Below are 72,089 nucleotides of genomic sequence, written 5' to 3'. Positions count from 1 at the left end.
TGCCATGGTGTTAGGGGGTGTCAAACAGGCACCCGCTCCACATTATCTCCCATAATGCAATGGTGTTATGGGTGACAAAAGACATTCAATCCCATTTTAATTCGTTCCAATTAAAGTTTGAAAAAAATGACAGGTGAACATAGTTGATAATGTGATTCTAAACATTAATATTTTTAAAAAAATGAGGTTGTGGTAGCATGGCAACTGTCCTCCATTGTGACACAAAATTACATGTGCTCAAATGCTATAAAATGGGTTTTATATGTTCTTGAATTTGCAGAACCGGACGTCGGAGATGTTCTAATATATCGGTCCATAAGTGCGCAGAAAATTTAAAAACTTTTTCACCTTTTCATTCCAATGCAAAGAGCTTCAATTTTGTTCTTAGCTTATTTCAAGTGGACCCTACTTCATCGACAAGAGCTAATGGCTAATAGTAACATTTTATTGCTAATATATTGTCCATTGCGGTTTCCACGTCATATTCCTACCATAGCACTTCCATAATTGAAAGTGTTATTATTGTCTGTTCTTAAAATAAATAAAAAATACAGGCCATTGAACATGTATTAAAAAATATTAAGAAAATATTAATAAGAAAAAAATAAGGCGGATAGGAGGCAAGTACTATTTTATAAGAAAATATTAATAATTAATTTTTGATTTAATATTTCTTTATCGAGGTTCAAATTCAAATCTTTCAACCTATCCCAAATTAATTGAGTGTGGAGCAAAAATAATATAAGGTTTGATTCATATTCCTTTTAAAATGGACTTATACTAAAAGATAAATGATTATAAAGATATAAGTATAATTAAGTTTATTAGATTTGTAATTCAATTTTCAGTGTGGCTATTCCTAATTTAGGAAATAGTTCTTGATAGTTTAACATATGGTTAAGTGTTATTGATAGTTTAAGATGCAATTATTAACAAGTTAATAAGTGATTATTAAGAGTTCAACATGTGATTACTGATAGTTCAACATATGATTACTGATAGTTCCGTATATGGTGTGTGATAGTTGAATATGTGGTAAATGCTAGTTATGTAGTTAGTACTATGATCATATATAAAAGATGTAACTCATGTTTTATAAAAAATTAATTCCATTAATTCTATTTCAACTCTCTCTCTCTCTCTCTCAAGTTATCCAACAAATTGGTATATAAAACATTGTTAAATCTTCTCCATCCATGGCAAACCGGAGTACAACCTCAAATCAGTTCTCAACCAATTTCCTAGTTCTTAAAAGAGAAAACTATGATAGATGGTGTGCGCATATGAAATTGATATTTAAATTTCATGATATGCTTGAAATTGTGAATAATGGTTTCTTAACATTAGAGGTAAATGCTAATGAGGCGCAAAAAAATGTTCATCGTGAAATTAACAAGAAAAACATTTATTCTTGATTCATCAATGTGTGGATTCAAATGTCTTTGAGAAGATCGTTAAGCAAGAAACGAAAAAAGATGTGTGGGATACTCTTAAGAAGTTGTATGACGGTGATGAGAAATTAAAGAAAGTAAATCTACAATCTTTGATGAAACAATATTAGAATCTGCATATGAATGATGGGGAAGCCATTTCTGAGTTCTTCTTAAAGTTGATGGTTTTGACAAATCAAATGTTATGTAGCGAGAAGATCTATGAACTGCAGAAAGTTGAGAAAGTTCTAAGAGTTCTTCCTGCAAAGTTTGATCACATTGTTGTGGCCATTGAGGAGTCCAAAGATTTGTCAGAGATAAAGCTTGAAGAATTGCAAGCATCTTTTGAAGCGCATGAGTTGAGACTGAAACAAATAATTCAGAGAAGGTATCTGAACAAGCTTTGCATGCCAGATTCTTCAAGAAAATGAAAGACGATTCCTCAAATAACATAAAAGTTAAAGAAAAAGGGAAGAAGAAATGGAATGAAGGTGTTGATGTTGGCAAGGTTTCAAGAAGTTAGAGTGAAACTAGTAAGAATGGTGCAACTCAAAATAAAAAATTCAAAAAGAAGGTTGAGATGAAGGAGGTTCAATGCTATTGCTTTCAAAAGTTTGGTCATCGTGCTCCAAATTGCTGCTGCAACAAAGAGTCCAATGGAGGTGACAAATTTGTGATTCAATTTGCACATACTGGTTGTAGTGATTCAAAAGAGGTCATTTTGATGGATACAACACATTTGACTCAAGAGAAAGAAAATGTGTGATAACTTGATATAAGTTACACCAATCATTTGACAGGAAACAAAAGTTGGTTTATCAAACTTGATGAACCAGTGAGGAGATCCATTAGATTTACTGATAATAACATTGTTACATCAAAAGGAATGTGAAACATTTGTGTGAAGAAAAAGAATGGAAAAGAAGCAATCATTTATGATGTTTTATATGTTCCTTCTATGGTAAGCAACTTGATCAGTTTGGGTCAATTGCTTTATAAAGATTATAAAATGAGGTTAGAAGAAAGAGATTTCAAGGTGTTTGCTGAAAGGTCTAATCTAATTTTGAAGATCACAATCAACGTGTTAAATCATCAATTTCTTGCATCAAACATAGTTGGAAATCAAAATTAGAAGTCTCAGTCTTATGCATATGAAGAAGATGGTGTATGTTTTTCCCAAGATTACAACGCCTAAGCAGCTATGTGAGGATTGTTATATTGCCAAGCAAGCTAGAAGGTCATTCAAAAAGGACTTGGCAATGAAGTCACATAAAAAATTGGAGATAGTGCACTCAAATGTCTGTGGTCCCTATGTAGTGAAGTCACTAGGAGGTAACTGCTATTTCCTAACCTTCATAGATAAATTCATTAGATATATGTAGATTTATCTGTTAGAGAAGAAAAGTGAGGTGCACACTAGTTTTAAGAGGTTCAATTTGCTAATTGAAAAGCAGGTTGAATATGCAATCAAATGGTTGGGAACAAATGGTGATGGTGAGTATACCTTAACTGAATTTGCTCAGATTTGTGAAAAAAAGGAAAGCATGAACTTATAACACCATACAATATATTATCCTTTTAAATTATTTAATAATTTAGATAACTCTTAATTTTAGTAGATATTTTAAGGCTTATTTGAGTTATAGATTTAATGATCACATCCATTTGAAATCAAAGTATGCAGAGGAAGTGTGTCGTTTTATTAATTTTATTCGTTCTTATAAACTTAAATCAATAGTTTGCATAATTAAAAAAAATTGAATATAGTTTTCAACTGTAAATTTATATAAAAGGAATTGAATAATTTCACTTTAGATTTTTTAAGTGTTTTCTTGATTTGTCGCAAGCTTCTAGTTTCAAGGACGAAACTATTATATTTATAGCTATTTTTTATTTGTTATAATAATTTTAACTTTTCATAATATAAAAAATTGGTTTTATTTTTATGGGATTTTGTTTAATGAGAGAATTATATTTTAATATCTTAGACTTTCTATTTCGAGGACGAAACTATTTTAAGAGAGTAAGAATGTAACGTCATGATATTTTTATATACAATATATTTATCATTTTAGTAAGTTTAGTTATTTATTCGATAATTTATTTTAGGGTGGTCCTCCTAAATATTTCAAATTTCATTTTTAGTCCCTAAAAATATTTTTTTCAAAGAATGATTCTCCTAAAATTTTTCATCCATACTTTTGATTTATAATACTAAAACCGTCGTCAAAACTGTCGCTAATTTAGTCACTAAGTAATAAACCGTCACTAAAATCGTCGCTAATTCAGTTGCTAAGTTGCAGAATAGACAAAAAGTGTGGATAGAAAATTTTATGACGATCATTATTTGAAGGAAATATTTTGAGGGACTAAAAACGAAATTTGAGATATTTAAGAGGAACATAAACATATTTAATCCTTTATTTTATGTATAAAATGATATTTTAATTATTATATTATTTAATAGTTTTATAAGTATTATAATGTTTTAATGTGATTATTTTAAAAAATAATATTTTAATTATGATTAAATAAAAATGATAATAAATTAGTATGAAAAATGATATATAAAACTTATTTTTAATAGAAATTTAAAAAAGTTATTTATAATAATAAAATAATAATAATAATAATAATAATAATATAATAATAATAATAATAATAATAATAATAATAATAATAATAATAATAATAATAATAATAATAATAATAATAATAATAATAATAATAATAATAATAATATAGTGAGAAAGAAACGAAAAAAAAGGATTGTTTCCATAAAATAGGTAAATGTGAATATATCATGGATTAGGTGTCAAATAAGAAACAAATAAATTTTAAAAAAATCTATTTGTCATTACGAGGCTGAAGTGAGAGTAAGCTTAAGTGAATTGTGGTGATGGAGGATTATGTCTTCCAACACAGAGGAGTGATGACCTATAAAGTTAGCACTTCAATGCTCAAGTCAGTATATGAAGAAGAAAAGTGAAAATGAAATTGTGTTTGAAACTTATTACCTGATTTTAGCGTCATCTTTATATATAGTAGAGATGGAATAACTAACTTTCTATTAGTTATGAGCAAATTATGTAGAGTTGTTGCATGTTTTATAGTTGAGATTTTTGATGGTCATTAGAATGATAATCTCCGCGTATTAATAAGATTTTGGAAGAAGTGAAACCTTTATCCGATTGTTGGCCGGGTCGGTATGGTCGACAGAAACCCATCCAGGGTTGGTCTGACCGACCCAGAACAAAACCTAATAACCCTGAAGGAACTTTAGCAATGTGGATGCATTATGTAGAAAATATGAAACAATCAAATGGGAAGGTTGATTACAAACTTGTAGAATTAGGAATGTTTGGAAGTTACTATTTTAGAAGTTCTGATTCTAGTAGTCATAATGATAGTGATCCTATTTTCCTCTATTTTCCCCAGGACGAGCAATGATGTCAGTGGCCGCCAGTAGTTTAAAACATGAGAGTGTTGAAGATTTTGAAATCCTCTATAAGATTAAGAATACGATGACCTTCTTTGGTAAAAATATAAATTTATCCAGTGTGAGTAATGAGGGAGATGTGATATTATAGCCCTGTATTGAAGATGAGAGGCCTAACATGGAGGTGTCTTTTGATTCAGATGGAGAGTTTTTTTATATGTACCTCCGGTCATTTATGACCTAGGGGTACTAATTTATTTCACTGTGTTTGAATATGAGGTCCATAAGACCATGGCTTTTAACCCTCTAAGATATCCTTGAATGATTGGGGTTTTATCAGGGTATTTGAGATCATTTATAGGTATTTTTAGTGCCATCTTTAAGTAAGGCTGGCTGGGTGACCATAGACTCCCTTTTTGGAGTGATTCTTTTCACCATGCATTCCACTAACTACAAGAACTGGAAAGACAGATTAATGATAGTGAGGGAGAGAGACAATTGCTCTATGATGATGTTTGAGGAGACTGGTGAACACCAGTTTCCATTCTACAGGACAAATAAACCGACACCAATAAATGACTTATATCACGATTTTTTGAGGGGAGACGAAAAGAGAGATTTTCGATCTCTTGGAAATGTTATACACTATAATATAAGGGAAATGGTGGAGTACGACGAGAGTGATGATGGTGATGTTGAGATTGATAATCACATAAGTAAGTTTTAGGTGCAATTGAGCATCGTGTCTTGATGTTATTATTTATTCTCGTCTTTCTTTCTTTTTTCTTGCATGAATGAGGGCTCCAATGACCATTGTTGAGAAAAAAGTCACTAACGCTAGGAAAAAGGATCAAAGAGGCACTAAGTGGTCAATCGATCCTAAAAGTGATCATGCCAATATGATTCTCCGGGGTAAAAGAAGGCATCCGAAGATAGGAATATAAACTTGTCAAACCTGGGACAGTTGAAGCAACAACTTCTCCAATCTAGATTAAAAAATCTAGGGCAGTTGAAGCAACGTCTTCTCCGGTGTAGGTTCAAAAACATAAATTTCTCTAAGAAAAAGATACCGTAGATTTGGATTCTATGGACTCCTTCAACCTTGAGGGAACATTGTTATAGAGAAACATTTCCATGACTCCTAAGGAGAGACCTACACTTTGGAACAAGGGTTTTCATGTAAGAGAATTTCGTGGGATCACATTGACTTCCCCACAAACTTCCTTAATGATCACAAAATAGAGACCCAGTTAAGGGTTGGGCAGATGTCCAACTTGATATAGGTTCGTCTTCTAAAGATTCTTAAGCTGGAACGAGTGATGTTCAATGCTTATAGCCAATCAAATTTCAATGTTGGAGAGATTTTAAGACTAGGCTGAACACCATGAAATAGACGTTCATTCAGACCAAGATGTCGTTGAAGTTTACCACTAAAGGGCATGATGAAGCACAACGATCTTTGGGCGAGCCAAAGGAAATGCAAAAAAACAAAAGACGAGGAAGTAAAAACGTTGAAAGTGTCATGTGAGAAACTTGGCAATGCCTTTGACTAGGCGCTGAAATCAAAATGTAAGTAGTGAAACCACCTATTAATAACAAACATTGGTATGAAAAGAATACCATACTATGTTTGATTGTTTAAAAAAATACACAAAAACTGTGAAACAACAAAAATGATAGGACAAAATAAAGTTACATACCAAGAACTAGATACACAATGTTGTTATGAAATTTGTATAATAACACTAAATTTTGTTACAACAAGTATTTGAAAAATTGAAATAACAATGATAAGACAATAGATCTTCCAAAACTACAAGAAAAAAAATCAATAAAACATGTTTTTTCTAACTATTGTAAAAAACATATTATGAAGGGAAGTTATGCATGAGACTTTGATAAATGGACTGTGGTGGTGATGTTGATGGTGGATTCAGTGAGGAACTTGCATGATCAAAAGAAGATGGACATGAAGTATACAAAGCATCATCATTCAACTCCTCTTTAGGCCTTAGGAGTCCTGTATCAAAGTCCCTCATCTGTTGATTTGAAAGGTAAGACTGAACATAATTCATTGGTTTTCCATAGTTGAGATTAATTCCATCTAGAGAAAAATTTCCAGATGAAGGAAGATTCAATGGCAACGGCATTGGAAATTCTGGGAAAATCGGGGGCATATGTCCGACTTGAGGCGCAACACCACATTCGAGATTCGTTCCATAGGAGCATCCATATGGTACAATATTATCCAAGGAAGAATACGGCATTTGGGCCATGGAGGAAGGTCCAAACTTCATATCATTAGCGAAACTTCCCATCAAACTTGACCGCACAAACTCATCGCTAAAATCGGGTTTTCTATCAAAATGAGATGCAATAGGCTGATGAGTTTCCGACTTTAGGATACCAGCACTCCCATGTAACCCATTAGCACCACTTGAATGTGAACCAAAATCGTTTGAGTTTATGTGATTGTTATTCTTAGCAGTTGGAACCTCATGGTTATGTTTTCCCTCATAAGTAGTAATCACAAATTTTAGATTGTGTGAAGCTCTTTCCACATGTTTCCTTACATTACATCCAGCACTTGTGCATTTGTAGTAGCTCCTACAAGAGATGGATGAGAGAATTTTACATACATAATACTAACTTATAACATCATACAGATTTGTTCAAATTCTGCAACACAACAGTGTGCTATAACACGATTAAAGCCGCTATTTGGCAACTTTTTGTAACAAGTAACATATCGGAAACAATGGTGATTTGTTCGAATTTTGCTACATCGACAATATTTTCTACTAAATAGGCCTACAAGTGAATAAGGAAAAGAAATATCATTACCTCGGGTTTGGATTCCCTTTGACAACCTTTTGCCCGTACTTTCGCCAACGATAACCATCATCAAGTATGTCGATTTCACTCTCGATTTGGACTACCACTCGCGGCTCACGAATAGCTCTCGCAGGCAGCAGGTGTTCAGCCGGATAGCTTTCCTTTTTCCTACAAAATAAAATTAAAGCAACAAACATAAGATTTATTTTTACTTATAATGCCAAAATAAAGACACTATCAAATAAAGTACAATACCTTCTTTTCAATTCCGATTCACCATCTTCCGCACTATCTTCATTCGGTAAAACCATTTGAGTGGATCCATCTTTGTTACCATCATGATTAACAAGTGCAGAAGAATTCTCTTGGGCTTCATCTGATTCAAACACACCTAATGATCTACCTCTCTTCGCAGGATTTGAATGCTCGGTCGTAAAAGAAGGCGGGGATGTCCTTCCTTGATCTTCAAGCTTCATCTTGGAACTATGGTTCACATCTTTTTCTCGCGAGTTAACTTTATCATTGGCTTCAGCAGTTTCTGAAATCTCATCATTCAAAGGTATTATTGATCCTCGACGATTCGAATGTGGTCTCTCATGGTTGTGATTACCCTTGTAAATAATCTCAGTTATCTGGCCATCATGCGATCTTTCAACTTTTTTCTTGACCTCACAAGTCGATTGAGTACATTTATAGTAGCTTCTTGGAAACTCACTTCCTTTTACTTGTTTTTGTCCATATTTTCTCCAGTTATAACCATCGTCAGTGTTCTTTGTTCCGGTTGCATAACCTGTTTCTTTTTGTTCTACTTCTAAAACATGTTGTCGTCCAATATCATCCGCGACCGGGATCGAATTTTCAAGAAGATTACTTTCATCACTAACTTCTTCGGAATGAGAGATGGGTACATCAATATTATCAATCATCAAATCTTCCAGTTTCAAATCATTGTGAAAAAGGAATCCATTATTTTTAAAGAAGTTATTTGAAAAATCTTCTGAGAATGGAAAATCTATTGGTAGTTGATCTTGGACAAATATTTGGTCTTCTTTATACTCTCCATTCATCATGTGATAATTATTACAACCCTGGCGAGTTCAAAATAATAGAAATATATTCTTAAGAAAGTTAAGACTTAGTAAAAAAATATGACTCTTAACATAATACATTTATATATGAAAAAAATATGATATGTATATTAATGTAAATAGTTTTACAGTATCACGATTTTAAGTAACAAGAAATACAATTCAAATATATATATAAGGTACCTGATTTAGAGAATTAGAATTAAAATCAGAGGAAGTAGAAATATCCATGTTTGCTTCGTCTTTTGTAATGGAAGTGAGCATTGGAGGTTGAAGCATTGAAAAACTCCCCGTGGTGGGAGACGGCATGACCTAAAACATATGAAAAAAAAAAACAAATACTGAGAAGACGAAACGAAACCATTTTTAAAATTCAAAATACTTGTCTGAGTATTTTCTTAATGAAAAATTACTCAGATATGATAGAAGATCTTCAATCTTAATATATAATAGTTTATATGGTAAGCCAATTTATAATTCAACTTTAAATGGTTTCTCGGTTAAATTGATTCATTTGGATTAGTTCCGTCGTAAGTCCAAATATAAAAATTAAAAAAATAAATTAACATAATGTTTTAAATATCACGACTAATTTTGTTTTATTAAAAAAAATTATATCATCTCAACTCGACCTAACCAAAGAAATAGGTAAAATGGATCAAGCAAGAAATATCAAACAAGCCCAGTAAAAAAGCGAAGAACCAGAAAACAAATACAATCAACAAACAAAGAGAAAAAACGGCAAGATTAAGGAATTCATCGATGACCTTCAACTTCAAAATCTAATATATAAGTGATTTAATTATTCTGACGAGTGCAACTTCGATTAAAAAAATAAATAATTATTCACTAATCCGAAGTTGTTTATAAAAAACGAGATTGTGATCAAGGTTTTAAAAAACAGTTGCCATAAAACCGTATCAGTATTAGGTTAATTCACTGAAGAACGCAATCAGTGTCGTAACATCTGTGCCGACCAAAATTACGCAACGCGGATGATAATGATACCTGAGAATTAGGAAGCATGACGGGGGAGTCAAGCAATGCGGCTGGACTAATTCCCGGCGGTATTGTGAGATGCGGTGAACAAGCTGGAAGCGAAACCAAAGGGGTTATTGTTGCATTTTTATTGAAACCTCTTCTCTCAGCTAAGCTTCTTTTGCATGGAAAATCGAAAAACCTCTCTCCTCTCGGATCTGATACAATGTTTCCATCACCTCCATTTTTGTTTTCATTCATACTATTGTTCATGTTACTTTCGTTTTTGTCTGGTTCCATTTTGGCTCTTTGTGGTTGTTACATTGAAACTCAACCGGGACAAAAGAGAGAATAAATCAGAATTTTGGGTGGTTCTTTCAGCTACAGTGTAATGTGAAGCTGAAACCAATGAAAGTGATGAGGTTTTGAAGATTATTCTGCTGAACCAAATCTATGTCTTCTCCTCTATACAATGCCCACAGCATCATATATAAATATAACATAAAAATTTTTAATTTCTTTATATAAAATAATATTTAATTTTTGTATGGTAAGTGACACATCTGTTAATTTGATATATATTAAGTAAAAATTATTAATAAAGAAATATCATAATAACTTTATTAAATTAATTTTATCAACTATTTTTTTTATTGTTTCAAAATATACGTCACTTTAGGATTATACGAATAATACAAATTAAGTAATTTAATTCATTTTTGTTTAAATTATTTTACAAAAATATATTTTATTAATAATGCATATAATCTTATTTTCGGATTTGATACAAAATATTTTTTAATTATTTTACAAAAATATATTTTATTATTGATATGAGAAAATATTTATAAAATAACAAAATAAACATTAATAATAAAATAAAACAATATTTTAAATGAGACAAGCTTTTGCAATAATAAGATATATTAAGAGACAAATTCAAAGAATACGTATATAGCTTTTTTGGAAGCAATGCATATAATACTAATTAAAAAACACAAACTTTATTTCTTTTTTATTTTTATTTTAAAGTTGATTATTTATAAAAGGGAATTAATTAATTTTGTTACTTTAAAAAAAATTATTTTGTCTATCTTTATCTTAACCTTTTATTATTTAATTTCACTTTTATTTTTTTATAAAAAATAATTAAAAATTATAATTATTATTACTACTTTTAACTTTTTCTAAAAACAATTGTAAATTTTTTTATAATTTAATCTATTAAAAATATATCATTCTGTCATATCAAATAAATAATTTAAATTTTTTAATTGAATTTGAAATGATACATAATTGTTATTAGTTGATAATATAAAATTAATTTATTCATTTACTATGCATCACTCAATTTTCTCAAATTATTATTTAAAAAAGAAAAACATAAAATATGGAAATAGTACAATTAAAAAAATAATTAATATATTGAAACAAAAATATATTATAACCAATCGACCTTAAAATTTGAAGGAGAATTGTTAGTGAAGTAGTTCTACACGTCAATTGATATAACAACATATAAACAAGTGTTACGGAAGAAGTGACATGTGAAAAATTACAAACAAATACAATGACCACATATCTTTAACCTAAAATAATACATTTTGTTATGTGGAATTTAATTGTTGTTTCATCAAATCTATTAGCAACTATTTTCGGATCTTCATATTCTTAGATTTACATCTTAACCAAATTTAATCTCAATTATTATGAGTTATATTTAATGATCTTATCTCCTTTGGTTTCTTCCAATTCATCATAAGTCACAAATCTCTATCTAGGATCCCAACCATTTTTTTCTTTCCTATGGTACCATATACATGGATAGCATTGTTTAGCTTTTTGTCATATATAATAAACTTTTCTAACTTTTCTTTAAAAAATATTATAATTCCAAATTCTTAAAAATAATGAAATTGAAAATCTTATTATTAAATAAAATAACAACTAGAAATAGTTTAGTTGTTTTAAAAAAAATTGAACTACGTCCATTTCAAATTACAATAGTTTAGTTGTTTTCAAAATAATTTGAACTTCGTCCATCTCAAATTACAATGTAAATTTTTTATCTCTAAGCAAGAAGATATAGTTTGAAATCTATATGTTTTATCTTATTTTTAATTGATATAAATTATTACAATATTGAATAAATTATGTATTGTAAGAACTTCAAAGAAAATTTTAATATAATATTAAAAAAGATATTCATCTATGTGAAAAAAGAATCAAAATTTTGAAAAAAATATATTTATTTAGATAACTATGAAATTTTTTATTTAAATTATATCTAAATAAACAACGGCTGATATCCATCACTTTCTTCTCATTTTTCTCAATTAGGAAAAAGCTAACAACTTACTATATTAAAAATTATATTAACAATTTAATAAAAAAAAAATTATCAGATTTCCATATATAAATATTTCTCTGTTTTCAAAATAAAATATACATTTTTTATGTTTTTTTTTAAAAGATAAAAGAAATAATTTATATTAATTAAAGTGACATTAATAAACATTTTACAATCGTGGAGATTCAGATAATCTACTTTGAGATTAGGAAGATAAACTTTTAACATTGAGAACCTCAAGTCATTAGTTAATAATAGGTTGATCACATTTGTTAAAATATAATGCAGGCATCTTTTTTAAATTTTTTTATTTATTTTTGAAAATCTTATAAAATCCAAAAATAAAATAATATTGTAATGAAAATAATAGAAATTTATAGAACGAGTTTAACTATATATGAGTTTTTATTTTATTTTAATTCTATATAGATAAATGAACTTTAATATTTAACCTTTCCTTCTAGTTTTTTTAATAAGGCAACAACCAAATTAACAATATAATTATAAATAAATAATTTTATAAATTGCATAAAATATATGAAACTTTCCATATCTCACGAATTCTATGAGTAAAAGGATAAAAAATACGGATTAGACAAATATAATAATATGTTTAATTATTTCACTAGTTAAAATATAATTAATAAATGAGATTTTAAAAAATGTTTTTTTGACCAGATACACTTTATTTCATGTTTGTTAATTTAGATTTATCTATAGAAGCGTTCAGACACGTACTTCCGTGTTTGTTTGTCCGTTTTTTAATTCACTGACAAATAAAAATGTAAATGATATATTTTTATATATTTATTTTTATTTTAATTTAAATTATTTACAAAATATAAAAAAAACAATAAAATAAAATAGATATGTAAGTCGCCATATAATCGTAAGTAAATGAGGAAATGTTTACTCAAATACCCCATTTTTTCAAAAAAAATCTCAAATTATCCAAGTTTCAAACAAAAAAAATACGTAAGGCATAGGCGCCACATGGTGCTGCAAATCTAATTGGCGTCCATGTGTTATTTGGAAGAGGAGCCGTCAATTGGTATGACGCCTCAGTGTAATGTGAAATTTTTTTGTTATAAATAGATGTGTTGTGTGATTCATTTTTCCACATCTCATTTCGTCATATTGCAAACATGTTTGGTGTTCGTCGTCGCTATGGAAAAGTGATTTATTCGAGAGACAACCATCTATGTTGATGCTCTTCTTGAACATCTGTAGTTTCGATCAACTGAAGAGGGAGCTGGTTCCTTGGTTAGATGGAAAAATACTAGAAGGGGGAAAAATTAGAAGTATTTAGAGACTCGGTAGTATATTTGGTTAGGTGCGAGTCAAAACTGATAAGGATGCTAGGGAAATGATGTTTGGACGAGATGACATCAGTTTGATTGTTGTAATAAGTTAGAAATGTTCTGTTTTAAGTTTGCTTATGTTGTAGTGATGTTTGTTGTTAACCTTGTTGTAACAAAAAGATAATGATATATAAAAATCCAAAGTTACAAAAATTGAAAGGAGGTACTAAATTATGATGCAGATATTGCTCATAGATTGGAACGTTTGTTCTTATTGTGTCCTGGTTGACGACATATACTACATAATCTTATCATTTTATCAGTTGTATCCATTTTTGTTCTAATACGCGTGTTGTTTGGTCGTCCTTTTTTCTTTCTTCGCATCTCATCATTGTGCCAAACTATGTCACCTTCATATGGAGGCCACTATTCATCCTTTGGTAGCACTGTGAAGCTTTTGTTATACACATTCATGGCAGTAATGGCCTTGTAAACATCAGATAGATGGCTGTAAGCGTCCTGGCGAGTATGTGCGCATACCGCAATGACATGGGAGCAAGGAGTACGGAAGGCCTGGAACTTTCCACAATCACACCAACTTCTGTTTAGTTTGACAGCATAAGATAAATTTAACATCCCCTCATTGTGGTCCATTGTTTCTTGTACACTGAAATTTTTCCTATGACGGTCAAAGATTGTAACCGCGTGTGTGCTAGCTTTGATACTTTCCTTTTCATCACTTTCATACAACATTCACTGGATATTTGACCCGACATTAACACTGCACTCCATCTTTCACCTCTGGTTGCGAAGGTAGAAGTCAACCTAAAATAGGTTGTTCTGACCAAAACAGTTATTGGTAGATTTCTAATGCCTTTGAATACACCGTTCATGCATTCCACAATGTGTGTTGTCATGTGGCCCCATCGACAGCCTCTGTCAAATGCCCTTTTCCACTGCTCCACTGGTATGTTATCCACCCATCTTCCTGCATCTTCATTAGACAATCCAATTTCATCACAGTAATGTTAAAATGACGGCTGAGTTAGAGCATACCCTGCATTCACCACTTTTATGCGATGGTTCTTATCTTTGATTGCACGCATGAAGTTTTGTGCGATATGTCTAATGCAATAGACATGGGTAGAAGGAGGATCATGTCATCCGTTATCATGGTTATTGTAAGCACTCTCAATGGAAGCATGTCTATCTGAAATCAAACAGATATTGACTTGTGGAGCGACATGTGTTCTGAGATGTTGAAGGAAGAAACCCCAACCACCAATGGTTTCACCTTTAACCATAGCAAAGGCAATGGGAAAGACATTATTGTTGTCGTCTTGTGCAACAGCCATAAGCAAAGTACCATTGTATTTTCCGTATAACCATGTTCCATCAATTTGAATAATAGGTTTGCAGAATGCAAAACATTTGATGCACGGTTCAAACGCCCCAAAGAGGCGGTGAAAGATTCTATTTCCAGCAACACAGGTTTTGTCTGGCGTAAGTGCTGGCAATGTCTCCATAATTGCAACAGTTCCTGGTACGTATGTTTTTAGGACCCATAAAAACCGTGGCAATTCTTTGTATGAATCCTCCCAATTGTCGAATACCTGTTTAATAGCCTTTGTCCTTGCAATCCACGCTTTCTTGTAAGATGGAGTATAATTATATCTTGTGATGATATGAGATATTATTATACTCACCTTCACTGACGGGTCTTTGTTAACAAGTGGCAAAATGTCTTGACATATCAATGCAGCGCTTAATTTACGGTGATCTTGTTCAACATTAGTTGCAATACAACTGTGAGGTGAGTCTATAAAAGATATCTCCCAAGAGTCGCTTCTCTTTTTGTGAGATGCAGCCAACCGAAACTTGCAAAGGATATTACGACATTCGATGACATACCTTCTCGAATCAGTGCGTTTCACGGTGAAATCAGCAGAGTTATTCATGTGAAATTTTTTGATAGCTCGCACACATTCTTCTTTAGTACGAAACATGTCTCCCAATTTTAAATCACCTTCTGATCGTGGATACGGGTTATAAAAAACACTGTTGGATGTTTCATTGTCGTGCAGATCCATGTTTGTCATATGTTGAGGCGGGTTATATACATGACTTGGAGGTAATGGTGTTGGATGATCGCCATCTTCAATGTTGTTGTTCAACATATGATCGACCCGTGTCTCGGTCTCTTCTTCTTCTTCATCAACGACATTGACTTCTGCTTCTGCTTCTAGGTCGGCTTCATCTGAGTTTTCTGAATCAAATTCATCAAATTCAACTTGATTAGTTATCTGAGATTGATGAGATGGTATACTTGGTTGAAGAGTAATATACAACTCACTAGAGTTGCAACCAGAATGTCTGTGACTAACAAACATATATTCAACATCATCATCGTCCCGTACCTTTAGCGGGAAAAATTTGCATTGACTGTTCTTGAAAAAAAATGGATTTTGATATGTGATTTTTGACACAAGACCAGATCCTATGCAAGATTCAATTTGTTTTTTCAAATGCAAGAAATCTGAATTTCTTTTGATCGTAAATCGGATAGTATCGATGTTTCGAAAACAAAACTCATATAGATCAGACTCATATGTTTCACCGTTGCAGTGAGCATTGATAGTATATTTTGGTGCAAATGACATTGTAATATTTCTTGTGTAGATGAAAAGTAACATTTTTTTGGTGCAGATGAATTTGTGTTGATTGTTGGATGTAGATAGTAAGACACTAAAATAGGTAAGTGATGTGTCAAGCATGTGAGCTAGAGGTAAGCGGTGTGTCAATCATGCAAGCTAGAGGTAAGTGATGTGCCAAGCATGCAAGCCCTAGCGTCAATCATATTGGCGCTAGCTTGTATTCCTTGTAGATGGGCGTCAGTCCAATTGGCGCTACCATGTCTTCCTTGTAGACCTCGTAACTAAGCATGCAGATTCATGTAGGCTCCAGGCTAGGTGAAGATGAAGCATGCATGCAAGTCTAGGAGGCGTCACTTTGATTGGCGCTAGCATGTGACATTTGCATGTGTAAGCCAAACCATTTGGTGCTAGCATGCATGCACTACTATCCATGCATTTAAACTTTTGCATGTCACTCATTATAAATAGTCATGCAACTCTCACATTTTTTCCTCACCAACAATCACTTCTTCCTCTACAATAACAACTCTTTCATCTGCAACAATCACTGTTTCAAATATTTACTCTGACAAGATGTCTCTCCTCACTATGGGTGAATTGCACCGAGGCACAGTTGCAGACATAGCAACTTATGTAAGCGTTTAATTCTTGTATTATTTTTCTAGAATAATTTTTAATAACGATACTTAATTTGTTGTTTATCTTTTATAAAGTAACGCATTTTGTTGTTTCTTTTTTAGGATGTTTCTAGGTTTCGAACTCAGGTCCACGAATTTGTACCATGGACTCGATGATTCAACTGTATGTCGAACTCGTCGGTTTTGGACATACAAGCAAAATAATATATTGGTCGGTGGATAATAAATTTATTCTTGCGTTATGTGAAAGATGGCGTCCCGAGACACACACATTCTCAAAAAAATGTCTTTTTCTCCTATATGTCGAAAATAACATTTTTTAGGGGCAATTTGTTAGCTCATAATTTTGACGCCCATTTTAGAGTTACAAAATGGAAATCCTATGTGAAGGTGTTTTCGACTGAATCCGATATTATGGAGATCCAATCGAAAGTCCCTGGGTGAGAAGGGCCAGCGTGCAGTTAAGACTTATAAATATTTCTTTAAATATTTTGAAGATGGTTTTGACTGGAGATTCAAAATTCAAATAAAGGAGGGAACTTTATTCTTATCTGAAACTGTTGAAGATACACGTGGAGCATAATGGATAGTTGCATCCATGCAAAGTGCCATTTGTCTTGACGTGATTGAGGGGACGTTAGAAACAGTTATTTCGATTAAGTATAAATAGAGGGTCTTAGTGTTAGGATCGGTATGTGTCAAAGTGTGTACAAAGTCTGTAAAATTTACCAAGTACTTGTGTGAAGAGGAACCGTAAATTAAGAAATGTACGTTTATTTTACACCATTGTCAGTTAGTTTGAAGCAATACAATTTATCTTTATTTTTCCATAAATACTTCTTTATTTCAAATACTCTTCTTTGCTGCTAGTTATCATCATTTCTTATACAATTTTTCTCTTTAATTCGTATTATTCTTTTATTGTCTAAATAGTTCATTCACTATTGTCATCACAATACTGTCGAAGTATTCATATTTACTAGAATTCACTTTAAATAATTAGCACATGTCCTAGGATCAATCTGATCGATCCTGTAAGTAACCAAATTTAGTAATTTGGAAGATCAACGGTTGTTTACCAATTTTCACGGTAAACAGGCTACCAGAGAACTGATTCTGTTGCACAACTTGCAACAGTGAAGGTTTCAACTTGAAATTATTTGTCTCGATGGCAGGAGGTGCGATGCTCGAGTGTGGCTCCTATTCAGACGAAGCAACATAGTCCTTGTGAGGATGGTTTTGATTTGCATCCATATCCGGTCCTGGGACTTTCGTATCATGGATATTATATTTTAATCGATATTCTTTGATTCAACGTCTTAGGTTAATAAGCACTCAATTTCGTCAATTGGTTGCTCTAACTTTTCACCTTGTGAGCGAGTACTTGGCATACAACAGACTAATAAAAGGGAAAAATAGTTACCTTAGTCTATACTGCGCAACAACTGAGTTACGATATTGACTAAATTGGTCCCCAATAACGATGTTAAAAACTTGATCGCGACTTAGTGATTCAAATTACTCATGATTCAAATTACAATACCAAAATAAGAATAAGAGATTTGCATAAGAATTCCCTTGAATAATTGGCCTCCAACTGCGTCAAAGAGTTTTCTAAATTAACTACTCATGATTCAAATTACAATACCAAAATAAGAATAAGAGGTTTGCATAAGAATTCCCTTGAATAATTGGCCTCCAACGGCTTTAAATGTTCTCCAAATATGCCTTCTAGTGCTATAAATCGTCACTCTTAGTGTAGAAATTCGTAACCCTTAAAAAAATACCAAAATTCCCCTTAAAAAGCCTTCAGAATGGATCGGAACACGTCAAAAAAGCCCAGAAAAAAGGGTCATCGTGCGCGTGATGACCTGCATCACGCGATGCAACTTTTACTTCCCTATCGCACGCGCGATACTGCGCATGATTATTCCAATAGTTGCACGTTTTTGCTCTCTTTTTCACTTGATTTTCACTAAGTCCTTATTTCTTCACACTTAGCTATATATTCCTCTTTCTCTGGCCTTTATTCTTCATTTTTACTCCTCTTTAAATTGTTTTGATTCGTTTCTTTGACCGGAATCATGAAATAAAAAAGTGTCATCAGTGACCCTTCATGTAGCTTCCTAGCACTTTTCATGAGGTCGAATTTGACTTGCTCATCTGCCATAGTTACTATGAGACCGGTTCCGACATGCTCGTTTTGTAGTTATGTTTGCCCTAACCGGATTCCGACTTGTTTAGGGTTGCATTTATCCGACTTGCTTGTTTCTCTGTACTCGGTCTATATAAGCCCGACGTTTGGGAATTCTGAGATGTACAGTATATATAGATATATACCCTAAACAATAAACCCTAGTTTTAACACCGAGAGAAAAATTATGTGTTTTCAATAAAATACAAAATTATTATGGTTGAGGTTCAAATCCATGAGTAGTACAATTTTTTTCTCGTAGATTTATAATCGAGGAAAAAATTGCAACTTTTAATAACGCTTTTCTTTACCTTGCTAATTGAGGTAACGCCCCTTTTTTAACTAAGGTAAAAGGGGTTTTTTGGTGTGACAATAATTCTATTAGAGTATGTATCATGTATTGTACAACAAATGTTATTAAAAATTAGTTTTCATTTAATTGGTTGAATTAATTTAAGAATAAAAATTAGATTGAAAGCAAAATTCAAGAAGTATAAAACATCTATTATGTAAAAGGAATTGTTAATCTAATGATTCCCGCAAAATAAGTGGTCATTAAGGATTAATTTAATATTTTGATAGTTATAGAATTAATTCTCTTTATGCACACAAAAAAATTCCTGATATATTATAATGGACGAGGTATATTGTTTTTATGCACACATGGATTGTTACACAAGTGTCTAGAATGAAAGTTTGAGGTATTGATATATTATGAATGGTGTAGGTGACATATGTGCCTAATTTAGGGTTGAAACTTAGGTGATTGACACGATGAGACTACAATGTAAATAATCCTTGGAAAAAATGCTAATAAAGTCTTGTGTTGATATGATGTGAAAGCTAAAGATCCATGATCTTTCTCACTTTCTTCATTGAATTCGAATTTCGAGATTCATCTTCCTTTCCTTCTACAATTGCAAAATTATGATTGCACCATCTTACTACAATAAGGAGGAAATCCTGTTTTTTGAAGCAAGAATCTACTATGTGGTTACTTATCCTACAATGAGTAATTACAAACTCTTGTGCCTCTGCCATTACGGAATCTTCCACCTCTTGTGCCTTTGCCACAATAACTTCGATATCCTTTATTTTAAAAATTCTAATTTTGATTAGGAAAAACAAGAATTTTGGAGTCATCAAAGGTATGACAACTTGTCTATCTTATTGAAAGAGTAATGAGTATAATTTACAAATATTTGAAAAAGAATTCATTAACATGATTTGTGATCTTACAGTTGAGTGTTGATCATTCAAGCCTTTAACAAACTTAATAATTTGGTCTCCATATGTTACCTTGAATTTTCGATATCAACCTTGATTTTAAGAATTTAGAAGTTCTTGAAGACTAATGACTTGGATTCTTCTTAGGTCGAAGTGGTTACCATGAAATCAAGCGTGTTTTTTCAAAAAATTGATTTCTAACATTAGTCGAATTTCCAAGCAGTTAGAGACCATGGATTTATTAGTTTTTGAATTTAGTGAAATTCTATGTTTTAACGCATGATGTTTCCACATAAGAGATCGTGGAAGTTTGTCGAGAACCAAGATTGTATGGAATCGAAGGCGTGATTTGCTATGTTGATTGTTACATATGATTATGTTAGAATCACTATATAAATAGTGTTTACTTGTAATTTTTGATGGTCCGCAGTTCACAATTGTATATAAATTTTGAAAACTCAAAATATTTAAGTGGTAGCGAGAAAAGAGTACTCTAAGAATATAGTACTTTCAAGTCATTTATTGAATATGTCTTAAAATATTTTTGTGTTTACTTTCAAGTAATGCGTTTATTTTCAAGTCATTTATTGAATATGTCCTAAAATATTTTAGATTTTAATTCATTAAGTTAAATCAAACTTGTTTTTTTTTTTTAAAATTCACACTAAACCCCATCTTTACAAGGATGAATCTTGATAATTACTTAGCATGAGATTGCAAGTGCATTTAGGAATTGGTGTAATAAGAATTAATAGATTAATCACCTTGTTTTAAAGTAAAAAATTCTTTTTGAATGTCCGAGATTCTAAAGAGCTTTGAACAATTTCAGAATCAACAATCTAAGACATGATCATTATCTTGCACCTATTCCAAACGATGGAATTATGATCTTCATCATCGATGAAATGTAACTTATTCTTGAACCTTAAAACCAGTAGTGGAAAAACTAGAATCAAAACTAGATTTTCATGAAATAGGGGATTAGATATCATTTTGATAACACTTGTTAGAGTTAGAAAAGGATCAACCATTAACACTTTGGTAAGTCTTGCTAGCATTAGAAGAAAAAGTATTTGGATCTTGATTGGTGATATGTTAAAATTTAAATTCAACATGAATAAGACACAGTAGAGACAATGATAGAGATTAACAAGCTTTTCATTATTCACAATAAGTGCAAATTACTTATATAATAAGTAACAGATAACAAAAGCTTCATAACAGTTTTTGTAACTGTTTTAGAAGTTAGTTAGGTTCAGTTATGGTTTTGGCAAAAGACTGCCTGATTTTTCCTTCTCCTTATCACATTTAACAAAAGTACACCCTCTAATCAATGCACACTGATTCAGAATCCTCAACATCATCTTCCACATCAACACTAGTTTCATCTTCCACTGCAGTACTGGTTGCATCTTCTCTAGTAGCAGACATGCTAATGCTTGAAGCTGATGAACCAACTATTTCTTCCACACCAACACCACCATACGTCAGTATAGTCTTTCTCTTATTTCTGCTAACTCTCAATTTTCTCAACAACTCAGAAACATCACTCTCATCACCTAATAACTCTCCATCTTGTAACTCTTTAAGTTCTTCACTTGTTACACCGTCACTCACTCTTTGATCACTGAAAGACTCCGGTGTGACTAGAAAAATGAGTGGCCTAAAGCAACATAGCAGAAGCATGAGTAGCAAAATGTACACATACAATGAAACCCAAACGTAGAAAGTCCACTTCCAATTCCTGATTAACTCTTTTGTCCAAGGAAGATGAGAGTTAAGAACAATTTCAGCTTCATATAGCTGTGGAAGAGATGAAGTTCCTGCTCTTGGATGCAGGGTTAGTCTTATAGCATTGGTTCTTTGATTCAGTTCCTTGTGCCTTAGTATTTCTACATTGATTTTCTGTGTCTCAGCTGAGATTCCTAGTACCAAAGGCAAACCCATCATAACCGTCCTCGCGAGTCGAATCGGCGAGCTTCGGAACCGTAACATGCATGGCTGACTTGATTTTGCTATCACATTTCCATTTACTGATAGGAGTTCTGCTGTCAACTGCAAAACATATCTTGTTATCTCACTAAAAATGAAACCATATCACAGTTCACATGTGTAATTCAATGAAATCTGAGAGACAAAAAGACATACCTGAAACACTCCAAGCTCTCTGTTGAAATCAGATTCAGGCATCAAGAGTGATAAAGAAACAGAAAATGTGTGACCAACTGGAACTCGTATATGTTTTGTCTTAATATACCCTCCGGCGGCACTAACTTCACCGCTAAATGAAAAAACAGCTGAAGGGTTAGTTTCAGTGTAATCAAAATGCAAACTTTCATGAACAATCAGAGGCTCCTCAACCCAAAACCGAACCAACCCAACACCCACCACAAAAGCTAAAATCAGAACCAAAAACAGAACCATGCACACATATGCAGCACTCAGGAAACATAGTCCTAGTTTCTTCAGCAATACTATGCTTCCATAAGCTATTTGTGAAGGAGCATTGTCTTTGGTTTCCTGATCATGGTGGTAGGACTCAGATGTCGGTGTTAAAAGGGAGTAGAAAGGGGAAAAGATAGAGGCCATGTTGTTGTTGATTAAGTCTGTTGGTGTAGGCAAAACAAATGAGTGTTTTTGGTTTTCATCCATGGAAATGGATAGTGAAGGGGAAAGGAGACGCATGAGACAGGTGTTGTTGCATGCGGTGGCAGAACACAAACGTGTCATTTGCATGAGAACGGGACCATGATGCCGTGGCAATCTGCATGACAAGTAGTAGAAACTAAGTTGGCATTTTCTCTCGGCTTTAAAATTACCACAGGGTGTCAAAAATGGGTATGCAGAGTTTTTACAAGAATCAACAATTTCCACTAAACCATAAGATATCAAATTATATCAACATAATTTCTACTCATTCGTACATTATCTCAATTTTTGATCACTCTCCACATAGATACATTAGAAAACTATATCTTCATTAAATAATTATAAGTTCCTAAGAGAAACTAACTTCATAAATTACTACCTAATCATCTAACAAGAGATTAATTTTTAATAAAATCCACCTCAAGAACAATACCAATTGATGCTTAACATCCCCCAACCTCTAATTCTCCTTTGTCAAGTTTCTTTGTCTCCTTGAATCCCTTAAATTCCAGTACCTACTCATGCCATCATGTTTTATACAATTAATTTCACGTGCAACAATCAAATTCATCAAAATGAGGAGAAAAAAAGAGTTTAGGAAATGTGAGGGCTTGGGTTCCTTGGGTTGAAATCAGAGGAAATATTACCTTAGGCTTCCTTGTAGAATTAATTGATGAAGTTAGGATGAATGGGGTTTACAAGCAAGCTTGATTGCATAGAAATGGAAGAAATCACGGAGAGAGTGAGAAATAATCATTTACGGATGAATAAAGAAGAAGAGGGAGGATAAATTCTGATTCTTCTTCTTTCCTCTTTTGCCTTTCATCTGAAAAACTATTACAAGTTTTCCATTTGGTGGGTTTAATTACTATAATTTCTTTCTCTTAATGACTTTCTTCAACTGGTTAATTTTCTTTAATTTTCCACTAACTTCTCAATTCTTGATATAATAAAATTCAATTAAATTTTATTTTCACTACTAATTAAAATTGGGTTATTACATAATCAAGAATGCATATATTAATAGATTAGTTATTCAAGTCTTGTAGTGTATTTTATTTGTGTAGATTAGTTATTCAAGTCTTGTAGTGTATTTTGTTTGTGTATAACTATGTCATTTGTTATTGATTACCACTTAAGAGAGTTTGAGATTTTGGTTTGTATCCGTGAATTTTATCACGTCCATAACATTGATTCTTACAAACACTGTCGAGTTTTTGAGTGGAAGTGAGGGAATCATTTATTAAGGGGAGCATGGTATAAATTCACGAGTATTATTTATATTTAGTGGATTTCTTTCAACTGAATTATTGTCGTCCATACGAAGGTAGTTGTTGCAATGAACTGAGATACTAATTTTTTTTGTATTTTTTTATTATTGCTTAAGTATTGATGAATTAGTTCAGATCATCTTGTCTCATACATTGTTTAAATATTGTGTGTAACATCTTGTTTCTAATCAAACGAAATTTCAGTTTAATTAGAAGGAAGGAAATTATATTTCTTTCTTGATTAGTGTAATAAAGATAACATAATATTTAAAGGATGTGATTAACACATTCTTTTGAGAGAATAAGTCTCATGATAACCTAAAGAAGAAAATTAAGTTTTTAGTATATTTTTTTCACAGGTTTTCATTATCTTCTTGATCACAAAAATCTTGATTTCCTAATGAAATTTTATTGCAAATTTGGTCATTTTGTTGTTGTTGTTATTATATTATTGTAACATTTTAAATACATTATGTGTATGCTATTGGTTCTGCATTATGAACATGTTAATATCATTTGTTCAAGGTTAAAATTCATTGTGGTTTGACATTACGGAACATTATACTAAAAACCATGTTGATATATAATTGGTGTCATATATGTTTTATAGATAGAAGTAATTTAGTTATAACCATTTCACTAATAATAGAAACCATTTCATATATGTTTAGTAAGTTTTGTCTTCGATTATACATATAGATGTACTTACATAGTCAAATCATTACATATTGAATATTAAACAAAATATATGTATTTACATATTCAAACCATTAGACACAAATGAACATTTTACTGCATTATAAATTAACTAAATCAAAGTCAAAATGCTTATTTTTCCTGTGTTTGTGGTGTCTGTGATCTTTAGTTCAATACAGTAGGTGACACTTCAGTTGATGTTTTCTTTTGTTTCTTTGTCTTATTACTTCCTTTGAAGAATTATCGATCTGTTATTGTTTTCCCTTTGCACGTCCTTGTCCTTGAATTATGCCCAAAAATACCATATATTTTCCACTTTACAATTATCAAATTACTAGGTAGTACATTATTGTAACATGGTGGATTAATTGGTTGCTCATTAGATTTAGGCCAAAGTCTTGGACCATTGGATGATAGAACAATATAGCAATAAGTTTCCATAAAGCTTGTTTTCCCACGTATACCCAAAATGGATAATATAAACATAACAATGCATACACAACAAGACACGTGATAACCCATGAAATCATAATAGCATAGCATATCCATACACTAAGGCATATAACAGTCTATGCTAACAAAATAAAAAAGCATATAAAAATCCATACAACAAAGCATATAACAGTCCATGACATCATAATAACAGAGCATATAACAACCCATATAAAAGGGCATATAACATTCCATGAGATCATGTAACCGTCCATACAGTATGGAATATAAAAATCCATATATAATAGGGAACATATAAAAATCCATATATAAAATCCCACATATAATAGGGCATATAAAATCCATATATAACAGTGCATACGACCTAGGGCATATATCACAATACATACCTAAAATAAGAAGAAATATATTGATTCACCTCAATCTTGTTATGCCAAATAGAAACTAAGGCATGGACACATGGAATGCCTATCAAATCCCATTTATGACATGCATAATAATGTATTTTTAAATTCACCTAATAATTGTCAATACGATTCATGTCACTAAAGAGGTAAAACTATTCACCTCCATGACAAGTTAGGGTCAATCTCCTGATGTCTGCTTCAAATTTTCTAGGATTTGTTTAACCTGGGGATATTTTGTGCCTCTGAAATAACTCATAAGATATTTTTATTCAATCATCCAAACTATGATTTAATGCTTCAAACCTTCAATAAAAGTTATAATGGACTTGTCTTTATAATCCAATATATCCATATTGAATGCCCCACGCATGTTATTCACTTGTAAATCACAATGTGTGTCAGTGCGGTATGAAAACATTTTCCACGTAGAAGGTAGATGTTACGTCATGTATTTCCAAACATATTTATTTATATCTTTGTTTTTTGCATGGATCATTCCCGATCATACACAAGTGTATCCCTTGTTGCATTATAGAGTAATTCTTTCATGTGCCCACCAAGATACTTATTTTTCCAGTTCCCATATAAGTGTTTAACACACAACATGTGTTTTACATTTGGGCTAATATTAGAAATTACTGGTACCAAACTCTATAAAAAATAAGAAATGTTAATAACCATAACAACATACTGAACCCTATTATGCAATGTGAATTATAACAATTATAAATAAATAATATATACATTTTATTGATTTGTAATGAAGGCATAACACCTTTAAATGGTGTTATTCAAATATTATAGTAATAGATCCAGAACCATCTCCATGCAATAAGATAAATCTGTTTTTTTTCCATATTTTCCAACAACAGGCATCAACTGACCACCATGTTCTCCCTTAAAGAAACATGCATCAATACCAATTAAAAAGGTGTGCATGTTTAAGAGAATCCAAATTTACATGCCTCAAGACATATAAATACTCTCTCAAAAACTAGTTTAACATCAGACATACCACACTTAATTATCAAAGTACCATTAAGATTAGATCTACTTAATATCTCAACATAATTCCTCAAGTAAGACTATTACTCAACCTCATCTCCTTAAATTAGTTCTAATACTATTTTTTGGGACCCATATGCTTGAGTTAAGGACAAATTCACACCCAACTTCTTAAGTGCCTCTACAATCAATCTCTTTTGTTTCATTTCAGGGGTATGTCTTGAGATTGGTATAAACTTCTTTGCAAGCCACTTAATTTTAGCTAGAATATTTATAGAAGTCATATGAGTAGTGTAATCATCATTTAGGCTCACCAGCTGCTGAAATTTGAAATTGGTTGCCTATCCTTTTACTATATCTCATATGAAATGGATATTTCTTGTTACACCCCACTATTATGCTTTTGCCATCATTTTTTTGAAGTGCAAGTTTTTTTCTCCGTTGCATAATAATCAACTACACTTCTAACAAGAAATTTAGTGATAAATTTCATTCCAAACTCAAGCCTTACCCCATCACTATATTCAAGCATTTTAAATTTGTAAAATTTATGTCGCCCATCTTCCTCTTCCTCTTCACTTCCTAAGGGGTATCGAGGTCATCATAACCGACATCTTTTTCTTCTTAAAATTAGTTGTTGTTTTTGTTATGGGATATTTGTTTGAAGAAATTGGGTTTACATTATTGTTATCTTGCATAAATGTTTGATTTGGTATTTCATGAGTCCAATCTCAATCTTCTTCATCTAGGTCATCAAATTAACTATCACCACAATCATTATTATCCTACTGCACAAAGTTTTCATCTTCTTCACTGAAATATTCACTCTAATAGGCCTCGACATTTCACCTATCTCAACTTGCACATTATTTATCTCATCAACATGAATTTCCCTTCTACTCGGCATGCAAAACTTCAAACTATTGAGCTTACACATTCTCATTGTGTTGAGCCTGCACATTCTCACTTTCTTGAGCTCGCACATTTTTACTCTGTTAAGCCTCCACATTTTCCCTATGCTTAACACGCATGTGCTCAACTTGCACCTCATCATCTAAATCAATATGTATTGGTTCAAGTTCAACTCACTCCCTTAATTCCTCTTATGTTACAACAATTTTTTCATCTGCAATATGCTCACTATTGATATAAAGTCACTCATAGTCAGATATTTTTTCCCTAAATTTTAATACATCTATATCTTTATTGAGAATTCTAAGTCCACACTTAAAATAAATTTTCAAATGACGGTGCCACATGAACTTAATATTTAAATAACCCAATTTATTGACGACTTTAATGATCTTCATGTAAGACATAAAGCTCACATCCTATTTCTAGTTCATTTCATCTACTTTTCCATCTAGATAAAGCTTGACAAGATAGTCAAGCTGAGTCCCGCCCTGATTAATTCTTAGTCTAACTAAGTTTGTATGAGCTGACTTGTAAGACAACATAATTAGTAAAATGATAACATTAACTAACAACATATATTATAACAGGAGATAAAATTAAGTGGTTTATAGTAGCATATACTATAATAATGTTTAGACCACACAAAGCATAAAACACGGTCCCCACAATATTTTCCATAAATAACCTATTATATTGTAAATCATGTACCAACAAGAACATGGTCCCTACAATATTACCCACTAATAACCTATATTAATGCATATTACAGACCACAAACATCCTACTAAAACATTATTTCAATGAACAAAACAACATACATTGAACAAAACTTGGGATCCTCCTTTGTCCATGACAATGAACCATTATGATTTTACGAAATTATAAAGCTTCTAGACATAATAATGGTTCATTTGATTCTAGATCTTTTTATTAGTGCGTGAGACACTTTTAGTGAGGAGAGAAAGATATATATATATATATATATATATATATATATATATATATATATATATATATATATATATATATATATGTATATATATATATATATATATATATATATATATATATATATAGAGAGAGAGAGAGAGAGAGAGAGAGAGAGAGAATATGAAATAAGGATTGCTATTATTGAATGATTGTACAAACTGAATTACAATATGCATGTATTTATATACAAAGTTACTTGACTACTAAATAACAAACACTAACCCTAACTAACTTAGGCTTAGGTCACACACACAACTTGGCTTATATTAATATATTTCAACATACCCCCTATAATCTAAGTTTTCGAACAAACGCTAATTATAGCCAATCTAAACTATTCCTAATTTCTTTCTTAAATTTAGGAATTTGTCAATCTTCAATCCTTTGGAGAAAATATCGGTTAGTTGTGCTTCACTTGAGCAATGTCTTACTTCAAGTTCACCTCGATTTACCTTCTCCATTAAGAAGTGAAATCTAGCTTCCATGTGCTTACTTCTTCCATACAAAACTGGATTCGTCGCAAGATTTATGGTTGACTTGTTGTCGATCTGTAGCAGCAGAGATTTCTTCACTTCGACCATAATCTCTTCCAGCACATATCTGATCTAGATTACTTGATACGCAACATAGGATCCTTCTATATACTCATCCTCACACGATGATAATGCCACCACAAATTGCGTTTTCGAGCACCATGAGATTGGGGCACCAAATACTTGAAAGAAATAACCAGTTGTGCTTCTCCAATCTTCTTTATCTCCATACCAATCAATGTCCGAATAGAAAGTAACCATAGTTTCTATCCTTTCAGATTCTCGTCGAAATAGAATTCCATAGTTTATCGATCCTTTTAAGTATCTCATGATTCTTCTTGCAACTTTCATGTGTGACACCCTTGGTTCACTCATATATATGCTCACTAATCCGGTTGAGAAACCCATATCACTCACATATCTCAGAGATCTGACAATTTGTTTCAACAAAGTTGCATCGACTTTGTCTTTCTCTCCATGCTTCTTCAACTTCAAATTTGGTTCGACAGGCGAAGGTACATGAGTCGAATCATCCATCCTAAATCTTTTGAGTATCTCTTTGACACACTTTATTTAATGTAGCACCATACCTTGCTTCGAAATTTAAAATTATGTGCCTAAGAAATAAGACAAGTTTCTCAGATCCTACATTTCAAATTCCTTATGCATCATCTCTTTTAACTTAGACAAGTTCTCTAAGATATTTCTATTTACTAACAAGTCATCGACATATAAGTAGATGATTATTATATCTTGTGCCACAACCTGGACATAGACATCATACTATGATTTGAATTTTACGAATCCCAATTTGATTAAGTATGAGTCGATCTTCTTGTTCCATGCCATATGTGCCTGCTTGAGACCATAGAGCGCTTTATGCAACTTGTATACTTTCCTTTCTTCCTCATGAATCACAAACCTAGGATGTTATGTGATATACACCTCTTCATCCAAAGGTCCATTCAAAAATGTTGATTTTACATCTAAGTGAAATGACGACCAGTCTTGCTTGCATGCCAAGGCGACTACTAGTCGAAAAGGTCTTCAATCTTGCTACTGGTGCATATACTTTAGAGTAGTCGACTTCTTCTATCTTAAGAATACCTTGAGCTACCCACTTCACTTTGATATCTTTTGTATGTGCTGACAATTCGACTAACTCCCATGTGCTTTTTCTTTCGAATGCTTGTAACTCTCCAACCATAGCTAACTTCCACGATTGATCGTTTAAGGCTTTGCTATAGTTGATTGGTTCAACACCTACAAGTAAGGCAAAATGAACTGGCTCACCATATAGTGTGACTTCATTATCATCATTCACTTTATAGTCTTGAAGTCTTGTTGGACGAACTCTAGTTCTTTTAGGTCTTTGACTAGTACTAGCTACCCCATCTTCGACTTCGACTGTGTTAGGCATGTCAGGAAATGCTTTGACTTCGACTGGAATATCAACAATATCTTCGACTTAGACATCATTACTTGCTTCATCAAAATCACAGCTTATCAATGGCTTGCCAATTACATCAATATAATTCCAATCCCAAGCAGAATTTTCATTAATCACAATATCTCGACTCATCACCATCTTCTTATTAATTGGATTGAACAACCTGTATGCACCCATTTTATGATATCCTACCAGAATAATAGCTCCACTCTTGTCATCAAGCTTCCTTCTTCTAGCATCAGGAACGTGCTTCTAACAAATAAAGCCAAACACCTTCAGATAACTCACTGATGGTCGCTTACCACTCCAAACTTCATCAGGAACCTTATTTTCCAGCTTCTTGGTAAGGCACCTGTTCAGAATATAGACTACAGTGGTGTCTGCTTCACCCTATGAAGAGTTTAACATATTCTTCTACTTCAGCATGCATCTCGTCATATCCAATATGTTCATATTTCTTCTTTATGCAATTCCATTATGTTGAAGCGTGCAAGAAGCAGCTACCTCGTGATCGACACCATGTTTTGCACAAAAATCTTCAAACATCTTTGACGTGTATTCACCACCTTCACTTGTTCACAAAACTTTGATCTTCTTTTCACTCTGATTTTCGACAAGCATCTTGAATCTCTTAAAAACTTTGAATACTTTGTCTTTTCGCTTGATCACATTAATCTATAACTTTCAACTAAAATAATCGACAAACAAAACAAAATACATGTGTTCCACCAATGGTATGCTCCTCAAAAGGGCCACATACATCTGAATGTACAACTTCGAGTATGCAGGAGGATCTCATTGGCATAATCGAAATGAAAGACTTTCTGAATTGCTTTCTGACTAGACAACCTTCACAGAGTTTGTCGGGCATCTCCAGACTTCGTATGTCGGTTACCATATCTTGAGTGATAAGTTGATTGAGTGATCGAAAGTTCAGATGTCCAAACCTCAAATTCTACAGCCAACTATTCTTGTGGTCGAAAACAAATTTTAGACATTGTACTTCAGTCGAACTGATCATGGTCTTTTATGTTTTATTCTTCGACAAAGTAGATTTCAAGACCAGATTATTCTGAGTGTCGAACAGTTCCAAGGCTCTATCTTTCATAATCACTGAGAAACCTTTTCCGATCAGTTGTCCAACACTTAGCAGATTGCAGTTCATTCAAGATACATAGAGTACACCACTAATCATAGTTTTTCCTCCATTGCTCCTTTGAATAACTATATTACCAGTACCTTCTATTGGTGTAAGCCCTAGAGGCCAATACTTTTGGTACTTGTATCGAATTATTTATTAATAATAAAAGGCATTTTCTTTATTATGTTTGATAAATAAAGTCCCTAGAATAGCTAGTCCGTTTAATGTATCAAGTATGACTTAATCATGAGATCACAATAAACATAAGGACACTATTCTTAAAGTATCCGTAGTCAAGCTTTATTGTGAAGTGGGATAACATTAAAGCATTGAGACTATTATGTTTGTAGACTGATGATCACATCTCATGGATCATGGATAAAGAGTTATCAAGTCTTAAACATAGGTATGAATATTAAGAGTAATATTTATACCGGATTGACCCGCTATGAGAATACTATATAGAAAGTTATGCAAAGTGTCATAAGTTATTCTCATGGTGATAATGGTGTATACCACTCTTCGACCTGAAACCACTATGGATCCTAGATGTAGAGTCGAGTGCTTTATTGCTGATCCAACATTGTTCGTAACTAGATAACCATAAAGACAGTTGATGGGTACTCCACGAAGCATGCTGAGGGACATGAGTGACCTAGATGGAATTTGCCCATCCTGCGTAATAGGATAAATGTCTATGGGCCCAATATTGAACTGGACAAGGATGACATGGTCTATACCTTATGTTCAATATAGACATAAGAGCAAAAGGGTAATTATACACATAATTATTATCACAGGAGGTTTTGTCAGATCACATGACATTTTCGTGTCTTGGGTAGCAGTGATGTGTTGCTAGATACCGCTCACTGTTTATTATGTTAAATGCGTGATTTAATATAATTGTCAACGTCGCGAAAACCTACAGGGTCACACACAAAGGACGGATTGATGAGAAATAGAGTAACTAAGGAACACCGTAAGGTACGGTGCACTTAAGTGGAATACGAAATATGGTAAGGTACCACACGCTTAAGTGATTTTGGGCATATTATAAGATATGAGCCAAAATACACTTAAGTGGACTTTTTAGCTTGAAGCCCACACAAGTGGTTCTATAAATAGAACCCTTGGGTAGAAGCATTGTCACTCACTGACTTGGAATTTCGTTTCCCTCTCTCTCTCTCTCTCTCTCTCTCTCTCTCTCTCTCTCTCTCTCTCTCTCTCTCTCTCTCTCTCTCTCTCTCTCACTCAAAGCCTTCATTCGTACCAGCTAGCACTGAGATTGAAGGAATCTGTTCGTGTGGACTGAGTAGAGACGTTGTCATCGTTCAACATTCGTGATCGCCCCGTGGATCTGTATCCAAGGTTTTGATCGTTGCAAGAGATCTGCACCAAAGATTTCAATCATCACAAGAGGTAACGATTCTATCACTGATCATGCCCATTCGTAAGGATCATTAAAGGAGAAATTTTTAAATTCCGCTGCGCCTTGGATGACAATTCTCCTTAACCTTCTACTTGCAACGAGCTATTATCAGCAAGTTTGACCTTGGTCTTCTTCGACAAGCCGAAATCTATTAACCACGCGCTTCGACCAGTCATGTGATTCGAGCAGCCTGAGTCGAGGAACCAGATCTTGGATGTGACATGGTCATCTGCAATTGCAGCCCTAACCACCATATCTTCAAAATCATCTGAATCTTGGTGTGCAAGGTTTGCTCCTTCCTTATTGCCTTTTGTTACTCCCTTATTTTTATTGTACCAATAATTCTTGACCAAGTGACCCCATTTTTTATAATTATAGCACTAAACACATTTTTTCTCTTTGTCTTTCTGATAGGAAAATCCTTCTCCTCTTTTTGAGGATTCAGAAGCCCTATCATCGACCTTATGATTTTGAGGGTTCGACCAAGACTTATTGCTCCGAGTCTTGTCTTTTTTTCCTTTGAATTTGCGGAACCACCATGCTTCTTCCAAGCCCGAGCATGCAGTGCTTGTATCAAATCTTTAACCCATTTACTTTCAACAATCCTAATCTCATGCGCCTCCAATAAACCAATCAAATCTTCCAATTTCATGGTTTCAAGATTGTTGAATTCTTAAATAGCTACGATAACGTGATCAAAGTGATAGGTCAATGTACACATTACCTTCTCAACTATCATCTTATTAGTTAGAGTTTCACCGGAACCTTTCATGAGATGGACAAGATTTTAAATTGTTTTTTTAATAAAATGATGTGACAAATTTAATAATCCAACTGAAATATTACAACCATCCATTAATTGCCACCTATTAAATAAATATTTCACATCAATATTTTTGAATTTTTTTTTAAAATAACCATGATTTTGAAATTAAATACGATAATAACCGGGTTTTCAAAATATTTTCCAAAATAACCATGTTTTTTAAGGGATGCGCCGGAGGAGTGGGCGCATCCCTTAAAAATTTCAGGAGCCTTAAAGGCAGGCGCCAAAGGGGCAGGCGCCTTAGTTAGAGCCCCCTTAAGGGAGGCGCCCCTAGGATTGGCGCCCTTGTGTGCCCTTAAGGGAGGCGCCCCTAGGGTTGGCGCCCTTGTGTGCCCTTAAGGGAGGCGCCCCTAGGGTTGGCGCCTTAGCCTCCCACAAAGGGAGGCGCCCCTAAGGCTGGCGCCTGTGTGTGCCTTTTAATTTTTTTTTTGAATTTTTTTTTAATTATAATTATTTATAGTATTTTTTTTTAATATTTCATATTAATTATTTAATACGTAATAAATAAAAATAAAAATAAAATGACTTCATTAAATATATAAAAAATGATTACATTAGAATGACCAAAACCCTAATGACCCGCCCGATTATAACGTCCCCCGGTTCCACATCCCGGTGCGTTAGGTTGTCTCCGAGGTCTCCCACGATTTTCTTGAGGTGTTTGTGGTCTTTGGGTGCTGACCTGATCGAGCGATGGCTGGTTGGAAGGTCCGGCAGAGGTTCCGGCGGTATTCGAAAGATGTGTCATCATTTGCTCCCAATACCCGGAGGGGCTGTGGCCAACGGCGCTTCCGTAATGGAGTTCGGTGCCCATGTCATCGTAGTTAGGGCGTTGGGGTTGGGTGGATTGGGTGAATTGGGGACGGTATAGTTGCCCAAATTGGGTCATTGAGTCGTTTTGAAAACGAAGCAATGGTTCTTGGGGCGTACTATAGTTAAACAGTGGTTGGGTGTTAAATGGTGGGGGGCTAGGATGACGTGACCCATATGAATCATCGGTGGTATAGACGGTTGTGGTTGTGGGGTTTGGTTCTTGGTTTTGTGTTTGGGTGGGTGGTATGAAGGGATTGCGACGTTGGATGGTTCGTTGTTGGGTGGTTGGCATGAACGGGTTGCGATGTTGGGTGTTTGGTTGGTTTGAGTATGTGGTCGGTTGATGTTGTGTGGTTGGTTGTTGGGTTTGGGTGGGTTCACATTGGTGTTGGGTGGGGAATTGTTGTGGGACGTACGATGACGAAGCAAGTTGGCGCGGATCCATCAAATACCGCGGCTCAGATACGAATTGCTGAGTTGTTACAGACCTAAACCATGCCATATATTGTTGAGTCGGTCTTACACCTTGGATGACTGGTTCGTTGAGGATGTGTTGTCGTCTATTTCTCCATTGACGACACATGTCTTTTGCAAAGTCTCTCCAGTCCGAAAAATCCCACTGTGCATCGACCCTTTTTTGATGCCAAATTCCCAAACATGTGGGAGACTCTGGGATATGTTGTACCATTCCGAACTGCAGTTTGACCCTGTCACTTTGGTGCATTTCAACTGTAGTGAATCGGATAATTGGAGTCTTCGCTGTCCAAACTGCAGCATCGTCATGGTTCACATCATGATCCAGACCCAGATATGGCCTCCATACAAACTGGAAAAAAATAAGAAATCGTTAGATGAGAAATAATTTGAGAACTATTTTAAGATTAACTATAGTTTGGTAGGAGTATTACATCGTCATGTCCAATGTGATCCAATAGATTTCGATAGACTACAATAGCGTGTTTCGGACACCTATTGTAGTTCATTCCCCTTACTGACCACCTAAGATAAAAAAAAAGGAGTGAAAAATATTATTTACTGTTAATTTAAATAATAGATATAATTAACAAAATGGTAAATAGTAAAGTGGTAGACTTACTTGGTTGCAAAAGGGAACGCGAATGGACGTTCATTTTCTGGGGCGAGCGACAGCATCCTAGACCACCCCCAAGCTTGAAGCAAATAAGCACATGAAAAAAAAGTACAGGTATTCTTTTTTGCATTTTTACACAATGCACTATATAGATGGGCCAACACAGCTGAACCCCAACTATAAGTGTTTACCTTATTGATGTTGCGTAATAAAGGTAAATACATTATATTCACAGAATTACCTGTACTTTCTGGAAACAAAAAGTTACCAAATAAAATCATAATATAACACCGAGTTTTTATTATCTTCTCATACTCGGTTGAATCTTCAGACAGTACTATACTGTTATAATATTGTCTAAGGTATTTTAAATTTATACCTTGCCCCCTTGCTTGACTGGATGTGTCTCCCTCAGGTTCGTCGTCTAACAAAGGGGCACCCAGTAATTCATTGCATATGTCGTTGACATGGTTAACTTTCCCATTGACTGCCTTTCCATCTATACGAAGGCCCAACAACATGTACACGTCCTCAAGTGTGACGGTACACTCACCAATCGGAAGGTGAAATGTGTGGGTCTCGGGTCTCCACCTCTCCAACAAAGCTAGGATGAACTTGTAGTCCACCGAGTACGAAACAATGTTTAGGAGATTTCCAAATCCACATCCTCTAATATATGGTTCTATTAAAGGATCGTGGGGTACATATTCATGTACACGACATCTAAACCGCTTCGGATCCTAATAACAAAAAAACAAAAATACAATTAGTAGAAGAAATACATTCTAAAGAAATATGTACAACATGTAATCCATAAATAGAAACAAAAAAGAAAGAGATTTGTTTGAAAGGTATAACACATAGAACACAGAGATATTACAAGTAATCCATAAATAGTAACTAAAAGAGAGAGATAACATACAAATGTCGAGATATTCTCGATTGTGCCTCTGTGTTCATCGCCCATAGTTAACAAAGACATGATTCGATTTTGCAAAGCTTAAGTTTGTTAGATGAAAGAAATGTGGTAGAAGGAAAGAGTGTGATGAAGATGGTTTGATAATGTTGATATGAGAGGGTATTTATAGATGAATAAATGAGTAGGTTTAGAAACTATAATGAATTACTATTGGTTGCATGCAACGGCATAAGAGGTTAAAAACCTAGTGAATGACAAAAGAGGAAAAATCAATGACACAAAGTGAAAGGGAATCTAGCATAGCATGTGTGAATGACAAAAGTAGCATAAGGGAATCTAGTAGGCGCATGTGAAGAAATCACATGCAATAGGAGGAGGAGCCTTTCCTAATGGCGCCTACATGTGATTTTTCACATGCAAGGAGGTGGCGCCCTTCCTCTAGGCGCCTAAGTGTAAGCCTTAGGAAGAGGCGCCCAAACCATTGGCGCCTATGCATTATTTAAGGAAGAGGCGCCCAAACCATTGGCGCCTATGTTTTTGCCAAGGGAATGGGCGCCTATGTTTAGTGTTAGGTCGCTGAATAAATTAGGGCACAGAGATTCCTGATTCCCTCTGTATTGAGTATTCTTTTCACTCTTCCGTCTTCAATCTTTTCACTCTTCCCTCTTTATGTTTAGTCTTTCCTTTGCGTGCAAGTATAGTCAAGTCTGTACAGACTATTATGAATTTATTAATGCATTGGCCAAGTATTTATATTTTGCGGTTGAACAAGATTTACAAATCAGTTAGTTCAATTCCATTCAACACAATGTCTTCCACACAACAATATATGATCAGTGCACATGTTGACGGTGAAATATTTGATCATCAGTTGTTCGGTTTTTGTTTTCGAGACACACAAGTGACTCGTTTTACAATAAATCGGCGATCAAATTTTTCACACCTAAAACAAAGAATAGAAAAGAAGTTGCAGTCCAATAATGTCGGTCAGATCATCTATAAAAATCCAGTTTGTTTTGCAGATAACCAGGTAAAATTCTATCAAAGGAAGATTCGAGATGATGATGATGTTCAACATATGTTTGGCAGTCACGAACAATCCGGTTATAACGATATAGAGTTGTATATATTACCACATCAACAACAGGAGTCCCAGTACATTAATCAGTCACAAGTGTTTTCTGAGACTGATGATGAACAAGTTGAGGTGAATGTTCCAGACGATGAAGAAGAGGAACCTGAGATCATCGTTGATTCGATGGTGAACGCTGAAGAGGAAGAGGAGGCAATACCAGTAGGTCATGTATATTGCCAACCCCAACACATGACAAGGTTAAATTTGGGTTCGGATGAACCTTCGGGAGATGTATGGTACAATCCTTACGTGCAAATGCAAGGATCTCTGAAACAAGGAGACACATTTCGCACAAAAGAGGAATGTGTAAAAGCCATATGGTACAATCCTTATGTAGTTCATGCCGTCAACCAGGTCACAATCGTAATAACTGTCCTAGTGTTAGAACTAGCACAACCAGATAAATTCAGATGTACGTCTATTGCTATATATGGAAACTTAAATTTATTTCAAAGTACCTCTGTTGCAATATATGGAAAATTAATTTTACTTCATAGTAGACGGCTTTGACGAAAAGACAGTTGTTCATAAAAAATAACACAAACAATTAAAACAACTAGAATACAAAAACTATGCGATTACAACCATCAAAACAATTTTGAACATGTACTGCATCATCCTACGAGCGTCTTGGTCGGTCTTAATATCCACCCATTCACGCACTTCTCCGCTTTGGTTGAATGTGGACACAAGCCATTGTATTCTTCTAATCCGTTCACCCTCTCCAATTTCGCCCTCTAACCAACTATACAACGTCCGATTAAGACGTTCAAACGTATCTGTGTTCCAAAGTCGAACCTGTATCGGAGCCGCAACGGCAGAAAATATTACATCAGCATTTCGTTTTTGAATATATCTAGACATTGTTAAAACAAAGAAAATAAAAAATGATGGTTGCACTAGACTAGAAGATGAGTTTGAGTGAAAATATAAACTGAGAGATGAATTTGACTGAAAATTTGTATGCAAGATGATCGTATTTATAGAGGCGATAAATGAGACAAAGAAGACACACAGAAGGGCCCCTAAAAAAGACACACAAAAGAAACTAAAAAACCCTAGCGCGCACACACAGGCGCCCAAGGGGCGCCTTCCCACTAGGGCGCACACACACAGGCGCCAGCCTTAGGGGCGCCTCCCTTTGTGGGAGGCCAAGGCGCCAACCCTAGGGGCGCCTCCCTTAAGGGCACACAAGGGCGCCAACCCTAGGGGCGCCTCCCTTAAGGGCACACAAGGGCGCCAATCCTAGGGGCGCCTCCCTTAAGGGGGCTCTAACTAAGGCGCCTGCCCCTTTGGCGCCTGCCTTTAAGGCTCCTGAAATTTTTAAGGGATGCGCCCACTCCTCCGGCGCATCCCTTAAAAAACATGGTTATTTTGGAAAATATTTTGAAAACCCGGTTATTATCGTATTTAATTTCAAAATCATGGTTATTTTAAAAAAAAATTCAATTTTTTTTATCATGAGAAAGTATTTAAAAACAAAATAGTAGATTGATTTCATGAGCATATCATAATCAAGGACAAAAACTACAAGCATTTAAACTTCTAAAAATAAAGAGTTAGTATTAATTATCAAATGGGGAATCAATCACGGGCTAAGACTTTAACTTAGAGAATATTAAAAAATGCATTTAGATTTAGAAGACTAAAGCTTCATTCATTCAAGTGGGAGGTAGACATTTGTGTCATTGAATGTCGATAACGTGACTAATCTCTTTCTCCCTTTCCGACACTCAAAAAAATCTGCTCGCACTCTCAACTTTCCATTCCAATTCGCAGATCCATTTTTCTATCTTCATCGGTACATCTCTTTCTTATCTTAATTACCTACAAATTATTTCATAGATCTCGATCGCATGATTTTCGATTTGCAAATACTTGATTTTCTTTTTCTATTCATTCACCTTTTCTTTCATTTGTGATTATACTTCATGCTATCGGTTATTATCTTTGATTCTTTGTCATATTTTCATACTTCATATTAATTTCATCGTACCATATACTTTTGCTTGCAGTTTATTGTTTCACTTTACAAAACTCTCTCATATTTTCATTTTATGTCTTGTTTTCAAAGATTTATCATACATGAAACAACAAAAACAAGTTATTGTTTCTTGTTTTTTTATGCTTATGTGAAAATGTATGAAAACAAGAAACAAAATCAGAACAGGGTTACCATTATGTGACTAAAAGTAAAAACAGATAATTACTTGTGATTTTTGATCCAAGTAACAAGTGGGATGATGTGAGTTTGAACCCGCAGCTCTGCATCTGATGTCCCTGCGCACCTATCAACTGAGTTGCCTTAATGCTGTAACTACTTGTGATTTTTCTTAATCTAGATCATAATCTTCCGTTACTTGTTGCAGATTTGTTGAAATAAATGGCCTTAGTCACCACTGCTGAAGTGTGTGATGCAAACCCACAGTTAATTTTAAGTGGGGAGCTTCGAGCCCTTCAGCCAATTTTTCAGATTTACGGTCGAAGACAGGTCTTTTCCGGACCAATAGTTACCTTAAAGGTGTTTGAAGACAATGTCTTAGTTCGAGAGTTTCTTGAAGAGAAAGGCAATGGAAGAGTGCTTGTTGTAGACGGGGGTGCGAGTTCGCGCTGTGCAATATTGGGTGGCAACCCTGTAGTGCAAGCACAGAACAATGGATGGGCAGGTATTATTGTGAATGGATGTATAAGAGATGTAGACGAGATCAACGGTTGTGATATCGGTGTGAGAGCTCTTGGTTCTCATCCCATGAAAGCCAATAAGAAAGGTATGGGAGAAAAGCATGTTCCCATAACTATTGCTGGGACAAGGATCTCTGATGGGGAATGGCTTTATGCAGACACGGATGGAATTCTTATCTCTCGAACAGAGCTTTCTGTTTGATTCTAATTCATGTGTAAGGACTATATTTCCTAGCTTCCGCAAATTTGCAACGTTATTAGTCTCCATGATAATGAAACTAGATTGGAATGTTTGCCTCCTATACACCAACTTTATGCATGTTTTGATGAGCCGGGGGATTGAAAAATCACGGCGAGCCATCATGATTTCGTGAAGTTACGAAGTGTAGTATGTCAAAATTATTGTAGTTTACTGTGATTTTGTCAATCTCATCTGATTCCAAATCTGCACTTTATCTCTATTTTGAATTGCTGTCATGAGAACTTGATTTCTTCTTTTCTTGCCTCATAATTAAGTTAATGGTTGCATCTGTTACACTAAGTTTGGAGAGATCCAAATGCAAAACATACACATGCCCTTTTTGGGGGGACAAAATACATGTCCATTGTTTTTATAAAACGATGGTATTGTCATTTTTTGTTTGACATAGAATGATGTTACTGTCAATAACATGTTGGAGAATGGAATTGTTGAAAATGATTCACATTGTTGGGGCATCCTTGATTGATGACAATGCTTTGATTAAGATGTCAAAAGTCTTTTTTTAAGCTAATGACAATGATTAGAATATGTTGGGATTTGACGACAATGGATGTGGTTTTTGGTTTAAGTTTATAACTGTATCTCGAAACCACTTTTGTTCATATGTATGAAATTGAAAAATAAAAAAGATAATACGATGGGGCAGCATGATTTCTAGATATCTTTGGTTCTCGTAATGTTATTGCAATACTCCACCGTCCTCAGCGTTCCACAGAAATAGAACCGAACCTTAACTCTGGTATCCCACTTCTTGGTCTTTGTCATTCTTTGCCGACCCTCGCCGTTCCACACCCACCTTCCTATGTCACCCACATCCAAGCAAAGAACATTCACAGCACAGTAAGCTCCAAAAGGAAGTAATGTTCTGTCTATTTGTTATGGAATCTAATCTTCTTCTTATTCTTCTGAATTCATTGATAAAAAATACAGTAGAACAAGTAGAGCAAGACAGCAACACAACTACGGTGAAATGCTCTTTTGCTGTTACTCACAACCTATTTGTTAAAAAAATTTAACAAGACGTTTTTTGTATTGAGTATGCAATAGGCACATTTTTGCATTGTCAAATAAATTCTATTTAGATAGAAGATTTGAGGTGTTCATTTTGAGAGTTTCGTTGATGTCATTACGGCAAAAATGAGAGCAATGATATTTCTTGAATGGTGTCTCGACACTACACTTATGTAATGATAAATAAAAAAGGGCAATACGGAAAATCATTGAGAATGATTGAGATTTGTTTATAGCATTGGAGACATCTTTAACAGTGGTTGGACAATAGATATGTGGAAGGTGTATGAGTATTCATGTCATAAGTCGGGCATGCCATCATCCCGATGACCTGGATCGTGTTACTCGTGTGATAGGGAAGGTCAAAAGTCACATTGTAGGTATTGTAAAAGCATTTACATCAAACTCCGATAAACTTGATGCAAACAAGACGCTTGTGTTGGATGCAAGGTTGTTAGAAAGATTTCTCACAACATTTATCTTCACCGTGAAAAGTGTCATACTCCAAAATTTGTCCTTCCCTTTTTATTTTTTATCTAATCTATAACTTAAGATTCATCTGCACTCATTCATGTGCATCACTCATTTATGCTAACACTTGCTAATGATCAACATAATTTCAAAGCTTATGGATTGCAAAAGCTAGAGTTTGCTTGTGGTTCAAGCCCTAGAGATGTAGTATGATTCATCATGTGGAATCATTTGGAGTGAAACCCTAATTTCTTGATCTATGGGCCATGGATTCAAGGAGATTACAACTTGGCATTCATTAGGGTATCAAAACCCTAATTCTTGACTTTGTTCCTCTGGGATCTTTGTAATTGTCTCTTGAGCATTTGTTTGATCATTTAAATCCTAATTGGGGGGCCCATGTGTTGGGAGCTTACCTGTGGAGCTTCATGCTTGGTTTGAAGACCTTGATTAGGGGGGGTGTATCATGAAACCCTAGTCAATGATGCTTGGTACTTGTGCTCCATATGAGGTTGACTTTTGATTATGGGATTGATTGAAACCCTAGCTCATTTGGGGAGAAGTTCTTGGCCATCTTGTCATGCATCATCAAATATTAAACTTGCCTTTATGCATGATATTCATTCACCTAACTTGCATGTCCACTTGTTGGGGATTTCATCTGGATCAAGGTCTTTGTTTGCATCCATTCTTATGTTGTTTTCAAGCTCTTAAGTTTGATTCATGGTCATTGTTTCCATCCATATGGGGATGTTGTTAGATACCCAAAAGTGCTTATTTGAGCTATCAAATATGAGTATCTTTCACTCCATTTCCTTGCTAAATTGTCAAAACCACCTTTGTTTTAGATGAAATGCAATACATTGATAAACGATCTTGGTACCTTTGATTTGTGTGTTATTGTGCAGGAAGAAGGCATGAAATAATTGAAAATGAAGACACAAGAAAGTTGGCAAAGGAACCAAAGAGAAGATGCATTCATCAGCTTGCTCGCTAGGCGAGAGCTGTAGCGAAGGACTCGCTAAGCGAGCTTCCAGCGAACGTTGCAGCGAACGCGTCCAGACTTGGTGAAAAGCGCAGCCAGCACTCACTCGCTAGGCGAGCCATCAGCGAGATCCCAGCGAGGATTCCAGTAGCCAAACCTCTCAACCTCGCTGGAGCGAGGGTTGAAGCGTGCCCTTCGCTGGGCGAAGGTTTTGTTCGCTAGGCGAACATGACAGTCTGAGATAGGCTGTTTCTCTGGGCGCAGGTGCCTCATGTGCCTCAATTAGACCCTCGCTAGGCGAGCCATTCTGCTCGCCTAGCGAGCATGACAGCCCAGTACAGCTCTATAAGTAGCAAGTGCCACTTTTTGGAGCCATACCTAGTTTTCCATACTTTTGCACTTTTTCTAGATATTTTTACAGGATTGTTCTTAGAAGCTTTTGTGCCCTAAATTTCATTTCTCTTCATCTCTTAACCATCTTTTACAAAAAGAAGGTGGATTCCCATCCAATCTCGATTATTCGACTCGGATGTTGATCAACCTTCTTCCGAAACTTGCCGACCAAGCTACCATGAAAATGAGTAGCTAAGTCCTCCATTTGTCAAGGTTAGATGTAGATGATCATTAGCTTTGTGTGTAAATGTAAGGATCTTCATGTGTAAACTCTTTAATGGTGAATATATGATGAAAACTTTGTTCTTATTCAAAACTCTTTGTGTTGGTTTATGATCGAGAGATGTTTACCAACTCTTAACCTAGGTTTTCATCCAATCTTGTTTGTTAGCTAGAGATAGTAATGAATGATTTTGTTCACCATAAGGTTGAATCAAAAAGTTGTCATTTTGATAGGTTGTGTTAGAGATAAACAATTGATCAAAATGGGAAAACTCACAATGTGTGTTCGAGAGAAACACATTGGGAGGACTTTGTGAAATAATTTATCATCTAAAGGAGTTTATAAGATTGTTGACCGAACAAATACATGCAAAGTGATCGTTGAACCCTAACTTTGGCAATATTTCTCAAATATTCAAATCAAACTTTTACCGCATTGTATTACCTTTTTATGCAAGATAACGTGATTAAAACCAAAACCCCCTATGTTACTTAAGCTAAGATTAATACAACCATCGAACGGCGGTGATATCTTACAATCCCTGTGGATACGATAACAAAAACCCGACACTTAAAATTACAACTAACAGATGTCAAGATCATTAGTCCTTGTTATTTGATTCTTGGGTCATTAGTCTTTGTTCTTTGGTCCAGTCAAGTTCAATCAAGTCTTCATTCATGGCACTTCAAGCTTGCTAGGTCTTAGTTCTTGTGCTTGGTTCATTGTCCACAGTCATTTTCTATACAATATTATATCATGCTCGTTGCAATTCATACAAATCCATTCAAACCTCATTTCAATTCACCTTATTCATTTCATTACAAGAGTGTCTATACAAAGATCACAAAGTTGGCCAAAATTTGTTGCAGTTGACTTTTGGTCAACAGTTGACCTTTTGGTCAACTGACTCTTCCTTGACCCCCTAAGACCTATCACCTTTCATCTTGCAAGGTTTCATCATCAAAAAACATATTTTAAATTTGAAATTTCTTCATGTCTATGGCTTGGTCCTTGACTTGGTCCATGTCCAGGTCAGACCACCAAATGGATGACCATTTGGACCAGGTCATGGACCACCAAATGGACCAACAGGCCATCACATGAACCATGACCTTTTTTTATTCTTAACCAAGTGACTTTAAACCATATTTCTAACTATGTTCATACAATCATAAACCATTGCCATCAATACCATTGAAACTAATCAATTCAATTAATATAAAACCATTTCCATAACATTCATCCAATGAACACTTTCCCTTCAAAGATTTAAACTCAATTCAAAATTCCATACAAAATGATTCCATACAAATCAATACAAAACCATTTCCATTTACAAACCAATTTAATGAGCATTCCATACAAGTTCAATAAACATTCATTACAGTTCAATACTTTACAATCTTACAAAACCAATTCTACAAAGTCCAACCATCAATACCAAGTCAGCTGCAACTTAGAACACTGCCTTGCATTTCTTTAACAAGAACTTGGCCCTGCAAATTGCAACTCAGAACCATTTCCCTCCACCAAAAACCAACCATGACTTGCACATTTGAACCACCAAATCACCCTGCAATCTTACAAAACCAAATCTACAAAGTCCAACCATCAATACCAAGTTATCTACAACTTAGAACATTGCCTTGAATTTATTTAACAAGAACTTGGCCTTGCAAATTATGCTTCAGAACCATTTCCTTCCACCAAAAACCAACCATGACCTGCACATTTGAACCACCAAATCACCCTGCAAATTGCAAATTGATTCACCAAGCCATTGCCCAAACTCAGAGCCATCACCTTGCAACTAATACAGAAGCCTTGCAGAAACTTAGCAACATCTTCCCTGCAAGTTTTAGCAGACATTAAATTGAGGTCCACCATAAGCCATAGATGCAATGCACATAGAATCAAAAACTTATTAACTAAATTACAACTAACTCAGTTTCATCGATAACCTCTTTAACAAAAACTTTGCATTTGTAATTGACTTTGCATTTCGATCACATTTCATTTGGCAATTGATAACAGAGATTAAAAAACTTATAAGAACCTTCACAAGTCACTCATGGAAGGTGGTTTCAAATGAGTGGTTTATGGATAAGCAATTATCCTCAATTGCTCTGTGAAGTGGAGTTTCATATTTTCATCGACTTTCAAAAATCTCTCTTGTATCACTTTCCATTCGGTCAAGATAGAGATGTTCAATTTACCGTCCTTCATCACACCATCATTATCATCATCATCATCATCATCATCATCATCATCAAACCTTAGCCTTTTCCAGTGAGTGCAAAATTCATCCATTCATATCAGGCTATCAAGTTTCACCTTATTTGAAATTAGACAAGCATATGGTAACCCATATGTTTTCCTATGTGTGCAACCACACTTTGAGCTATCGGGTCCTACGTTCTCAACTTATTTATCTTCGTCAAAAATAAAATTCAGTGTTGCTCGAGATATGTTTCTGACCAACTGAGAATAAATATTATTGTCTTTGAATCTGTGTTCCAACATTGTGATGTTGAGTAAGAAGTAGGAAAAACCTTTGCAATAGAATTTATCAAAGCGGTATTGCGATCTGCGACAATTACTTTCGGCGTGTCTTCTTTGTCCTTCAACATTTCCCGACACACCTCTAAAGCCCAAGTGGCATTTTCCTTATTTTCTCTCTCTAGAAATGCAAAGCCGGTTGAATAAGTCTTCTCAATAGAGGTAACACCAACAATTTCCAGTAATTGAAGCATGTACTTGTTGGACTTATACGTTGAATCAACAATGAGCACGGTAGAAAACATGTTGAATAACTTGATGGAATTAGGATGGTTCTAAAATATATCTTGAACGGTTACTCCATCATTGCACGTTCGATACCTAGATACATAAATGTTATCATTCAGAAGTTTCAACAATTGTTTCATTTCAGTTTTATCCCCCCCCCCCCTTCAACGCCTTGTTATTAAGGGACCGAATATTGTACACTTGTTTGAAATTTGAGATATTCATGGGACTTTTACGTTTAAACTTTGCAAGTATATTTTTCGGTTGCACCATATTCAATGTCATGTCTGAAATGATTTCCTTCTCTTCTGGCATTAGGCGGCATGAAATTGGATGATCAGCTAAATTTTTACACATGTCATGGTTATGTAAACCATATATCACATTAAATCTCCTTTTTTTATTTGACAATAGATAACCACGCATCTTAAAGGGACACTAACATTTTATTGAACCAGTGTCATCCCGTTTGGATTTCTAGAGAGAAGTTATATACTTTCCACTTCTTTCGCATCTCATTATCACAAATGTAACTCTTCTATCTGAACCATTATCAGACCTTCTGATTACAACACTAAACCCCAATTTGGATGCCTTTATGTGTATCCTTTGAAGCATATGATCACGAAATTCAAACTCTTCTCCATTTGTAAATTTGCCAACATCCACCTCCTATACTTCAATACGTTTGGCATACATAGACACAATAAGTTTTGGAAAAACATCGGGGGTGGATCATATCTAATGCAAACAGCAACGTAAAATATTCAAACACATTTGAAAATGAAAACAGACATCATCCGGAAATGTACTTCCTGGGGAGTTCATACAGAATTCAAAAATACATCTCCGAAATCAACATAAATTTTATCAACTATAAAACAAGATTGATGTGGGCAATGAGGATTGAAATAAACTATCTTTATCTTAAATTTCAGCTTATTTTTCTCCTTTTTGATGTGATGAAACACAAGTTTGAAGCTTTGGAATAAAAACCTAGATTGAGAACCGAAGGTTTTTTTAAGGGTTTTGGGTAAAATGGTTATGGAGTCTGATCATGCAAGGTGTTGTTTTATAAAAAATTTGTTTGATATTTTCGGAAGTGCATCTTCGAAAGTGACAGACATATAAAGGTGACACATTTCAATTCCCGCTTTAAAATACCGGAAATGCACTTCTAAAAAAGTCACTAGATTGTTAAATTATAAATAAATTCATAGGATTTTTTCAGAGATGTATCTCATGAGTTTTATTTACAAATATATGGGGCAAGACTCATTTTAGATGTATTTCAATGATAACCAAGATGCGTTCGGAGATACATCTCCAAAATCAGAGGGTCATTTTTAAATTTTTATAGGATGATTTTCCACCATTTAAGGTGAGATTAGCAATTCCCTTAAAAGTGTATTGGGGAGACATTTGTCGATTCTTCAAATATTAGATTTAAGTGTATTCAATGTTTCATGGACCACCTCTTTCTCTCTTTCTAGAAGTTGTTGATGGATAAGAAGCACGAGTATTATAAACTTTACTTTGATTTTTACATATTTAATAAAAGTTTAAATATGTAATTAACTTTTTAAAAAATATATATCTTTTTTAATTTTAGTCTCTTCTAATTTTTTTATTTGGTTTTATTGTTTGTAAATATTTATTTTGTTTTTAATTCTTATTCTTTTAGCTATTGTAAAATTGATTTCTTTACTATATGTAAAATATTTAATTTTATGACACTAATATTGAATAATTAAAATTAATATTTATAAATTAATTAGAATTATATATATATATATATATATATATATATATATATATATATATATATATATATATATATATATATATATATATATATATATATATATTAATTTTGTGAAAATTTAAATAAAAAAAATATTTGCAAAGAACAAAATCAAATAAAAGTAATAATATCAAAATTAAAAAGTGATATATTTGCGTAGATCGATTACATATTTAAATATTAAAAAAATGTTAATTTAAAAGAAAGTATATAAATTAATTACAAAATATAATTTTTAAGTATTTTATTTTGTACCAAAATAAAATAAATAAAAGGATACTTTATTAGTGGATGAGAAAAAATGTGTGTAGCTACCAAAATATTGAGAGCTGACACAAATAAACCTCTCTAAGTGGGAATTTGTCAAGAAATTATATAGATAGATAGATAGATAGATAGATAGATAGATAGATAGATAGATAAATAGATAAATAGATAGATAGATAGGATCAAATGATACTAAGGTGTCAAATTTAATAATACGACACATCCGATAACTTTGTACGATATGTGTGTATAACAAAATCTATTGTTGTATTGAAAACTATTATCATATAGATCACGTCTATAAAATTTTACATCAATAAAAAATTATTTGATATGTTAAAGTGAATGATAAAAAATAACGTTTTTCATGAAGTTTTGTAAGACGTTGGTTTTTATGTATCTCGCTGACATGTCAAATGATTTTCGATTGATATTTAATTTTATATACATGATTTATATGATAATAGATTTCAATCCAATTGTGGATTTTGTTATACGGATATGCGGTAAAGAGTTATTGAATGTGTCATATTACTAAGTTTAACATCTTTGTGTCATTTGTCTGTGTGTGTGCCTATGTGTATGGGGGGCGTGTGTATGTGCAGAGCTTTCAAAATGAGTTAGCACATATGGGTTGGCCCGCCAGGCCCAAAAAATCATAGGGCTTGGACCTTAAAATTATCTAGGGCTTTTTTAGCTCGGCCCTAAAAAGTCCGCTACTCATTATGGCTAGTCTGTATGGACCGTGGGTAGCCCATTAGACCCGCATAGCTATAAATTTTAAAAAAATTATATTAATAATTATATTATCTTACTCCAAAATAACACATTGATTTTTCTCACCTCACTAAATTTAATCTCTATTGTATTCAATATTTCTCTTTCAAATTTTATATATTAATATAATAAACATTTTTTCCTCGTATTCTATTATTTTCTTTTATATTAAATATTCGAGTATTATTTTATATAATTTAGACAAATGTTATGTTTAAAAACACTTTATAGTATTTATAAAAGTTAATATAATACTTAAAAATGTATTATGTTTAAAATAATATAATTTTTAATTTCATTTATAATAAATATTATGAGGTTTTTATTTTAATTTTTTATTAAAAGAAAGACCGTTTAGGGCCAGGTAGCCTGAAGCCCATCTAGGATCGGGCTCGGGTAGTAATTTTTGAGCCCATATTACAATAAGGGTTTTTTGGCCCAGCCCTAAAAAGCTTGAGGCCCGCCAGGGCCGACCCGTTTGGGTCGAGTAGCCCATTTTGACAGCTTTGTGTGTGTGGGGGGTGTGGGTGTGTGTGTGTGTGTGTGTGTGTGTGTGTGTGTGTGTGTGTGTGTGTGTGTGTGTGTGTGTGTGTGTGTGTGTGTGTGTGTGTGTGTGTGTGAGAGAGAGAGAGAGAGAGTCATTAACATCAGCTAATAAAAGAGTGATGATTTTTACAAGAGGTTTCGCAAAAGATTACTATATTGCATCATTACCAGTTTTATGTTTTTCTAGATAGTTAGCACAAGCATTTCGCTTAAGAGTGTGAAATATTTGAACTTGTCATTCTCCAGTAAGAAACTCTTTAACATTGTGGAGAACTGTGATATAGTGATGTCAAACACTAACCAAATTTGAGATAAGATTAATAGTAGAGTAAGTCATTGATGTCAAGTTCTTAGGTCATAAATAAACCATGATATAGTGTCATCAGCTCAGCATGAAAGATGTTGGAATAATCAATATTACCCACAAAACCGTGAATCCAAACACCATAAGCATTTCGAATCAATCCATCAAAACCCGAGCCACAGGGATTACCTAGGCTACTATCGTCAATATTCAAAATTATATTACTATCTTTGTGTGCATTCCACGTGATCGTTCTTGTTGGATGAGACAAATTATGCTTGGGAAAATATTTAGCTAACAGATTAACATAATTCATAGTGATGAGTTTCAAAGTATAGAAAGATACTGAAATTCTAGTTATCAGACTTTCGATGTCACACGGGTTGTTATGACATCCAAATCTGCACATACAAGAATTATGCAGAACTTAAAAGTAAGTGCAGTAAATAACACAAGTAATTGTTTACCCAGTTCAGTCCAACATGACCTACGTCTGGGGGCTACCAAGCCAGGGAGGAAATCCACTATTAGTAGTATTAATTCAAAGCTAAACTCACCTGTTTGCAACTCTTCACTTAATCCCTACCCAATGCAATTTCAATCTTACACTAAGATCAGAGTTCTTACTCACTCCCCCTCAATCACCTCAGTGATTACTACCTTTAATCAATATTAAAGACAATTTTGAAGTCACACTTCAAACAATTCTTGATTGTGCTTAACAGCTTTAATCAAGATACACAGCACTCACGCTTAAAAGCTTAGAGTGACACAACACTTACAACTCAATGAACACCCTACACCAAAGCAATCATCTACGAGATAACGGCTTGGTTTACAAGATATGTCTATTACAAGACTCACAAAAATACAGCAGTGAAGTATGATGGACACACTAAATCTTCACGCCTCAAAATCCCCAGTTCTGAATGAAGGAATGACTTCCTTTTATATTGCAGTACTTGGGCCTTACACTTGTATTCTCCTGAATTTAAGGTCACCCGAGTTTCCCTAAATTCCACATCTAGGTTACTAACAAATAGGCTATTTGTTAGGTTCATTAAATGTAGCTTGGTTGTTGATTTCCTGGATTTTCTCTCAGCCGTTGAATCCCTGAAGAATAGCCTGAGAAAAAGCTGAAACAGAAAAACTGAACAACCTACAATCTAGCATATGCTGTCAGGAATGAATGTCACAACATTCAGCTTGACGTCAAGGACCATATGCTAAGTCTGTTTTTCCTGAAAACAGACTGTACAAGTTTGCTGAACTGTACAGGACCAAACTGTCCATTCTACAGTAGCAGCTTACATTAATACATGTCAAAGTATCCAATTTGACATTTACACATTTAGCCTTAAGTCAGTTTTGTTATCCTTTTGAAGGGCAGACTGAGAAACATACTGAAGTGTAGCAGAACACCACTCTGTCTATTGTTCAGTATATGTTGTCCATGATGAATGTCATAACATCCAGTTTGACATTCATATAGTAGGCCTTATGCCAGGTCTGGTATTTCCTTGATAACCAGACTGAAAATGAATACTGAGCTCTAACAGAACACCAACTGTTCTATTCCTCAGTATCTGCTGACAGGGATGAATGTCACCACATCCAATTTGACATTCAATAAATCCTGTATTAGCTAATCCTGCAGTAAGTTACTCAAGTATGTCATGACATTAGTCAAGACATCAGAGTACAGTTAGATACTCTAACCTCCAATGCAGTTACACAAACGCCTTCACAACATGTCATGACATCAGTCAAGACATTAGAATCCAGCTAGTGTTTTACCATACAATGCAGCCAATTAAACACCTACAGATACCATTTCATTACCAAGACACAATTTGTTCCTAGCGAGCTACAAGCATCCAAAAAAATAGAGTCATCGTTGATGGCCTGTCTAATTCAATCATATAAATTATTCCCTTGGTAAAATAGTGGGTCCAAGAAACCAATAAATTTTTAAAATCGAGTAACAAATTCATAGTCTCTCGGACAATTTAGAATCATCTGAGCATCCTTCAAATATAAAGATTTGACATTTTCGGCAAATATTAAAATAATAATAATTAATATACTAATATTAATTGTTCAAACAAAAATTATAAAGTTGATCTGCTAATGAGATTTGATTTCTTGGAGATCATGCACAAAAAGGAAAATTCTTAATGCACCCCATATGCTTCTTATGCACCACACGAAATTCCAAAAATGTCCCCAATTTCTGGAGAAGCATTTCCAGACGCACCAAAAGGTCAATTAACGTTAAAATATTCCAGAGATACATCTCCGAAACATTTTGGAGGTTGAGTCGCGTCAGACTCTTCTCCTTCCTCATTTCACACTACTCAAACTCAACTAAAATTCAACCTCTATCAAATTTCTTCTCTACACCAAATCAAATTTCATTCAATAAGGCTCAAGGGAACATCAATCTTCATCTGTAGTATCATTCATCTTCATCAAAAACATCAATTTTTTATATGTTTTTCAAGTTTTCGATAAATGTTTGAGTTTTGGTATAAATGAGTAGAAATCAATGATTAGGGTTAGAAATAAGTAGAAATCATGTTTAAGATAGTTTACCCATAGTATATTAGTTGTTTGTTGGCTGAAATTGATGATCAAAACAATTTTTTTTGAGCTTGCATGTGGTACATTATGCCATTGACGCGACTTTTGAGCTGTAGAAAATTCTGAAGATGCATCTCCGAAATTTTATAGCAATTTAGTTTCCCAGTAATCGGAGATGCATCTCTAGAATTTTTCAGTGGTTTAGTTTCCCAGTAACCGAAGATACATCTCCGGAAATTTCTCAGTCATTTTTTTTCTTGCTTGTGTTGTTTTCCTGCACTAATGGCCTGCCTTACTTTAACTTACAAGCATAATGGTTGATAAACATGATGGGTTGAGGCATGGCAGAGTTTCTTAACACGCATTTATTCGGCGGGAGAAGAGCCAGCAAGTTCTAGAGGCTCCTGGTCCCTCTTGTCAGGAAGAGCCTTCTACTTTTGGGTCACGTGCTTCTCTTCATGCCACTTCATCTTCTTCTCCCCATAGGAGACATGATTCACCATCTGACGCATCTCTCCCTTCATCCTCCCGCGGGTGTCAGGTTTCACCAGTGCCACCTCCTACCAATGATGTTGTTATTCTAGTCTCACCTCCTGTCCCACCTCATATTGATGATGTTGTTGATCCAATGCCACCTCCGGAGGGTGAGGCTGTTACGGATGTTGAGCCAGAGTCTTTTGAAGGTGGTCCAGTTGATTTATCCTTACTGCCTTTGTATCCAGACCATACTACCAGACATATCTGGGATGGAGAGGTAACATTAGTTGGATTCTTTATTTATTTTTACATTAATTTTAATTTTTGACATTGCTTATTTCTGATAAATTTCAGGAGCGTGGTCTGCAAAAGTTTCTTAACCACGGGAGGAAGATTGTTGCATTGCCTCAACCGAATGAGGAATGGTTTCATCCAGTTTTGTCCTTATCTGTCCTAAAGAACTTGTGCATGACCGGTTATACTATGGTCAACCACAAGATTCTTAATGCATTCGCGGAGACATGGCACTCAGAGAGCTCGTCGTTTTATCTCCTGCATGATGAGATGTTTATCACACTCGATAATGTCTCGTGTTTGCTACATCTTCTGATCAGGGGGATATTCCTAGATCATGGGAGGATGACCAAAGACGAGGCACTCGAGGTTATGGTAGAGTACCTGGGGGATGATCTAGGGGAGGCGATGGATGAGTTGGATAAGACCAGAGGTGCTCATGCTAGATTTATAAGAAAAAAGGTATATGAGGATGCGCTCCTGAGTGCACAACATGCTGATGGTGATGATGAGGAGGTGGCGTTCTATAGATCGTAAGCATTGACAGCATAGTTGAGGTTTTTATGGACAACAGTGCCACATATATAGACGTCGTCTACCTACGTTACTTCGTGGATTTCGAGCAGATCCATGAGTACAACTGTGGGGAAGCTTGTTTAATCTACTTGCATTCGAAGTTGAGAGAGGGTTGTATGTGGAAGACGAAGCAGGTCACACGCAGCGTCACAATACTAACGCTAATAATTATTGGTCTTTGAATGTTTCTTTATGATTTTCATTTCATCTTTGCAAAGCCATTACTGATGATTCTTGTGTTCCAAACTTTTCATTTTAGGGTTGGATCCTCCATAATTTCCCACACATCTCTGGTTGGGTGAGTGTACTTGATTACACTGAGGATATACCGCCTGCTACTTCTTTTATCCCGCTCAGAGGGAACCAAGCGGTCGAGCCTTATAGAGTCTATCTTGACCGCTTGATAGCTAAGGACGTGCACTTCAACATCTATGTTGATCACCGTGAGACACGAACATTTGACGAGATAGTGTTATACTCTGGATGGTAGGCATGCGGATCGTGTCTCATTGCTCCTCATCTCCACAAGCGCGTCATGCGGCAGTTCGACTACACTCAAACCATTCCCATACACCTTGTTTTATCTTCTTATCATGCCTTGACACATATACATATAAAGGATATATTTGATGATTATAAGAGTCATCTGGTACTGAAAGAGGTACGAGCTACCATATATGAGAGTGATTGGAGCTACGTTGATCGGTACATCAAATGGTTCTTCAGGGTGTCACATCCGTACATGGTACAGGTTGCTCCAAGAGACCCGCCAAGACTAGCTCATCAAGATATACTAGAGGAGGAGCGGGAACAGCTAGATCACATTGAGGATGTCTTGCCTAGGTTTCGTTTCATAATGGAGATTGTGCAGGCATGCATTATTAGAGGTATCTTCCTTGATGGGTCTGAGTAAGGCAGGTCCTAGATTCCATCATGACGGAGGCACGGGGGGCATTGATATACTGGAGACAACACCGGGGGACGGGTGGGATTGATGGATTAGGAGATAGAGGAGGAAAAGGAGGTAGAAGAGAGGCAGTCAGACATACACAGTAGTGTCTTATTATATAGCAGTAGTATTATGGTTTGTATTTTATTTTGACGATCTTGCTACTTTATTTGTCTCGATTGTATGGCATTTTGACATTTATTGGTATTTTATTTATGTATGACATTTTTTGACCATCTAGAATTATGTATGTAAATTTTTGTTTTTCGATCGTATGGTATGGTTTAAATCTTCATTTGAGTACAGATAAACAAAATATAACATGAAAGACTAAGTTCTGAGACATTACAGATATGTATCTCTGAAATATGCACTAAGATGCATATTCAATACAATTCAAATGTAAATGGCTTCTGAGTGGGATGTATTGAATGTTTTAAATTTTTTTGAAAATGCATCTCCAGAATATTTCAACGTTTATTCAGAAATTGGTGCATCCGGAGATGCATCTCCAGAAAATAGGGGAATTTAAATAATTATGTGTGGTGGCTAAGAAGTATTAAGGGTGCATTAAGAAATCCTCCACAAAAAACTAACTTTTAGGACTAATTACAAACCATTCAATACTTCGTTCGGTACAAATATAGAGAGAGCTTTTTAACGTACCCTATAAGTTTCTACCGCACCACACAAATTTCCACCAATGGCCCATGTTTCTAGAGATGCATCTCCGGACGCACCCCAACACACACTCAAGTGAGACCATTCAGGGTGACGTCTTATTGTTTGGTTTATTTTATTCTAGAGATGCATCTCCAAAAAAAATCCGTAGTTACATTTTCGTAAGCCAGAGACATCAGTACCAATTCCAAAAATAAGAAATTTTTCCAAATTAAAATTAAGACTCATAAAATAAAATTAGGATTACATAGATGAGTTCAACATAAAATGCAACATTACACTTTAATATCTAAGTGGACGCTTCAACATATTCAGAATATCTTCGATCGATCTTGAAATCGTCGCTTCCAACTCGAGCGGAACTTTTGTTTCGAAATGGAAAAATGTATTCCACATAGCCGTTACATCTGTTTGCGTCTTGAGCTCAAATTTTCTAAACTCAATCTTCTCTTTGTTGTCAATCGACGGTGAACTGTACTCGAGCTTCACAATCTTTTGACTGTCTCCGTAAGGTAAGAGATAATGGATTTCGTCTTTGATATCTTCAAGGGAGGTGAAGTCTTTGAGCTTGAACATGCGCTTGGGTGTAAAGCTGGAGAATGAGATATTTCCGACATACCAGTCAATGTTTAGTTGTGATATTTGAGACATTTTCAGTTTGTGTGAAATATAACATAAGAGAACCTTAATTTATAGAGGCCATAGATCAATATGGACCACTTAATGACTGGCATTCTGATTCCAAAGATATATCTCTAGGACCTCACCTTATTATCTTGGTTCGAAGATGCATCTCCGAAACTTCTCCTGAACCAGTTTCAAAAGAGAACCTATAACAGAACATGATTTTTCATTTACAAAAAACACAAATGTTGTAACACTTCATTAAGACAAAATATGAACAAATGGTTAATATATAACACTTTATTTATATTTAGACACAATTACATACACTTATTTGTCCGATAAAGTAAAATATTAAAACGAATCGAAACATATGTCGTCAGCTAAATCTATTGGTGGTACCCCCTTAGTCTTTTGTGCAATTAATTATCTTTCAATGTTTCTCAATTCCTTGAACTCTTGCATCCTTTCTATAAAATGATTCGGTCAAGTCTCGGCTTTTGTTGTTGAATGAGTTGTCCACTCCGGTGATGTAAGTGGTATTGGGCATCTAGGTTTCAAGTAAACTTGAACAAAATGACTTGATTTTGAAAGCCACTCAATACACATAATACGATCATTTGGATTTTGAGGTGAGGCGGTGCGAAGTCGAAAAAAGTTTCTGGAAAACTGTATTGTGTCAGATTGTAACACCCCGAATATTTTGGATTAATTTAAATATTATTTTAATAAGATTATTGGAAGGAAAAAGGAATTATTAAATAATATTGGGAAATATTATTATTGATGTTATTTATTTTAATATTAATTAAATAAATAAAATAAATGGAATATGAAGAGTGGAAGGGTAAAAGTGGAATTGGATATAAGAGGCCAAAGTGAGAACTCAGAAGTTTTGTCACGTATTTTGCCTCAGAGTCAGAGAAAGAGAGGAACCGCTGAAGAGAAAGAGAAGGAAGAGGAAAAGGCCAAAGATTGCTCAGAGCTTCCTTCAATCCAAAGAGGTAAGGGGTCTGAACCTTATTAAATGATCATATGCGAGCAAATTCATGATATATGTTGAATTGTTGATGAATTTGGGGATTTTAGGGAGATTGGGAAAGTTGGGGTTTTGATGGAAATTCTCCGATCTGTGAGTCTGGTTGAGTTATATGCTTTATAATCGAAGTATGTTGTGTATATATGACTGTTAAATGTTGATATTGGGTTGTTAGCCGTGGGGTATGAATTATGGCGAGTAGAGAAGCAAAGCTGCGTTGGGTTCTGTAGCAGAGGGCTTCTGTTCGCGCGCGATTCGCGGCGCGAAGCCCAGTTCGCGGCGCGAACTGGGCAGAATCCAGAGGAGTTCTGTAACGCACCGTTCGCGGCGCGAACCCTGCTGCGCGGCGCGAACTGTGCTGTGCAGAAGTTGATGTTGGTGAGTTTTTGAGTGCGTTGAGTTGCGAGACTCTTAGTAAGTCGCTGTAATTGTATTATAACAATTAATAGTGATTATAGGATGGTGTATGAGGTGTTTATGATGATGAGATGTTGAATTTACGTGTTTAGTTATACATGTGTTATGTAACGATATGATATTGCTGTAATGTTGTTGTTGTTTTGAGTTGTATGTCATGCTATTAATGATGATGATAACATGACTATATGATGCTGTTGTTGCTATGTTGATAATGATGCATGTTTGGTGTGCATGCATTCATGAAAGGCCGATGCCTAGTGATGAACGGACTGAGTTCCAATGATGATGTTGACTCCGGGCTTGTTGAGAGGCTTGGTTCCTTACGGGGAACTCGGATTCTATGGTGGTGAATCTGGGAGTGGTGATCCTGTAGTGGTCACAAAATGGGTATACCGAGTCGTGTTGAGTCATGCATGGGTGTGTGCATTGCATTTGATATGTTGTTTTGCTGATGTTCATGAGTATGTTGATTATGATGATTACGATGAGCTGTGTTGGCATAGGGGGAATATATTATGTTTATATTTCTGTCGTTATATTATTATTTAATAATGTAATTCTCACCCCTTCTGCATGTGTTTATGTTCATCTATGATGAGCAATGTGCAGATAAAGAGGAGTAGCTATTGTTGAGGTTTGAAGAATAAGTGTAGAGTTATTCTACAGGGTCGAGTCAAATGCTCTGGTCATGTGACACCGGGGTTATGGGATTCGATAGAGAATTGATTATTATTACGTTGTTTATGATGACTATTATGTTGAGATGTTTGTTGAGACGATAATGAAACATTATTATGAATTGTTATATGTTGAAAGATTATAATTGTGTTGTTGTCCGCTGCGAAGTTTTTATTTTAATAAATAATATGTTTTATGTTGTGATATGATAAAAGTGTTATGTTGTAAGAAATGTAAACTCTTCTACATGTTGTACTCTGATAATCTATTTAATTATGTCGTTTGGGGTAGAAGGGTGTTACATTAGTGGTATCAGAGCATAGTCAGTCCAGTCGAGTCATAATGTGATGTTTTCCCTGTTGGTCGATTAGTGTAAATGACACTGTCGATATTTAACGGTTGTAGTGGTGTTGTGCAGAGTATGGCTGGAGAAAATGACCGTGCGATTGCTGAGGCTTTGGCTGCTATGGCGCAGGCTATGCAGGCGCAGCAGAATCCGCCGGTCGACGAGTTTAAGAATTTGGGAAGGTTTCTGAAGAATAACCCTCCTACATTCAAAGGGCGCTATGATCCAGATGGTGCTCAGATTTGGCTGAGGGAAATTGAGAAGATTTTCCGGGTGATGACGTGTACTGAAGCACAAAAGGTGCAGTTTGGTACGCATATGTTATCTGAAGAGGCTGAAAACTGGTGGGATAATACTCGACAGAGAATTGAAGTACCAGGTGCTGAGATGACTTGGGAAAGGTTCAAGACGGCCTTTCTGGAGAAATATTTTCCTGCTGATGTGCGCTGTAAGAAGGAGATGGAATTTCTAGAACTGAAGCAGGGTAACATGTCTGTTGCTGACTACGCTTCGAAGTTTGAAGAGCTGGTGCAGTATTGTCCTCACTATAATAATGCTGATGCTGAGGGATCCAAGTGTGTCAAGTTTGAGAACGGGTTGCGTCCCGAGATCAAACAAGGCATTGGTTACCAGGAGATTCGTAGGTTTCCTACATTGGTTAATAAGTGCAGGATATTTGAGGAAGATAGCAAGGCTAGGACTGCTCATTACAAGAGTCTTAGTGAGAAGAAGAATAAGGACCGTGGTAGTCCTTATGCATCTCCGAATGGTAAAGGTAAGCAGAAAGTGGTAGATGAGAAGAAGCCAAGTGGGGGAGGATCTTCCATAGCTGGTAAATGTTTCAAGTGTGGCGAGCCAGGCCACCGTGCTGATAGCTGTACCAAGAAAGTGCTGAGATGTTTCCGATGCGGTCAGACTGGTCACAGAGTTACGGAATGTAAGGATGCTGGTCCGACATGTTTTAATTGTGGCGAGAAAGGCCATATCAGTTCGCAGTGCTCGAAACCGAAGAAGGCGGCTACTGCAGCTCATACTACTGGTAGGGTGTTTGCTCTGAGTGGGGTTGAAGCTCCTAAAGAAGATAATCTGATTAAAGGTACTTGCTTGATTAATAATGTTGAATTGCTTGCTATTGTTGACACTGGTGCTACTCATTCGTTTATTTCATATGAGTGTGCAACTAGGATTGGTATGATTATGTCGTCCCTAGGCGGAAGTATGGTGATAGATACTCCTGCTAATGGTTCTGTGAAGACTTCTGTTGTCTGTCGAGGTTGTCATTTAACGATCTTTGAGAGAGAGTTCGTGGTTGATTTGGTGTGCTTACCCTTGCACCAAATTGATATTATTCTGGGAATGAATTGGCTAGAATTCTATGGCGTGTCTATCAACTGCTATAGAAAGACGGTGCAGTTTTCTGAAGTTGGTGAGAATGATGAGGCAAGATTTCTATCTGCTAGGCAGGTGGGGGATTTTGTGAAAGATGAAGCCCAGATATTCGCTTTATTTGCGTCTCTGCAAGCGGATAAGAAAGTAGTGAGTGTAGATTTGCCTGTTGTCTGTGAATTTCAGGATGTGTTTCCGGAGGATGTAAGTGATTTACCTCCAGAACGTGAAGTCGAATTTGCCATTGACTTAGTACCAGGTACGAGTCCAGTGTCGATGTCTCCTTATAGAATGTCGGCAACTGAATTAGTTGAATTGAAGAAGCAGCTTGAAGAATTGCTTGAGAAGAAGTTTGTGCGTCCAAGTGTTTCTCCTTGGGGTGCACCAGTATTGTTAGTGAAGAAGAAAGAAGGTACGATGAGGTTGTGTGTCGATTATCGGCAGTTGAATAAGGTGACTATCAAGAATCGGTATCCATTGCCGAGGATTGATGATTTGATGGACCAGTTGGTTGGAGCTCATGTTTTCAGTAAGATTGATTTGCGGTCGGGTTATCATCAGATTCGAGTGAAGTCAGGGGATATTGCGAAGACTGCTTTCCGTACGAGGTATGGTCATTATGAATACACTGTGATGCCGTTCGGTGTGTCTAATGCTCCAGGTGTGTTTATGGAATATATGAATCGTATATTTCATCCGTACCTTGATAATTTTGTTGTGGTGTTCATAGATGATATATTGATATATTCTAAGACGGAAGAAGAGCATGCAGGACATCTGAGAATTGTTCTGCAGGTGTTAAGAGAAAAGAAATTATATGCAAAGTTATCTAAATGTGAGTTCTGGTTGAAGGAAGTGAGTTTCCTTGGCCATGTGATTTCGGGTGGTGGGATTTCTGTTGATCCTGCTAAAGTTGATGCTGTATCACAGTGGGAGACTCCGAAGTCTGCTACTGAGATACGTAGTTTTCTGGGGTTAGCTGGTTATTATCGCAGATTTATTGAGGGCTTCTCTAAGTTGGCATTGCCGTTGACGCAGTTGACTAAGAAGGGTCAAGTGTATGTATGGGATGCAGCTTGTGAAGCGAGTTTTGTTGAGTTGAAGAGGCGGTTGACCAGTGCTCCAGTGTTGATCTTGCCTAATCCTGGTGAGTCCTTCGTTGTTTATTGTGATGCTTCTTTGATGGGTCTTGGTGGTGTTTTGATGCAGAATGGTAAAGTTGTAGCTTATGCTTCTAGACAGTTGAAAGTTCATGAGAGGAATTATCCTACGCATGATCTAGAACTTGCAGCTGTTGTATTTGTGTTGAAAATGTGGAGGCATTATCTGTATGGTTCCAGATTCGAAGTGTTCAGTGATCACAAGAGTCTGAAGTATCTGTTTGATCAGAAAGAGTTAAATATGAGGCAGAGAAGGTGGTTAGAATTACTGAAGGATTTCGACTTTGAATTGAGTTATCATCCCGGTAAGGCTAATGTAGTTGCAGATGCACTGAGTAGAAAGTCTCTACATATGTCTATGATGATGGTTCGGGAGCTTGAGTTAATTGAACAGTTCCGTGATATGAGTTTGGGTTGTGAAGTTTCCGCTGATAGTGTAAAGTTGGGTATGCTGAAGTTGACTAGTGGAATTCTGGAAGATATTCGGAATGGTCAGCAAGTTGATGTCGCTCTAGTTGATCATATTACTATGGTTAACCAGGGTAATGGTGGTAATTTTGAGATTGATGAGAATGGCATCCTGCGATTTAAAGGTAGAGTTGTGTTCCTGAGGTGTCTGAATTGAAAAAGAGTATTCTTGAAGAGGGCCATAGGAGTGGATTGAGTATCCATCCAGGTGCAACTAAAATGTATCAAGATTTGAAGAAGTTGTTTTGGTGGGCTGGTATGAAAAGAGATGTTGCTAAGTTTGTGTATGCCTGTTTGACTTGTCAGAAGTCAAAGATTGAGCATCAGAAACCGGCAGGTATGATGCAACCTTTGAAGATTCCTGAATGGAAGTGGGATAGCATTTCCATGGATTTTGTGACGGGATTGCCGAGGACGGTGAAAGGTAATGATTCTATTTGGGTGATTGTGGATCGATTGACTAAGTCGGCGCATTTCTTGCCGATGAAGATTAATCACTCTTTAGAGAAGTTGGCAGGGTTGTATATTGAGGAGATAGTGAGGCTGCATGGTATTCCATCCAGTATTGTGTCTGATAGAGATCCCAGATTTACTTCTAGATTTTGGGAGAGTTTGCAGAAAGCGTTGGGGACTAAGTTGAGGTTGAGTTCAGCTTATCATCCTCAGACTGATGGTCAGACTGAAAGAACTATCCAATCCTTAGAGGATTTGTTGAGAGCTTGTGTGTTGGAGCAGAGTGGTTCTTGGGATAGTTATTTGCCGTTGGTGGAGTTTACTTATAATAATAGTTTTCATGCTAGTATCGGTATGGCTCCATATGAAGCATTGTATGGTAGGAGGTGTAGAACTCCATTGTGTTGGTATGAGTCAGGTGAGAGTGTTGTACTCGGACCTGAGATTGTGCAGCAGACGACTGAAAAGGTTAAGATGATTCAGGAGAAAATGAGGATTTCTCAGAGTCGTCAGAAGAGTTATCATGATAATAGGAGAAAGGCACTTGAGTTCCAAGAGGGAGATCATGTGTTCTTGAGAGTTACTCCGACGACAGGTGTGGGTAGAGCTTTAAAGTCTAAAAAGCTTACTCCGAGGTTTGTGGGTCCGTATCAGATTTTGAAGAGAGTTGGGGAAGTGGCGTATCGGATAGCTTTACCGCCGTCGCTTTCTAATCTGCATGATGTGTTTCATGTATCTCAGTTGAGAAAATATATTGCGGATCCTTCGCATGTTGTTCAGGTGGATGATATCCAGGTGAGGGATAATTTGACCGTTGAGGTGTTGCCAATTCGGATAGATGACCGAGAAGAGAAGACCCTGAGAGGTAAGAAGATTGCTCTAGTGAAAGTTGTTTGGGGAGGTCCAGCTGGTGAGAGCTTGACTTGGGAGCGTGAAGATCAGATGAAGGAGTCGTACCCGGCTCTATTTGCTTGAGGTATGTTTTCGAGGACGAAAACTTCTAAAGTGGGGGAGAGTTGTAACACCCCGAATATTTTGGATTAATTTAAATATTATTTTAATAAGATTATTGGAAGGAAAAAGGAATTATTAAATAATATTGGGAAATATTATTATTGATGTTATTTATTTTAATATTAATTAAATAAATAAAATAAATGGAATATGAAGAGTGGAAGGGTAAAAGTGGAATTGGATATAAGAGGCCAAAGTGAGAACTCAGAAGTTTTGTCACGTATTTTGCCTCAGAGTCAGAGAAAGAGAGGAACCGCTGAAGAGAAAGAGAAGGAAGAGGAAAAGGCCAAAGATTGCTCAGAGCTTCCTTCAATCCAAAGAGGTAAGGGGTCTGAACCTTATTAAATGATCATATGCGAGCAAATTCATGATATATGTTGAATTGTTGATGAATTTGGGGATTTTAGGGAGATTGGGAAAGTTGGGGTTTTGATGGAAATTCTCCGATCTGTGAGTCTGGTTGAGTTATATGCTTTATAATCGAAGTATGTTGTGTATATATGACTGTTAAATGTTGATATTGGGTTGTTAGCCGTGGGGTATGAATTATGGCGAGTAGAGAAGCAAAGCTGCGTTGGGTTCTGTAGCAGAGGGCTTCTGTTCGCGCGCGATTCGCGGCGCGAAGCCCAGTTCGCGGCGCGAACTGGGCAGAATCCAGAGGAGTTCTGTAACGCACCGTTCGCGGCGCGAACCCTGCTGCGCGGCGCGAACTGTGCTGTGCAGAAGTTGATGTTGGTGAGTTTTTGAGTGCGTTGAGTTGCGAGACTCTTAGTAAGTCGCTGTAATTGTATTATAACAATTAATAGTGATTATAGGATGGTGTATGAGGTGTTTATGATGATGAGATGTTGAATTTACGTGTTTAGTTATACATGTGTTATGTAACGATATGATATTGCTGTAATGTTGTTGTTGTTTTGAGTTGTATGTCATGCTATTAATGATGATGATAACATGACTATATGATGCTGTTGTTGCTATGTTGATAATGATGCATGTTTGGTGTGCATGCATTCATGAAAGGCCGATGCCTAGTGATGAACGGACTGAGTTCCAATGATGATGTTGACTCCGGGCTTGTTGAGAGGCTTGGTTCCTTGCGGGGAACTCGGATTCTATGGTAGTGAATCTGGGAGTGGTGATCCTGTAGTGGTCACAAAATGGGTATACCGAGTCGTGTTGAGTCATGCATGGGTGTGTGCATTGCATTTGATATGTTGTTTTGCTGATGTTCATGAGTATGTTGATTATGATGATTACGATGAGCTGTGTTGGCATAGGGGGAATATATTATGTTTATATTTCTGTCGTTATATTATTATTTAATAATGTAATTCTCACCCCTTCTGCATGTGTTTATGTTCATCTATGATGAGCAATGTGCAGATAAAGAGGAGTAGCTATTGTTGAGGTTTGAAGAATAAGTGTAGAGTTATTCTACAGGGTCGAGTCAAATGCTCTGGTCATGTGACACCGGGGTTATGGGATTCGATAGAGAATTGATTATTATTACGTTGTTTATGATGACTATTATGTTGAGATGTTTGTTGAGACGATAATGAAACATTATTATGAATTGTTATATGTTGAAAGATTATAATTGTGTTGTTGTCCGCTGCGAAGTTTTTATTTTAATAAATAATATGTTTTATGTTGTGATATGATAAAAGTGTTATGTTGTAAGAAATGTAAACTCTTCTACATGTTGTACTCTGATAATCTATTTAATTATGTCGTTTGGGGTAGAAGGGTGTTACACAGATCATCACACACTTTGTTATACGCACATGTTATTAGGTGACCCATGTCAGGGAAGCACGTTCATTTTGTCTCCGGTGTCGGACCGCTAAGGCAAGGAATAAAAGACTCATAAACGTTGTTGAAGTTTTCTTTTTTTTTCGTACAACCGTGTGTATGATTCTTTATGCGTCTTCAACTCTTGGATAAGTTGATGGCGGACAAGTGTATGACTATCTTCTCCTTTACCGAGTAAAGCCAAAACGAAACGGTAATTGCAATTACCGCCCCCTCAACATTAACGATCCACTCAATATATTTGTGCGTAAAAACCGACATCTCGTCGGTGAATGGAATCTTTAGCTGAGGCGGCGTCGGAGGTGGTTTGCTACCGAATTCATCGATGCGGTATCGGGGTTAGTAATAGTTGTTTTTGGCATCTCACCTTGATCCTTCAACAGTGACCGACACATATCTAATTCCCTAGTAAAGTTGTCCTCTTTTTCACACTCAAGAAATGAACACCCAATAGAATATGTCTTCTCAATTGAGGTAACACCAATCATCTCCAATAATAGAAGTCTATACTTGTTGGTCTTGTAGGTTGAATTAAGTATGAGCACTGTAGGAAACATGTTAAACAAATTTATGGAATCAGGATGAGTCAAAAATATATCTCTAATAGTAACTCCATCCTCGCATGTTCGGTACCTAGACATGTAACTATTATCATCCAATAGTTTCAAGAGTTGTTGCATCTCAGTTCTACCTCCCACCCCCTTAAGCGCCTTGTTAGTTAGGTACCAAATATTATACACTTGCTTGATATTTGATATATTTTCGGATCATTTTCGTTTCAATGTTGCAAATGTATTTTTTGGTTGAACCAGATTCAAGGTCATGTCAACAACACATTTCTTCTCTTCCGGCATGAGCCGACACACACTAGGATGGCCAACTAATTTTTCACACAAATCATGGTTACGCAAACCACGTATCACATTAAATCTCCAGCTTTTGTTTGCCAACATGTAACTACACGCCTTGAACGGACACTCATATTTTCTAGATCCAATGTCGTCTCTTTTAAAATTCCGGAGAGGAGTTTTATATTTCCCGCTTCTTTCGCACGTCATTGTCACAAAAGTGCATCTTCTATTTCAAACCATTATCGGACCTTCTGATAACCACACCAAATCCAAGTTTAGAGGCCTCCATACGAATCCATTGAAACATTTGAGTACGAGATTCAAACTTTTGCTTGTTTTTAAATTGGTTTCCAACATCTACCGCCTTCAAGACAACACCTTGGACATCCGGAGAAACAACTTATTTTGGGAAAACATCGGGTGCACCATATCTAATAAAAACAATTACAACATAACAGTATAAGTGACACTGCTGAAAATAGAACCGGAAACTAAACACATACTAGTTCCAGAGATGCATCTCCGGACAAGTTCATACTCGTTCCGGAGATACATTTCGGACTTGACGCTCTTTTTTTCCAGAAAATAAGCATGGTTAATGTGAGCAATGCAGAGGGAAATGAAGGATCTTTACCTAAAAGTATATTTTCTTTTGTTCCCTATGATGTGATGAACCAAAAGAATGGAGATTTGGAGTGAAAAAATGGTTTGAGAATAGAGATTTTTTGGTGAAGGGTTTGGTTGGAAACCAACTATGGCAATAATGGTTGTGTGATCATGTAGCTACTTCTTTTATCAGAGGAAATATCTAACATGCAAAAGTGACAGAAAATTTCAAAATCCTGCTCATAAATTCGAAGATGCATCTCCGAAATTTCTACTGAACTGATAAATAAACAAGGTATTGATTAAAATATTATGGAGATGCATCTCCGAAATAAAAATAACCCAACTTGTAAGGTGTCTCTCAGAATGATCTTTGTTGAGTGAGTGAGAGGTGCATCCGAATATGCATCTCCAAAAACATGAGACGTTTTTGAAAATTCACATGATATAATAGAAACATATATAATGGGTTAAAAAATACTCAATATATATAGGACTAGTTTCTTTCGGTTTTTAAAAATATTTCTATTGTATAATATTGTATAATATGTAATTGTTTTTAAAATATCAAATAAAGATTAGTTTAAATAAGTTTTCATAAGATATTATTTTAAATATTTTATCTTTTTCATATATTTTTTATTAAAATCTTAAAAATTACTTAAATTCAATATCATTTTGAACGATTTTTAATCAAAAATATGTTTGAAATATAACTTTTTCAAGAATTATGTAATTTTGGCTATATTGTACCCTCAATAATAAATACTTATACTACAGGATATTAAAATTGATCTTTAATAAATGAAAAAAATTAAAGTAATTCCTACTATTTTAAAAAGTCATAAAATGGCATTCTCAATTCTTGTAGTAATTAAGTTAACCAGACCACATACTTTAGAAATGGAGATGTTAATTAAAAAAAAAGAAGAATGCTACCATGACACTAAATTTGACACCAATTTTCTATGCCGTATCTTATCATGTGATGCAAGCACCATTTCGAGGTATAAATAAAATATTAAAAAACATAAAATTGTGTATTTTAACGGTGTAGTGTCGGATTTTGGTGTCAAATTAACATTTCAATTAAAAAAATTCACTAACAGACAGTTCGTCACCACTCAAGCCATTCATGACCATATTCGTAATACCCTTTATTAACTTTAAAAAGATTCTCGAGTCACGAGCATCCTTATTCATAACAAATTTAACAAGAGAACAATTTTTAAATAGTAGTAGTAGTATAGCTTATTATTGAACATTTGAACGCATCCCAAAATCTTAAATTTAGCAACAAAACTCTGCTAATTATAAACTCAGGCGTTAATGTTTCTGCGTATATTATGAAATAGTAACAGAAAGGAACACTGATGATAATCATACTTAACGACACTTCAAAAACTCCTCAAACAGTTCCATTTTTTATTTGCTGGGAAAATATCAACCTTTGATGTTATGCTGCAAGATCTCTGATTTTATGTCAACTTGTGAATTGTCTTCATGTCAATGACCTCCCCAAGGGTCCCTTGCTCAAGATGGTCCCACCATTTAAATAAGAAATTGTCCACAACTAGTCTGAACCAAGGGGACAGCTTCAAACCTCCCTCCCCTGCGTCGGCTTTCCTTAACAGCTCCTTCAACTGATCACGGTTCACATATTTGATATCAGCCACTTCATCAGGATTTGGATTAACGTTAACATCCCGGACAATAAACAGCAAATAATCCACTGCAATCAAAGGAGGGGTGAAAAAAGAAAAGTCAATAATATCCAAAACAAGCTTTCACTCCACGGCCATAAACCAAATAAACTATCTTGTTGAAGTTAGTTACAGTGCAGATTAGGCACTTATACGGCTATACCCCGGGAATAGGAATACTCCAAGCAGTACTAGTTAATTGGAAGAGCTATTAATGGTGCAAGTCCAAATTTAAATGTTTGGAAAATCAAAACTACCGTGTGTGCATTAAACCTAGTTGGATACTTGTTCAACAAAACGAGGTTGCAGTAAAACTTGGAACCAATAAAATTAGCTTACATTCATGCTCTCCCCATTTGCCATCAGAAGGTGCCTTATAATGTATGCGGCCCAGTGGGGTGAACTGGTCAACCGGTACATCTTGAGCAGGAATACCAAGCTCATCCAAAAGCTTCCTCTGAGCTGCATTTCTTACTCCTGGTGATACAGGTAAAAATAAAAATTAACAAGCTGCAACGATAAAGTGCATCAGTCGTTTTTCTACATAACTATTATAAAAGGTAGAGAGTTTATACCAAGGGCATTCTCTTCAATAAGCTCAGATTCTCGGTACAATGGATGGCTACAGCAGGTGTTTGTCCACACAAGAGGGAATGTTACCTTTGTTGCAGATCGTTGCTTCACCACAAAGAATAAAAATCTCACTTAACAAATAGAGAAGTTTTAACTAAACAGTCATGCTAAAGGGTGGGAAATAGGAAAGGCAATAGCCAAATTAAATTTTACTACAAAAACAATTGGGACAAGTGGCAATCAAATGTCACAATGTTGTTCATATAACATGTTTTTAAATAGTTCAATGTGCACGTCATAATGAAATTCTTATCACAATAGTAAGTTTTGAATAAAACTAGTCACAAAATTATGTTACTTCTTTAATTGTCACTCAATTATTTGTGTGCAGAATCTTCAACAAATGACTAAATTATTTCTTGATTTTCTTTTTTCTTGTTTACCTACTGAGAAGTTGAGAATAAGACACCAACCCCATAATAAAAAGGGCTTCTCTGAAGTAATTACAGCAAATAGCTGTTTCCCCTTTAAATATTGTGCACTGGGTCTTAAACCGACCTAGTGATTCAAATGCAGAAGTGAAACTAAAAACTCTCTAATCTGTGTCGACAAAACACTATAAATTTGTGGCACAAGGATAAAGATATGACACAATAAATGAGGTACCAATATGTTAGGAATAGGCTCAATTGAGATAGCTGACATTAGGTGGGCCACTTAATCAAGAAGGCAACTTCCGTTAGCTAGGCGTTGTTAGTTACGACTTAGGATAGCTACTAAATTACTTATTTACTTAATCCGAATACAGCACCTAACGCAATTCTGTTTAATATCTTGGAAATGAATAGATTTACATTAAAACTAGTAGTTAATATCATACTATAAAATAAATGCATACCTGAAGAAGCAACTCATATTTTGAGTTGAACAGGAATACACTGAAAGCTCTATGCAGCCAATTTTCAGATTCAATCTTTTCCCACAAGTGGCCTGTAAATTTGTTCAAGGTCAAAATAATGAATGTAAAATGCACTCTCTATCGAAGCACCCAAAAAGAATTACCGCAGACAATGTAATCCTTGCAATTGCAAATTAAATAGGATTTCAAAACGGAAAAGATTGGCTTACAATTGTATTTAGATTCATGACCAACCGCATGGTCATTCTCATCCACTAAAATGCATCTGTAAAAATGTTCAAAAACAAGAAAAAATATTACAAACTTCATGCAAGATGTTGAAACATATGATGCATACGCTAAAGTGGAAGTTAGGATATCTAGTGTAAACAGGTCTGGAAAATTGACGAGAGAAAAAATACAAACTTGTCTGTGAAATCCACAAGAAATAAATGTCAAACCCTTGAATTTTAGCAGGCTAAAATCCTATTGTATTTTAAATTAAATGAAGGATGAACACAAAGTTATATACTCGATCATGCAGCTAATGAACAAGCTCACGATAGTTGAGCATTATCCCTGGAAATTTACACACTAACCTCAATAAAGAAAAGCCATTTCCTAGTATACACATCAGACAATTTTATTTTAGTTTTTAAAAAGAAGAAAATTTCTAAACCTATGCTTTAAACTCCAAAATTAACAGAAAAATGGGAAAAGTTCAATAGGGCCAAATATTTAAATGAACAAACTAAAAACTCCAATCTTCTAAATTCTAAATAGCAGTTCTTCTTAAAACAATTCATGCTTATGAATGACATACATGAAACAAATACTAATTAGTCTAATTCAACCCTCACTAACACCTTGCAAATAAAAAATTTATAGTAATCAATGCTCCGGTATATTATTTATTTCTGAAACTTATATCAGTTGCAAGAAGGTAGCATCGGTGTAGTACAAGACGCACCCAAAGTGCTGATGCCATTCACCAGAAGGTCTAACAAGTTCAACCTAAAGGTGTCTACTACCAATACAATACACAGACACGACCACCAGAAGAAACAACAAAAACCGAACAACTAATAATTTAAGAAAATCGGAAGTGAATGTAACCACGTGTATTGGTTTACTACACGTGGATACAAACACTTGTCAGATATTAGATATCAGATACCAGACACGTATTTAATCTGAAGTGTTTGTTCTAGATATAGAACACTCAGATTCACTTTCAAGGCGTTATAAATTTCCGATACCAATTCAATAAAACATAGCGCAATATATCTAATCCAAATCAAACGAAAACAATCACCACGCAGCATCCATTTAAAATCCAAAGCTAACACTCATCAAAACTCAAAACTAAACAAAAAAAACTTCAAAGCTAATCAGTTAAAAAATCTAAGAGTTCGATTTGCTCCTCTACATATTCATCCCAGTTCTCAACATACAGCACACAAAATATAAAGCACATTAGCACCTCAAATAAACAAAACAAAATTTAAAAATATTTTCAAAAAAAAAAATAGAGAAATTGCAGAAAAACACATAGAATGCAATAAATGAAGAGTAAAAGAAATCAAGAAGGATGAAGAAACGGACTCGTCATCGAACATGAGACGGCGCTGAACGGCGTCCATGCCAGCATCAACGGCAACGGGAGTTTGACTCATGGTGGTTGCAGCAGAGAAAGACGCGGAGAGAGGGATCTTTGGGTTGAAGAAAAGCGAAGAAGATGAACGAGATCTGAAAAAGGTAGAAGAGAAAGGAGGGAAAGAGTGAGGGAAGAGTGCGGTTGAAATGTTCGTTTTAAACACTTGCCGGCTAAGAGTCGCGACAATCAAGGATTGTGCCATTCTCATTTCCTCATCGATTTGTATGGTTTTGTTAATTATAGGTAAAATTATACCAAAACTCTGTTTAAATTATTGTTGTGTGACATGTTAATGTACCTAACTTTGCCTTAATTATACTATTAGCCTGTATCTAGCTAACTTTATAACTAACATTTTTTTGTTAGTATGAAGAAAATAGACATTTTGTTTTGATTTTGAAAATATTATTTGTATTTACATTTAAATTTTACAAAAATACAAAACAGATGGAGCAAATGGAGATAATTTT

General features: G+C 35.0%; 6 protein-coding genes across 10 annotated transcripts; 2 read left to right on the top strand and 4 right to left on the bottom strand.

The window, feature by feature from the left end:
* Nucleotides 1-6,668: 6,668 nt before the first annotated feature.
* LOC127126977 (WRKY transcription factor SUSIBA2) lies at nt 6,669-10,230 on the bottom strand. The gene is made up of 5 exons (XM_051056052.1): nt 9,801-10,230; nt 8,976-9,104; nt 7,960-8,792; nt 7,714-7,872; nt 6,669-7,476 (listed from the first exon to the last, which is right to left on the bottom strand). Exons 1-5 carry the CDS (start codon nt 10,068-10,070, stop codon nt 6,738-6,740), a joined length of 2,130 nt encoding a protein of 709 aa, XP_050912009.1. The 5' UTR covers nt 10,071-10,230; the 3' UTR covers nt 6,669-6,737.
* Nucleotides 10,231-21,274: 11,044 nt separating this feature from the next.
* On the bottom strand, nt 21,275-23,639 carry LOC127126975 (seipin-1). 5 transcript variants are annotated; one of them, XM_051056047.1, is made up of 4 exons: nt 23,431-23,639; nt 23,203-23,298; nt 22,283-22,898; nt 21,275-22,189 (listed from the first exon to the last, which is right to left on the bottom strand). In XM_051056047.1, the coding sequence occupies exons 3-4, from the start codon at nt 22,868-22,870 to the stop codon at nt 21,461-21,463; spliced, it is 1,317 nt and encodes a 438-aa protein (XP_050912004.1). In that variant the 5' UTR covers nt 22,871-22,898; nt 23,203-23,298; nt 23,431-23,639; the 3' UTR covers nt 21,275-21,460. The 5 variants fall into 5 exon arrangements, with proteins under 5 accessions (XP_050912004.1, XP_050912005.1, XP_050912006.1 ...); XM_051056048.1 differs by having other exon boundaries at nt 23,217-23,298; XM_051056049.1 differs by having other exon boundaries at nt 23,242-23,298.
* A 6,882-nt stretch (nt 23,640-30,521) lies between these two features.
* Nucleotides 30,522-36,854, bottom strand: LOC127130834 (serine/threonine-protein phosphatase 7 long form homolog). Its single transcript, XM_051059796.1, has 3 exons — nt 36,725-36,854; nt 36,141-36,542; nt 30,522-30,755 (listed from the first exon to the last, which is right to left on the bottom strand). Exons 1-3 carry the CDS (start codon nt 36,782-36,784, stop codon nt 30,522-30,524), a joined length of 696 nt encoding a protein of 231 aa, XP_050915753.1. The 5' UTR covers nt 36,785-36,854.
* Nucleotides 36,855-39,428: 2,574 nt separating this feature from the next.
* Nucleotides 39,429-40,999, top strand: LOC127126974 (putative 4-hydroxy-4-methyl-2-oxoglutarate aldolase 2). Its single transcript, XM_051056046.1, has 2 exons — nt 39,429-39,657; nt 40,226-40,999. Exon 2 carries the CDS (start codon nt 40,240-40,242, stop codon nt 40,738-40,740), a length of 501 nt encoding a protein of 166 aa, XP_050912003.1. The 5' UTR covers nt 39,429-39,657; nt 40,226-40,239; the 3' UTR covers nt 40,741-40,999.
* A 12,265-nt stretch (nt 41,000-53,264) lies between these two features.
* LOC127130833 (protein MAIN-LIKE 1-like) lies at nt 53,265-54,259 on the top strand. Its single transcript, XM_051059795.1, has 3 exons — nt 53,265-53,300; nt 53,373-53,705; nt 53,783-54,259. The coding sequence occupies exons 1-3, from the start codon at nt 53,265-53,267 to the stop codon at nt 54,257-54,259; spliced, it is 846 nt and encodes a 281-aa protein (XP_050915752.1).
* A 13,661-nt stretch (nt 54,260-67,920) lies between these two features.
* Nucleotides 67,921-71,925, bottom strand: LOC127126973 (isopentenyl-diphosphate Delta-isomerase I). The gene is made up of 6 exons (XM_051056045.1): nt 71,568-71,925; nt 70,193-70,248; nt 69,963-70,054; nt 69,067-69,169; nt 68,831-68,968; nt 67,921-68,520 (listed from the first exon to the last, which is right to left on the bottom strand). The coding sequence occupies exons 1-6, from the start codon at nt 71,825-71,827 to the stop codon at nt 68,267-68,269; spliced, it is 903 nt and encodes a 300-aa protein (XP_050912002.1). The 5' UTR covers nt 71,828-71,925; the 3' UTR covers nt 67,921-68,266.
* Between the last annotated feature and the right edge of the window lie 164 nt (nt 71,926-72,089).

The sequence above is a fragment of the Lathyrus oleraceus genome, chromosome 3 (genome assembly GCF_024323335.1).
Source record: "Lathyrus oleraceus cultivar Zhongwan6 chromosome 3, CAAS_Psat_ZW6_1.0, whole genome shotgun sequence".
Classification (NCBI taxonomy): domain Eukaryota; kingdom Viridiplantae; phylum Streptophyta; class Magnoliopsida; order Fabales; family Fabaceae; genus Lathyrus; species Lathyrus oleraceus.
This window is presented reverse-complemented; position numbering and strand designations above follow the sequence as displayed.

Coding starts and splice junctions, on each gene's coding strand:
- LOC127126977 (XM_051056052.1), bottom strand. CDS start 10,070: ATGGAACCAGACAAAAACGAAAGTAACATGAACAATAGTATGAATGAA. Junction 9,105..9,800: donor TCATGCTTCCTAATTCTCAG/GTATCATTATCA, acceptor CATATGTTTTAG/GTCATGCCGTCTCCCACCAC. Junction 7,873..7,959: donor GAATCGGAATTGAAAAGAAG/GTATTGTACTTT, acceptor TTTATTTTGTAG/GAAAAAGGAAAGCTATCCGG.
- LOC127126975 (XM_051056047.1), bottom strand. CDS start 22,870: ATGCAAATGACACGTTTGTGTTCTGCCACCGCATGCAACAACACCTGT. Junction 22,190..22,282: donor GAGAGCTTGGAGTGTTTCAG/GTATGTCTTTTT, acceptor TATGTTTTGCAG/TTGACAGCAGAACTCCTATC.
- LOC127130834 (XM_051059796.1), bottom strand. CDS start 36,784: ATGTCTTTGTTAACTATGGGCGATGAACACAGAGGCACAATCGAGAAT. Junction 36,543..36,724: donor TCGAGAATATCTCGACATTT/GTATGTTATCTC, acceptor TTTTGTTATTAG/GATCCGAAGCGGTTTAGATG. Junction 30,756..36,140: donor GACAATATTATAACAGTATA/GTACTGTCTGAA, acceptor TTTATTTGTTAG/AAGCACGTTCCTGATGCTAG.
- LOC127126974 (XM_051056046.1), top strand. CDS start 40,240: ATGGCCTTAGTCACCACTGCTGAAGTGTGTGATGCAAACCCACAGTTA.
- LOC127130833 (XM_051059795.1), top strand. CDS start 53,265: ATGGTTGATAAACATGATGGGTTGAGGCATGGCAGA. Junction 53,301..53,372: donor ATGGGTTGAGGCATGGCAGA/GTTTCTTAACAC, acceptor CCCTCTTGTCAG/GAAGAGCCTTCTACTTTTGG. Junction 53,706..53,782: donor GACATATCTGGGATGGAGAG/GTAACATTAGTT, acceptor GATAAATTTCAG/GAGCGTGGTCTGCAAAAGTT.
- LOC127126973 (XM_051056045.1), bottom strand. CDS start 71,827: ATGAGAATGGCACAATCCTTGATTGTCGCGACTCTTAGCCGGCAAGTG. Junction 70,249..71,567: donor CGTCTCATGTTCGATGACGA/GTCCGTTTCTTC, acceptor ACATTTTTACAG/ATGCATTTTAGTGGATGAGA. Junction 70,055..70,192: donor TCATGAATCTAAATACAATT/GTAAGCCAATCT, acceptor ACAAATTTACAG/GCCACTTGTGGGAAAAGATT.